The sequence below is a fragment of the Salvelinus namaycush genome, chromosome 1, assembly GCF_016432855.1.
Source record: "Salvelinus namaycush isolate Seneca chromosome 1, SaNama_1.0, whole genome shotgun sequence".
Lineage (NCBI taxonomy): Eukaryota > Metazoa > Chordata > Actinopteri > Salmoniformes > Salmonidae > Salvelinus > Salvelinus namaycush.
Window position 1 is genome coordinate 11,436,369 of NC_052307.1, and position 72,089 is coordinate 11,508,457.

At 44.1% G+C, this 72,089-nt stretch overlaps 2 protein-coding genes across 2 annotated transcripts; one reads left to right on the forward strand and one right to left on the reverse strand.

The window, feature by feature from the left end:
• The first annotated feature begins 533 nt into the window (after positions 1 to 533).
• Positions 534 to 50,804, forward strand: LOC120050420 (versican core protein-like). The gene is made up of 11 exons (XM_038997013.1): positions 534 to 900; positions 2,345 to 2,519; positions 2,845 to 2,972; positions 5,562 to 5,855; positions 40,229 to 40,342; positions 42,351 to 42,464; positions 44,661 to 44,819; positions 45,717 to 45,799; positions 49,925 to 50,069; positions 50,386 to 50,568; positions 50,650 to 50,804. Exons 1-11 carry the CDS (start codon positions 534 to 536, stop codon positions 50,802 to 50,804), a joined length of 1,917 nt encoding a protein of 638 aa, XP_038852941.1.
• Positions 50,805 to 59,663: 8,859 nt separating this feature from the next.
• On the reverse strand, positions 59,664 to 69,403 carry LOC120050431 (hyaluronan and proteoglycan link protein 1-like). Its single transcript, XM_038997024.1, has 4 exons — positions 69,388 to 69,403; positions 67,564 to 67,914; positions 60,166 to 60,468; positions 59,664 to 59,953 (listed from the first exon to the last, which is right to left on the reverse strand). The coding sequence occupies exons 1-4, from the start codon at positions 69,401 to 69,403 to the stop codon at positions 59,664 to 59,666; spliced, it is 960 nt and encodes a 319-aa protein (XP_038852952.1).
• Between the last annotated feature and the right edge of the window lie 2,686 nt (positions 69,404 to 72,089).

A 72,089-nucleotide genomic window follows, 5' to 3' on the forward strand; every position in this document is an offset into this window, starting at 1 on the left:
ACACATTTTTATGTATATACATCACATTCTGTGTATGTCACTGAGAAGCTCCCCACCCATAGTTTTGAGGATGAGGCTTGACTTTCCAAGAGCTAGTTTGGTGCTATGATGCATGTCCTTTAATTGTCTGGGACTTAATGTTACACCCTCTGTGTCTGTTATTGAATAAGAGGTTCATAGCAAACTAGCAATACACTTGACTAATTAGAAGTCTTTGCAGAGTGTTTCAACTTTGAATAAAAGGTTTAACTTTTTATGAAGAGCTTGTCACAGACTGTATTTAACAGATGTTAAAAGCTAGAGGAAAAGCTTGGGTAGTGTGGTTGAAGGGGACAACCTTGAATCAATGAATTGTTTCTTGTTGTTTTTATTGTTGTTGTCCTTTATCACCCATACTGATACTGCCCCAGAGTTAACATTGTTATGCTCTGAAAAAACATGCCATTGTTCACTAATCTCTCTATACATTTTCAGCTGACTTACCTAGTCTTTTTTGTTTTAAATATTTCCCAGCATCCAACACGTTAACTATGATGAGGCCTGTGAGTGGCTCCCTCTCGGGGAAGGTGGTTTTGCCATGCCACTTCTCCAATATGCCCACAGCCAAGCCCTCCATCAACGCCAACGGCACAGTAACCCCCACCAGCACAGACTACCTGCGCATCAAATGGACCAAAATGAATGGGGAAAAGGAATCCACAGTGCTGGTGGCCCAAAATGGCGTCATTAAGATAGGCCCCATCTACAGAAACCGTGTGTCGGTGCCCAGCCACCCAGAGGATGTGGGGGATTCTTCTCTGACCATGGTGAAGCTCCGAGCCAGCGACGCCGGCACCTACCGCTGCGAGGTCATGTATGGTATCGAGGACACGCAGGACATGGTCAACCTCGACGTCAAGGGTTGGTGTCATCTGTTTATTTCTGTATAGTCAGTTTCTCTGCTTCTTCCCTTATGCCGGAGAAAATATCTGCTAAGCACATTGACACTTTGGCAAGTTCATAATGGAAAATGTTTGATAAGCTTATGAAGTTGATGAGCCAACCTTTGAATGTAGTGGTGGAGACGTATTAGTAACAAATCAAAGCAATTTCCCTCAATGTGTCATTCAGTAAATATGAAAGTAGGGAGCACATGTGTCGACTGTAGACTTGGGGTTTCCTGCATTTTGTGCTAGAGACAACCAACTCTATATATATCGTCACGTGGGGCTCATCACTTCTGTAGTGGCTATGCCATAGGGAGGAGTTACTCAGCTACGTTATAGGCCTAAGTATTGTGTGCATTTGTGATATTGGTGCCTGTTGATGGTTCCCATCCTTTTTACCTGAATGGTGAGAGACCCTATGCTCTTATAATAAGACATCTTGTTTTATCCTCTTGATTTAGCATAGGAAACAATCATGTGTGCATCATTAATCAGGAAGTACATCTGGTATTAGTGTGACATTCTTTCTCCCAATGTTTTGCATCGAAACAGTTTCTCATTGAAAACAGTGGCATGCAAAGTTAATCTTCTCACCAGGAAAACTAGATATGATCTGATAAAAGACAAACACAGTAAGGTCAGTCACTGATGAGGTGTCAACATACAATGTTGAATCTTGGCATGTTTACAGTCTATGTCCCAAGTGGGATATTATGCAGAACAGTTCCAGAGCTATGGCAACTGAGGTGTAAATCTTAATTTTTGTGTAGAAGGATAACTGTGTCCCAATCATTTAATATGACCATATTCTCAATCTTTATTTGGGGAGTTACATTATCTGGCAGACATAACTCATATTTGGGACATTGAAAACAGGGATGGGTTGATTTGGGATCGCTTTGGCTTTCACAGAGACTTAACCACCCATTTCTCCAACTTGTTGCAGTTATCATTCATTTCTTCAGCGTCAGTCTACTGCCACAAATATGGGAAGTCAGGGTCATGGTGTCGTCTCTAAATCATCCAGTGTTATCTTCATTTGTGGTCATTGCAGAAGGTTCTAGTCATCTTAAGCTAAATCATCACAAGAAACATATTAGACCCTGATTTATTTCACCTGTGTGTGCTATTAGACAGGAGTCATGACCCCCAGTTTTTAACTCTTTGATTTATGAATCCATTATTTACTAGAGCACTTTTCTACACAGGAACTAATTTGTTTTTATGTGTGCTTGTGCTTGTGCTTGTGTGTGTGTGTGTGTGTGTGTGTGTGTGTGTGTGTGTGTGTGTGTGTGCGCGTGTGTGTGTGTGTGTGTGTGTGTGTGTGTGTGTGTGTGTGTGTGTGTGTGTGTGTGTGTGTGTGTGTGTGTGTGTGTGTGTGTGTGTTTGTGTGTGTGTGTGTGTGTGTGTGTTCCCAGGTGTTGTGTTTCACTACCGGGCAAGCACCAGCAGGTACAACATGAACTACAAGAGTGCTGTCCAGGCCTGCCAAACCATAGGAGCCTCCATCGCCACGCTTGACCAGCTTAAATCAGCCTATGATGACGGCTTTGACCAATGTGACGCAGGCTGGATCGCAGATCTGTCAGTTAGGTGAGATGACCTTCCATGTTCTATTCTGTTTGTGTCAAAAACTAAATAGAAGTAATTGGCTAAATCAGAAAAGGACTGTCTCCCAGGCTACTGGTAACTGGTTGTCACAGGGCCTGAAGTCTAAAACTCTTTGCCATAGCTGTCATTGGTCTGAATTTGCATGTGTACTGACATATACTGAGTTTAAGCCAGTGAAAGTACCCGCTCTATTCTGACTCCCTGGATTTCTCATTTATGACATGATGTACAGGTTAGCTGATGCAATCACCTTTCCCTTTGAGGATCAATTACATGACGTGACCTTATCTTCTGTTTGCATGTGTAGATACCCAATCACCAGACCTAGACCTGGCTGCTATGGCAACCTGCAGAGGAAGGCTGGGGTGAGGACGTATGGAGCCAGGAAGGCCACAGAGACCTATGATGTCTACTGTTATGTGGACAAGCTAGATGGTAAGAGAACAACATGTTGGATGTAGAGTCGGCTAGTGGTACTTCCAATGAAAACCAAGATGAGCACATCCAATGGAACCATACACAGACAAGCTGCTAAACTACACTGATGCTAGTCAGGGGGAGAAATGGGTTTCTACACACCTGGTGATGGAAAGAGTTGGCAATGTACCAATTTAGGTCTTTATTCTGGTATTGTAAGCAAGTAAATGCATGTGGCAAGGCATTTCCTCTCTAAATATTTACTGGATTCTATTTTGTTTGTTGCCTGTTTATAACATACTTGCGGTCTGTAAATAGGAATGAGTGAAGGCTACAGTAACTCTACGTAACTTTGACAAGCAGCAAGGTGCCAAACGTTATACCCCTGACAGGCACAACCATCAAAAGAGACAAACTGCCAGGCTCTCAATGTTGGACCAGATCCTTCCTTCCTTCACAAAGGCTCTAAAAACGACACCAAAAACTATGTGGTGATGGGAGCTTTAAATGCTTCTGGCACCATAAAGGGAAAGCCTGAAAGCGGCCAATACACTTTATTATCTGTGTTTATCCTTCACGCTGAGCCTGCTGACAAATTGAATGTGAGTCGCAGCGTGCTCCATCACTTGTCTCTGAGCGCTAATGTCACTCCTCCACTCATGCTGGGAAAGTATCACACGTGTCTTCCTTGTGGTATTATCAGGTCAAATCCTCTTGGATCATAAGGAGTATGATAATACCATTAGGGTGTAACATGTAGTAGTGTTGATCTTAATGCACTGTTATGGAGGCTAGCTGAGGAATGCATGTAGTTACTCCAGTATAATGTCAGCCAGGAAGCAGCACCCCACCCCACCTGTACCTCACCATGTTCTGCTCACAGTTCAACCCTCTCATTTACAATATACATATACTGTATGCAATAATGCACAGTACACAAATACAAATTTGTGACGGAATTCAGGAAGGTGAGCTTTAATCAAATGTTCATTCTTTTAATGCATTTTTATAAAAGTTCAGACACATAGCTTCAAAATTGTATATCATACACTGCAGTTGGGGGAAACATGATAAAAGTTATGCTTCTTTGAAATTTGATAAACTTGTTATCCCACTTTGGAGAGAAGTAGGAGAAAACAGACCTTGAATGATTTTCACACTTCCTAGAGAGCTCTTTTTTGTTTATGCCCATTCAACATTGTTAACGCCCTCTAAAGCCTTAGGCCCACCCATCTCTTTAAAAAAACACATTTAAACGCATGAGTCAGCATGGCATTGTCCTCTAGAAAGTAGTCTGTCTATTGTCCCCCCTCTATTATCTCAGCCAATCATGGGTCCTAACTTTCTCCCTATATCGCGTAGTGTTTTCTCCTTGGCTAAACTAGGCTCATAATTTAAATGTTTTATTCATATTTACGGAACCCATACACATTTGTAATTCAGGCATATGAAAGTTCACATGTTCAAGAAGGCATAAAATATATGTATATATATTTTGTTGTTGCTGTGAAGTAGGAAATAGCATCAAACAGCCCTGATCCTGAATCCAAAATGGTACCTGTATTGTATGTACACTGTCATACTGTACCTTATGCATACTTCCTCTGTATGGTATATACACTGTCATACCTTATACTACAATGTTTCTGTATGGTATTACTGTGCATATCAATGCATATTTATGTATTCTGAGACTTTCAGTGAACATTTTTCAATGTTTAGCAAGCCAGAGTATACTTCCCTTGACACTGAGACACATGGCAACAGAACAGAAACAGACAGTTGTGTGTTGTGGTGTTTAATATGTCTCACGCCTGCTTTATTAAAGACAAATTTAACACCAGACACTGCGACTGGGGATGTCCGAAACTTACGGCAGTAAATCTGTAAGGTTTAAAGTATGGGATAATTCATATGGAAACTACTGAGAAGACAGTGAACGTTACACCCAAATCTTAACTGAAGACATGCAGTTTTTTTTATCCCCACTGTCGCTTGTTTTGAACTAGATTCCACTGCAGGCTGGTTGAAAACATAATAAGTGTTGACATCTTTATTTAGTGAAAAAGAACTTTGGATGATGAGTAATGAAGTTGACTACATTAACTATGGACTGCCACACCCACTGTGCGGGACCTAATGGCATGAGGGACAGACTGTCTTTGAGAGTGAAAACACATAGTCAGCATTGCTAGCCCACCTCAGGATAATGGAATGAATGCTGTACTGTAGTCCTAAATTAATTAGTGGGAGAAGGTTTAGGCCCAGAGCCCTCCACTGCACTGACACTGGCTTATAGTTATTGGTCTATATCTTCATGACACATGGTCAAATTGGAATGACATATTTGTTATGGATGATACCAGTATTGTGACACTCGTTAGTATCATGGCAGGGAAACAAACATCATTATGTTGTCATCCAGATTCACATGTATTTATTTTCCAAGCTATACCACACAATATTATGCCTGCAGGTTTTTAAAGGACCAACAAGTTAGTGATAACACTATAGTCAGTGATAGCACACATATAAGTTGTATTACAACATCCTGATGCCCAGTCACTAGAAAGTCACAATTGACATGTAATGCCTGTTTGTTTTCAGGTGAGGTGTACTATGCACCTGTGACCCGTAAGATGACGTTTGAGGAGGCAAAGAAGGAGTGTGAGAACAGGAACACCGTCCTGGCGTCGCCGGGTCAGCTCCACTCCGCCTGGAGACAGGGTCTGGACAGATGTGACTACGGCTGGCTCTCCGACGGTAGCGCTCGCCATCCCGTCGCCGTACCCAGAATGCAGTGTGGTGGAGGTCTACTGGGCGTCAGGACCATGTACCGCTACAGGAACCAGACTGGCTTCCCAGAACCCTCCACCCAGCTGGGAGCCTACTGCTTTACAGGTAAACATACATAGGCATCTATGTGGAAAGGGTTCCTTTTGGATTTTAACAGAGCACTCTCAGAGCACACGACTCAGACACAGACTGAGGTGAGAGAAGGTTTAATATTTCTGGTCAAGGACAGTGCTGTGATGTCCCCCCTTTAGAGTGCAGCTGCTTCACTCCCACCCACCAATCCTCATCTTGTCTGCACCCTCTCTGACACAAATACTGAAATGTCTACAAAACAGTCCACTCTCAATATGTTGTGTATAACTCACCTTGTATTGAGTATATGGTTTATTTGCATGTTCATTTTCATGTTTCTTTTGTCATCAAAACAAACTAAACAGATCCCTATGTAGAGCGTTGTGCGTTTCGTGCTAGATAGACTGTGTAGCCCGTTACAGTGAATTACTCACCTCATTGTATGTCCTTTTGTGTTCCGCCCTCAGCAACTAAATTGGGATTGGATAACATTAGAATGAAATCATGACTCTAAACTCTTGCTGCCTTTGATCTCGATGCATAGCCCAATCTGATGGGTGCTTTACTTGATGCATAGCCCAATCTGATGGGTGTTTTACTTGATGCATAGCCCAATCTGATGGGTGTTTTACTTGATACATAGCCCAATCTGATGGGTGTTTTACTCGATGCATAGCCCAATCTGATGGGTGTTTTACTTGATGCATAGCCCAATCTGATGGGTGTTTTACTCGATGCATAGCCCAATCTGATGGGTGTTTTACATGATGCATAGCCCAATCTGATGGGTGCTTTACTTGATGCATAGCCCAATCTGATGGGTGTTTTACTTGATACATAGCCCAATCTGATGGGTGTTTTACTCGATGCATAGCCCAATCTGATGGGTGTTTTACTTGATGCATAGCCCAATCTGATGGGTGTTTTACTTGATGCATAGCCCAATCTGATGGGTGTTTTACATGATGCATAGCCCAATCTGATGGGTGTTTTACTTGATGCATAGCCCAATCTGATGGGTGTTTTACTTGATGCATAGCCCAATCTGATGGGTGTTTTACTTGATGCATAGCCCAATCTGATGGGTGTTTTACTTGATGCATAGCCCAATTTGATGGGTGTTTTACTTGATGCATAGCCCAATCTGATGGGTGTTTTACTTGATGCATAGCCCAATCTGATGGGTGTTTTACATGATACATAGCCCAATCTGATGGGTGTTTTACTTGATGCATAGCCCAATCTGATGGGTGTTTTACTTGATGCATAGCCCAATCTGATGGGTGTTTTACTTGATGCATAGCCCAATCTGATGGGTGTTTTACTTGATGCATAGCCCAATCTGATGGGTGTTTTACTCCATGCATAGCCCAATCTGATGGGTGTTTTACTTGATGCATAGCCCAATCTGATGGGTGTTTTACTCGATGCATAGCCCAATCTGATGGGTGTTTTACTTGATGCATAGCCCAATCTGATGGGTGTTTTACTCGATGCTTAGCCCAATCTGATGGGTGTTTTACTTGATGCATAGCCCAATCTGATGGGTGTTTTACTCGATGCATAGCCCAATCTGATGGGTGTTTTACTTGATGCATAGCCCAATCTGATGGGTGTTTTTTACTTGATACATAGCCCAATCTGATGGGTGTTTTACTCGATGCATAGCCCAATCTGATGGGTGTTTTACTTGATGCATAGCCCAATCTGATGGGTGTTTTACTTGATACATAGCCCAATCTGATGGGTGTTTTACATGATACATAGCCCAATCTGATGGGTGTTTTACTTGATGCATAGCCCAATCTGATGGGTGTTTTACTTGATGCATAGCCCAATCTGATGGGTGTTTTACTCGATGCATAGCCCAATCTGATGGGTGTTTTACTTGATGCATAGCCCAATCTGATGGGTGTTTTACTTGATGCATAGCCCAATCTGATGGGTGTTTTACTTGATGCATAGCCCAATCTGATGGGTGTTTTACTTGATGCATAGCCCAATCTGATGGGTGTTTTACTTGATGCATAGCCCAATCTGATGGGTGTTTTACATGATGCATAGTCCAATTTGATACTAATGGACGATTTATTTACAAATAGTGTGTTGGAGGGTCCTACACAGTCATTATCTGTCCGGCTCTAATAGCTGTATTACTTCAAGGCTGGGCACATTTTGTGTTTTCTTTCTCTGTGGCTAGCTTTGAATAACCTCATTGGTGCAGTTGAGCAGAGAAAACAGTCACATACTACCTCATAAAAGATACAAATATAAGATGTTAAAAAAATATATAATACTTAATATACTTATTTGATCCAAGTTATTTAAACTCTATCTAAACCTGACATCTCCAGGTGATGCCAATTGACTTGGCCACCAAAAGAAAGTGCCGATACAGGTCTGTCACCCTTTCTCCTCTCCTTATCTTTCTCTTTTCTCCATCCGTTTCCGCTGTCAGAGTTTGCCCCTTTTCTGTAACACTCACTTGGTAGTTATCAGAGCAGACGTTAGGATAACGGATGGAGCTACTTACCAGACTTCTAAAACCAGTCAGCCTTGGTGACCTCTGACCTGGCCTTTCCATCTTTTTAAACGAGGGTCGGCTAGATAAGCCGACCTCTGACCTAGCCATTCCATCTTTTTAAATGAGGATCGGCTAGATAAGCCGCCCCCTGCCAGGCCATTGGGCCTCCCTGAGAGACGCTAGAAGTCACAGGGTTAGGAGGTCACATAAAGAGGGCACCCTTACCTCCACATTCCTGTATTCCATTTTAGATCTCCATGTGTTGCCTTTTAGCTCTCCCTTTTTGGTTTTGTTCTCACCTAAGTGCTTTTCAAGTACCCCCTTTTCCATTGACTGGGACACTTCATAATTTCCCCTTCCAGGAACACAAAAACACCAAATAAGACATAATATAAACATTAGTCAGTTAGATGAGTGGCAGAGGAGGAAAATGGAGGGATAATTTGGTCCCTGGACTGGAGAAAACAAAGGAACGTGTAACAGTGACAGCACACAAACATCAGTGCGATAGTGCACTCCCTCTGCTTTCTAACAGACCACGGTCTATTTTTCCTGCTAGGGAAAAAACGGTCTCACACCTTACATCAGAGATAGCTGGTAGAGAAGGAGGGAAAGTACGTAATGCTGAACAGCTGTCATCTGTTTTACACAGCCTGTCGCGCCACTGAGGAGAGGAGTGTGTGTGTATGTGTGTGTATATATATGTATATATATATATATATATATATATATATGAGGGAGAGAGGGAAAGAAGGAGAGAGGGAGAGGGGGAGAGTGAGTCAGACATAGGGACAGGGAGAGAACGAGCGAGGATGTGCCTTCTGAACAATCAAGCTTTGATCCAGTCACTGAGACCAGACTGGGAGGAATATAGTCTTGATCTCTTAGCAGCTTAACCTTTAATATTCCTTCAGTGCTGCAGCTTATAGGGAGGGATCATAATTATGATTCGGCTATGTAATAGGAATATTGGAGGAGCAGTTCCAGTAACCACATGAAGTCAGGAGCTGGAGCACAGGGAGGAACAACACTAGTAAACCCAGAGGCCGTGCGATGACAGGCACAAAGAGACCAAAAAGCAAGAGCTAATCCACAATAGACATCTAAAAGTTCATGTGCTGTTTAATTCCAGTGGTGGAAAAAGCACCCGATTGTCATACTTGAGTAAAAGTAAAGATACCTTAATAGAACATGACTCAAGTAAAAGTGAAAGTCACGCAGTAAAATCATATTTGAGTGAAAGTCTAAAAGTATTTGGTTTAAAATATATCAAAGTAAATGTAATTGCTAAAATATACTTAAGTATCAAAAGTAAAAGTATAAATAATTTCAAATCCTTATATTAAGCAAACCAGATGGCACAATTGTATTTTTTATTTTATTTAGGGATAGCCAGGGACACACTGCAACACTCATTATTTACAAATGAAAATGAAAATTACAAATGAAGCATTTGTTTAGTGAGTCCGCCAGATCAGAGGCAGTAGGGATGACCAGGGATGTTCTCCTGATAAGTGTGTTAATTAGACCATTTTCATGTCCTGTTAAGCATTCAAAATGTAACGAGTACTTTTGGGTGTCAGGGAAAATGTATGGAGTAAAAAGTACATAATATTCTTTAGGAATGTAATGAAGTAAAAGTAAATAGTAAAGTAAAGTACAAATACCCCAAACAACTACTTAAGTAGTACCATCAAGTATTTTTACTTAAGTACTTTACACTACTGTTTAATTCACACTTAATGGCTACATGCATGCCGATAAACACTGTAGGAAATGTAAAATTACTGTTCAAAGTTTGTACTTGTCTTAACATTTAAAATGGAAAGCTTTGAAAATGACCTCACCTACATTACAGTATCTGCCTGTGCTAGGGAAATTAGCCTGTGCTAGTGGGGGGAATGGGGGGAAAGAACATTCTGAGTGGATCAACATGATAATACTGGACTTCTAGACACAAATTATGACCATTGTTTGGTCATTTGAACCTTTGTTATGATTACAAACCTCAGGGGTGGGAAACTGCTTCCAATACTGATGCTCTAGGGACTGTCAACTCCATAACATGTAAAAAATTATTTCAGAATAATATCATTATTTCTTGGAGAGAAAGTGAGAATTTATGGAGTGACTAGTGATAAACACTACAGCTGTGTCTTTAAGCGTCATGTTTACACAGAGTTCTTTCATGCCCTACACTCAAATGCCATGGCGACACTATGTTATTAAGCCATGCCTGGTATTTACTCTGATTTTGTTGTTTTCTCACAAGAAGAAAAGCTTTTGACCAAGTGTTACAAATTATTATAAACTCTGCAAGTATATAGAATGTTGTAAGATGAGTCCCAAGTTTGGTAAGGGGAATTACGTTTGAAGGGGATTACTTTGCTTTGTTTCATAAACAATTAGCCAATAATGCTAATCAATCATTATTTTTTCTGTTATGTTGCTCTCCTTTTATTCCAGAGTTTGCATTATTAGACTTATTGTGGCTGTGGGAGACGATGTCATGATTTGTAGGTCTAGAGGCTGGGTCTTCTGAGGACACTCACTGTAGGGTTTATAGTGAAGTCTATACTGGCGTCGTGCCATACACCAGCGTGTGTGCTGTATTGTAAGTGGGTAGTGCTGTGTGAAATCTGGCGGATTGAGTGAGTTGGCAAGGTACAGCCAAGACAAACGTAGCATTCTGGTGCCAGCCAGTGAGCCTCAGACAGGAACTGGGTAGTTTGAAAATAGAATGAAAGATCCCAGATTAAATAGTTAAGTGGTCCAAAAATAAGACAGTGGGATATGAATTTACTGTCTATTAATCACGCTGTTCTTATGTAACAAACTATTTTGTGGCCTGACCATATTTTTATGTGTCGGTCATTGGTTATTTTTGTTTCAGGCACTTTTTTTGGTCTGGGGATTTCATTGACAGTAATAGACTTTATTTCTATTCTTCTGTCCGCAGCTACGAGGGAGCTGAGAAATCAGACGACCTGGGTGGATGTATCTGTGGAGGGTTCTACCACGCCCCCCCCCATGCTGGCCACGTCTCCCATTGGTTCCACAACAGAGCTCTCTTCTCTGGACAGAGGCAGCACTACCCAGACCCTGAGTTCTGAACTTGTCACAGAGACAGGAGAATCAGCTGAGACAGCAGCGACTCCGTCTATGTTCTCAACCAGCATGGCCCCGCCTCGCCCCACCCCGGTAACACATGAAGATGATCTTGAAGAGGTGACCCCGCTACACACAACCGCTGCTACAGAGCCACACACTACCGTTGCCACCATCACCAAGCAGACCATTGACAATGTCATTACAACGCCCTTCCCCGATTCCCACGTCAATGACTTTGAGGAAATCTCAAGCCATGTGGAGTCGTACCCAGGCCGTGGAGACTCGTTCCAAGCTCCACCCACTACAACAGGAAGTCCAACAGCTCCACATCCTGGTGATTCTACCTCCACTGCTCCCCCTCCGGCCACTGCAGCCGTACTGGTGGATGATGCCAAACCTGAAGAGTCTGTAGGTACCACCGTGGCCCAGCCACAGAGCACAGAATCTGGGCAGAGATTGGCTGAAGCCACAGAAGAACCAGAGGATCACTCCATGATTGAAGTCGGCACGGTTCAACCTGACATTCTTCTAGAGGCCTCTCCAAGCACAGAACCCATGTTTGCTCATGGAAACACAGAGGAAACCGTCCTGGAAGGGATCACTCCAGAGATGACCTTAAACCTGAAAGACGCCCAATCAGTTTCGACAACCGAACTAACTGAATCAATCACCACTGAGGAAACTACAGAAGAACCAATCACCTCTGAGCAAACTACAGATGAACCTATTAGTACCGAGGACACTACAGATGATTCCAGTCTACATGTAACTGAAGTGTCCTACACTCTTGAAATCACAGATGATTCCACAATGATGACTGCCTCTACCACTCCAGATGTGTCAGTAAGTGGTGCTACTTATCAACCAATTGATCATTTTGAAGTTGAGGCTAGTGCCCAACCCTCAGCAGTAGAGGTCCTTGAGGGATCCTCTGAAGGAATTGTAGAGAGACTTCCACCAGTTCCTTCAACCCAAGAGGTACATGATGAGCCCTCAACCACCACATCTCCCATCACTCTCCCAATCGTGTGTGATACAGATCCCGGCACCTGCATAGAGACCACCACCACCCCGACTCAACCAGGAACCACACACTCAGCAATACCAATGGATTCATCATTGAAGCCTTTAGATGGCTCAGAAACGGATGCCCTGACCACACACTCATCCCAAGAGTCAACCGTGCAAGCAGTCACTCACCCGGCTGAGACAGAGGGTGTTTCTGAAGCTGAGGCCACCCAGAAACCTCTTCCTCATGATGTAGAGACAACAGCCACCGTGTACAGGGAGGAGGCAAGTCAAACACAGGCCGCAACAACTGAATCCACCACACTACATGCAACCGTGACATCCAAGCAGCCTTCCTCTGTGAGCACAACAGCAGTTGCCATTCTCATCAACATTGAGACGTCAGCTGAGGATGTGACCTCAGGCGTACAGGTCATTGAAGAGTCCACCACTCACATCCCTGAGTTCCCCTGTGAAACCCTGACTGAAGACCCAGACACCCCCACAGACATCGACACAGAATACTTCACATCTGCCCCAATGACCTCCGCCGTGATCAAGCCCACCAGGGCTCCAGCCACCGTGGGCCCAGACGGACTTCCAATCCATGTCATCATTGTCAATGTTGACGAGCAGAAGCAGAACAAGTCAGGTAAGAAGAATACCTCTTGTTCACTGTATTCCATTACGTCCAATGCTATGGTCATATGATATAGGCAAACAGAGGTAAACGTTGATCTGTAACAATTCAACGTTTGGTGACCTATATAAAGTATGACATATAAACTTCCAGTAGCTCTCCAGATTATGTTTATTTTCATGACAGTGATAACCTGGATGTCTGCAATTAAGTTGATTGCAGTGGTTAAGGTTTGCTGTGCATCACCTGGAAAGATCAGGACCTCCCTATAATAGGATTAGGCCTACTACACAGTCATGTGGTGCACATGTGCTTAGTAGTCTTTCAGGTCTGTCCCTACCCGGGATCCTTTATGTCTGCTCTAGTAGGAGGTCAGATGTGTTAGGCTACTGTTACTAGGGTGGGTCTTCAACATGATCACTCTCCTCTTGTCAACTTGCATTTTAAAACATAAGCACAGTACATGTTTTGGTTTAACTGTGAATAACAGCTCTTTTCCTTTTCAATATGTTTAGGCATAGGCCTATATGACAGAGAGTCTGTATCGCAGGCATGTGTTAACACTTATTGTCTACTGTGCTGCTGCTCTCTGCCAATGAACATGAATGTACAGTAAAGGGGGTTTTGGCAAGAAGAAGTAAGACCATGTGCTGTCCAGGGTGCTGAAAGGGGGGTGGGGGGGTTGACTCTCCGCCAAGGAGAATGCATGTGCTGCTCTCTCCCTCCCTCTCTCTCTTTCTCTCTCTCTTTCTCTCTCTCTCTTTCTCTCTCTCTCTCTCTCTCTCTCTCTCTCTCTCTCTCTCTCCCCCCCCTCTCTCTCTCTCTCGCTCTCTCTCTCTCTCTCTCTCTCTCTCTCTCTCTCTCTCTCTCTCTCTCTCTCTCTCTCTCTCTCTCTCTCTCTCTCTCTCTCACACACACACAGACACAGACATACACATGGAGGCGCTGCCATATCAGCATTAGCTTTGGTGTGACTGTTGTTCATTTCAATACCATTATGGAACATGTTTATAGTTTTTGGCTTTGCAAATGGTGTAGCTGTTTTTTTTTGGAGATGCTGTAGTTTGGAGGAGCATGGAGCGCTAATATTTTATACTCTCTTGATCGTGAAACAAAGATCGTCTTTGTGTAAACCTATCTGCAAAAACGAAGCATAGTCGAACCGTATTCTGATTTAGCATGGGTGAAGTTAATTCTAGCTGATTGGAAACATGCATCTCTACGTATATTACCACAATGGCTTTTTTTTTTGCTGGATACTTGAAAAGGAAAATGATGACTTGTCTTGTCATTTGGATAGCCAATTATAGTGTGGAACCACTACTGCACTGAACACATACATTGCTATAGCAAATTAGCTTGTCTAAACAATGCTGAAGAATACCGACGTTGCTTTGCCTTTATAGTGTCATATTATTCTCATATTTTACAACATTTTACTCTATATAGGCTACTTGAGTGTGTTTCATGAAAACCTTAGACCAGGCAAGAATCATGTAGGTTATTTACATCAGAAGACCCTTTGAAAATGACAGAAGACAAAGGCAACATTAGCATATTGTCACAATTGTACATCTTCTGACACTGTCACAGAGCAACAAAAAACTAAAAAACATTATTTCTAATCATTAAAAATATTAAATATATTTCCACCCCTGTAGACCTGTCAAGGGACCCCTTGCAAAACCCTTTTTTTGTAAATGTTTTCCTCTCCCCTGCTAGCTAGTGAATTCCTCAGTGGATCCTCTCTCCCCACATCCGTTAAGAGCCTACTTGGTTCTTAGTGCCTGGACCACCTCAGTTCAGTCAGTCAGTCCAGCTGAACAGATGTCCAGACAGACTGGAGGTTCAGAGGGAAATGAACACAGAGTGAGAAATGGAGAAGTTCACAGTCTCTCAGAAAGCAGCTGTTTATTGGATTAACAGGTTTCGTGGTCAGCATAGCAGTGAGGCCTCCAGGACCTGACTTATGTCAATTACCAATGTTAAGAATAACTCTCCCCACTTCGTGTTTTGCTATCGCTGGTATTCTTCTTCACTGAGGCAGCCGCAACAGTGTAGGACGAGGGAGTGTGTGGCCTCACCTCACAGTCAATCGGCCAGTGGGAAGGATTACTGTACAGGTGCCTGACGACTTATTCAGCAGGTTATTGATGGTTGCTCAGAGTGCCAGTGTGTTTCAGGTGTGATTACTCATGCTTTTTGAGTAATGCTGGATTATAGATTAATAGCATGATTATAATATTTTACCAAGTGTCAATATGCCACTTTTCCTCTTTAATTTCAATCAGTGCAAGGCAATAAAATCCTTAATGTGTCGTAAGCAAATTGGCATGCAGTTTCTGCTGAAGTGGCCTTTTACATGTGTCAGTAACATTACCTCACCCACTTCAGATTTTAGTATATGGGGATATTTGCTACTTGTCCCTCAGCATTTATGTCAAAATGAGGATATGGCTGGCCTTGAGGATGAGAAAGATGAGAAGGAGAAAACAGGGGGATACTCCAGTGTTACTGACCCGCTGTGGTGCTAACCTAGCTGTAAATGAGTGTGGTGATCTGGCACGGTGCTACAGGACATACTTGGTTTGGCACAGCCATGGGACATGGCTGCTATTGAGCCAGGGTACAGGTGATCTGGACTCCCTCTCAGAGTACAGGCCTGCTGGTGCAGCCTGCTGGGGAGAGAGCCAACGCTATGCTCAGAGGAGCCACACCACAGACCCAGGGCACAGCCTGTGTATGTGTGTGTGTGTGTGCGTGTGTGTGTGTGTGTGTGCGCACACACGTAGCTCCCTCTGCCAGCCTGACAGTAAAGGAGGAGGCTTGGCAGCCTACCTGAGTAAGCACAGATGCCTGTCAGCACACTGAAGCCTGGACATCACCTCAAGGGTGACATCACCTCAAGACCTCAAAGGTGATGTCACCACTAAGAAAAAATCTCCCCTCTCTGTGAGGACATCTGAGTAGCTGGTGGCGTGGTGGCTTGACTGTTTTGTGCCACCACAGGAGACACCACTTGCTTATGGGAATTGGCCTCAGTTTTCTGTACTCACTGGAGTCATTGTAGCCTATAAAAAGGGCTTGATAAGTGACAATAATCACTCACATCTCCCTGATCAGAATGAACAAAATGATGCCATAAGTGCACAGTGATATTTTAACGTGCAATAAAATATCACTGTGCCCTTATGGCATAATTTTGTTCATTCTGATCAGGGAGATGTGAGTGATTATTGTCACTTATCAAGCCCTTTTTATAGGCTACAATGACTCCAGTGAGTACAGAAAACGGATATTTGTCCACTTATAATTTGATCTTCAGTTATGTGCCCTCCAGTACAAAATGATTCTTCCAAAGCAACCACATGACCTACCTGCCCACTGAATTAGAGTCAGAAGATAGGTCTGGACTCTGGAGCAGTGGTGCTGTGCAGCTGGTGAGTTTTGTGGCTGAGGTCATGATTCGCACACAGCAGAGTGTTTGTGCCTGTCCTCAGCATGGAGCACTGCTCTCCCTCCAGAGCCACTGCTGGCCTGGGTTTATGTGGGTGGCTGGTTTTATTTTAACAGATGCGTAATATGTCACCAGGAGCTTGGGCACCCGCCACTGAGCAACTGAGGCAGGGAGGGCCAAGAGGGAGGCGGGGAGGCATGGTGGTGGGGGTGGGGGTAAGTTAGTGGTAGTGGTGGTGGGGGTAGTAGTAATGGTGGGGGTAGTGGTGGGGGTAGGAGTAGTGGTGGGGGTAGTTGTGGGGATAGTGGTAGTTGTGGGGATAGTGGTAGTTGTGGGGATAGTGGTGATAGTGGTAGTTGTGGGGGTAGTTGTGGGGATAGTGGTAGTTGTGGGGATAGTGGTAGTTGTGGGGATAGTGGTGGTTGTGGGGATAGTGGTAGTTGTGGGGATAGTGGTAGTTGTGGGGATAGTGGTAGTTGTGGGGTGGTGGTAGTGGTAGTGGTGGGGGTGAGGGGGAGTGGAAAGGGTAGGGAGGTTGGCAGTGTGTGTTGAGGTAAGATGCAGTGATTAAAGAGGGTGTGTGTGTGTGTGTGTGTAACGGGTGGGTTATTGCTCTCCTGTGTTCCCAGGCGCCACTGGCCTTAACAAGTGTCAGCCTCTGCAGCTCTCGGCTCCTGCAGGTGTTCTCTCTTCCAGCCATTAATATATCTGAGCCACAACTTGTGGGAAACTTTTCTTTTCAGATGGGAGAGAGAAATAGATGGAGGAGGAGTGTGTGGTGAATGGTGAATGAATAACCATTATCCCCTACCCTGGCGCTGGTTGGATTGCAAGTAGAAAATGGTAAACAGATCAAGCCAAAGAATGGTGAGCTGATTACCATGACAGAGAGACAACCACACTGCTCTGTGTTCTGCCAAGCCATTTACCACCTGCTTTATAATACATTTTAGTGCCGTCAGATCAAGGCGTGAAGCACTGGCTGACTCACCACGTTTGTTATTAATAAGGGGAAGGAAAAAAAACACAGGAGTGTGCATCTCGAGGGGACGTGTGAGGACTTATTTTCCAAAGGCTGTACAGTTGTGTGGGCCGATCATCAGATGTGGCACGCGTTCCTCTCCAGGGAGACACTCTGACATCCAATGGATCTGTTCAGGGTTTGACTCCGAACAGCCGTTCTTGTTTGCAAAGCAGGGAAGGAACAGGATGTCTGTCTTTGCTCAGGGCCTTAGTTGACTTGGGGTCTGAGGGGAACCTTTCAGCCCGCAGGACATGGCCTTAAGGGCCGTGTTACACCGAGCATACGCATTCTTTAATGCTCCGCATAACAGCCTGATTGAAACATCACTGCCAAGTATTGTGAGGTGTACGAGATGCCATCCTCTTAACTGGTGGAGCATGTCACAGTGTGCTTTCCAAAGCAAGGCGTAAAGCGTGTAGGAAGATGGGGATAGCTTTGTGCTTTGGAGAGAGTGAAGGATGCTGCTGAGTTACCATAAAAAAAGAAGAAGAAATGAACACAGCTGACGGAAGAAAAAAAAACTACTGATGAAGCCTAGGGTCACACAAGGTCATTGGACCACTATACTGTATGTGTGGTATTTGATTGTTTGTGAATGTGTACAGATGCAGGATCTTCATTTGAGCCAGTTTGCTACAGCAGGAAAATAATCCTGCAGCAACAGGAAATTTAAATTCTTATGTGGTTTATAATTAATGGACATTGTTGTAGGGGTTGATACAGTTTTTGTAAGGGTAAATCAAGTCTGAAATTTCAAAGGGGAAATTTCAGAAGCCTTTTTAAACCTCATACACTACAAGTTTTACATTTCCTGGAAATTTGTCCTGCAACAGGGTGATCAAATTAATATCCTGCATCTGTAGTATTGCAAGACATGTATGATTTATGAATCCAAGTTGGAAGTGGCCACCATCAATACAGACATTTCATAAGACCTGTAATGCATTAGTGGTAACCTCAGACAAGCAAACGATGTTCCACGAAGAGGTTTGGAAGTGTTACTGTTTAATTTGGAATCCTCAATGTTAAGCCTAAATGTTACATTTCTGACTCACTTAGATGGCTTGTGGTCATATTTTCTTAGAAAATCAATTGGGGATATAAATCTGTGGATTATGGTTTGGATGGTATTCAGTTGGCAGACAAGCCAAAGTTTCCAAGTATGTACGAGAAGATTTGATTTATAATATTTTGATTATTTGTAGGCTGACCTTTAAAGTGACTAGTCCTCTCATGCTATCTTTGTTGTGACGATGCTGTGACCATATCAAATCATTAAGTCATAAGCACATAACAGGTATTAGCTGCTGAGCTCTACTTAGTGCTGGATCTTGCCACTCGATTTTACCATCCCCTGCTATTCATGACTAGACAGAGGACCCACAAATAATAAAGGTTAACAGGAGTAGAAGCAGACTCCTCCCCCCCACTGATGACCTAGGTGATCTGACATGATTTCAGGTCCAATGTTTTTGTAAACCATGGAGCTGAATAGAGTTCAGCTGAAAGAGGAAGGGCAAACGTGGAATTGTTTTTATTTGGATTTCCACTCACTAAATACAGCCTGGACGGAGAACTGTGAAAGTTGAGACAACCCACTGGGCAAAAACTGGTTGAATCAACGTTGTTTCCACGACATTCCAACCCCCTATGTGATGACGTTGAATCAACATGGAAAATGTGTTGGATTTGCAAAAAGTCAGAGCATTTTGTATTTTTTTCACCCAACTTTCAACCCAAATCCAATGACATGGTGAAATGTTTTGTTGATTTCACGTTGAATTCACAACTTAACTAAATGTAAATCAAAACTAGACGTTGAACTGATGTCTGTGCCCAGTGGGAATTCTTTTCAATTTCTGTATGGATAGGAATCTGTATATTTTCACATAATCTACTCTTTGTATCTTTGGAAAATCCACACCTTAGTAAAATTATAGAGAATGACAATTACTGTGTTCAGTGAGGTTACATTTCAGGAGGAAAGAAATCTAATCATAAGTTTAAGAATACTGTCACAATTGTTCATTTTGTGCACTTTATAAATCACTTTCAATAATTATTTAGTAATAAGTATAAATAAATGCAGGAACTAATGTTAGCAACACAATTACTTTTTATAGTGTCATTGTCATGTATGCTAATCAGTCTCTTTCCCCCCTCTTTCTCCCTCTATCTCTCTCTTTCTCTTTCTCGCTCTTCTTTTCTTTCCATTTCCCTGTCTCTTTTCAGTGGATGCGACTCTGCTGATCTTAGACACTTTGAGTCAGTTCCCTATCATCCCTGCCGTTCCTGACCAGGCCACCCCCTCCCTGGTGGATGGTGAGCCCATGCTGGCCAGTGGAGAACCTGACTTATTATCCTCTGCTGCTGTCACCATCACCCCAATGCTGAGCTTCATCAATGGAAAACATGAGGTGACCCTGGAGCCAGAGAGAAGACAGGTAGAGGAGGAGGTTGGGAGGAGACCAGGAGGAGACCAGTTCCAGTTTGAGGGAAATGTGACCGCGCTGGGGGGCAGTGAGGATGAGATGATCCCCACCGTTTTTGATTACTCTGTGATAGAGATTGGTACTATAACAGATGTAACAGAACCTCCAGAGCAGGTTGTGGAAACCACCCCATCCAAAACAAAGCAAACAGCTGAGGGTGTATCATCTTTTTCAGAAACCAGAGAGGGACCAAGTGACATCATAACTACATCTACTGAAGCAGTGTCCACTGTTTCACCATCTGGCACAGCAGTAACCAAAGCTTCAGAACAAACCCAAACATCTCATACACCCACACCCCCTGAAGGAAGCCAGCAAGTCAGCACCTCTGTGTTTGACAAAGAGGTGGAGGGATCAGAGACACAACCCCCGGATGATGACAGTAATGCTGAGGTGACTCAGCCAGAAGGGTCTGTGGAAGAGCTCTCTGTCTCTCCCACAACTGAACTGCACGTGTCCACAGATGCGACTGAAATTGCAGAAGGAACAAAGAGCACCTCTGCTGTTCCAGATGTTGTAATCTCCACTCAAACCCCTTTACTGTCCGTCTCTACACCCACTTCTGGTGATGTTGAAGATGGATCACCGCCAGCGACACCCAGTGACGTTGAGGGCTCCACCTCAGGCGAGGAGGAAGGATCAACACAGGACACACACACTCCTCAGGAACCAACCAGCACCACTCTGCCTTCCTTAACAACAAGTGCCCAAACAACTTTAGGAGAAACTATCACGACTGAGGTGACGCCATCCAAAGAGGCAGGCAGCACCAAATCGCATTCCTTGAGCTCTACCACAGCTGAATTTTTGACAAGCCAGAAAGAGGGAACAACAGTTAGCCAGCCTTTTGTGTCTCCCACCGTGAAAGACACGACTGCAGCACATATGGTTTCCATACCAGAGGAGGAGACCACAGGAGACCAAACTCCTGATATGTTCACAACCAGCTCTCCATCATCCAACATGGAACAGATCTTGTTTGGATCCACAACAACGTTACCAAGAACAAGCTCAGCAGACACTACACAGGACAGTGAGATAACAGCACTGACCAAAGACAGAACAGGCACAGAGAAACCATTAGTTGTTCCTGTCATTGATGAGACTGAGACAACTTTAACCTCCACAGATGAAGAGGGTTCTGAGAGTCCGGCAATATCTCCAATGTCCAGCAAAGAATTTCCTTCAACAACTGCCTCTCCAATATATAGTACTATTCAGATGATTAAGACAACCATGGCAACTCTCTCAGACTTAGTCAGCCGATACACCACACAGGGCACAATTCTGACAAGTGAGGTACCTAAACAAGACGAAGAGACCACAAGCAAAGATAAACCGTCAGTTACCCCAACTATTACGGAGGAGGAAAGTTCAGGTGACCCTGGTATGTTTACTAGCACATCTACTGCAAAACCTCTCTCTCCTCTTTATAGTACAGTCAAAACAGAACATGATGTGACCACAAGCTCAACAGCAACCAGTGAGGCTACAGAGCAAACAGAGAAACCATCAGCTACTCCGATTAGTGATGACACAAAGACTAGCACAGCTGTCACCTCTACAGATGAAGATGAGATTACTCCGATGTCCACTATGGAGTCTCTTGTGACAACAGCATCTCCTATGTTCAGCACGAGCAAAATGGAGGATGATAGATCAACATTATCATCAAGCATTGAACCCAGTAAAAAAGTTGATGTGTCCCCAACAGTGTCACCTTCTGTGACTTTCAGCCCAGCTGTTTCTAGTGGAGCTACAGTGGATACTCAAGTGACTGAGGCAAGCTCAACCCTATCCTCTACAGTGACCTCAGGTGACCAGACAAATGAGATTTACACCAAAGACACTGCAACTCCCACAGTGTCGTATTTGTATAGCACTGAGAAACCAGTAATTACTACCACAGTGTCATATGAAACAGCAGAAAGTGCAGTTACAGAGCAGGCTGAGAAACTGGCAGGCTCAGAAAAACCTTCATCTATTCCTGTTACAGAGACAAGCTCAGCTCTCACCACAGATGAAGAGAGCTCAGGTGATCAGACTCCTGATATGTTTACCAAAGAGCCTGTCACTTCAACAGTTTCTTCTGTTTGTAGCACAGTCAAAGCAGAACAAATGACAACCATTGAAATGCCACATGTAATGATCACAACAGGAAAGAGTGAAGTTACAGGGCAGACTGAGAAATCATTGGGTTCAGAAAAACCCTCAGTTACACCTGTTATTGATGAGGTGGTGACGAGCACAGTTATCTCCTCTACAGATGAAGAAAGCTCAGTTGACCAGACAAGTGATACTTTCACCATAGACTCTGCAACTAAAACAACCACCACTTTTCCTCTGTTTAGTACTGAGAAACCAGAACATGTAGAGACTACAGCATCACATGGAACTGCAACAGGGGAGTCTCCACAGACTGCTACAACTACAGCTAATTCTCTGTATAGCACTGAGAAATCTGGACAAGTAACCACTGCATCACATGAAACTGCAACACCTGACACTGTGACTGCTACTACTACAGTTTCATCTGTATATAGCACAGAGAAAACAATGTCACAAGAAACAGCAACAGCGGAGACAGTCACTGAAGTCACAGAGAGGCCAACAAGCACAGAAAAACCTTCAGGTACCCCTGTTACTGTTCACACAGAAGATGATACAAGCTCAAGTGGAGCAACAGCTAAGATGTTCACCAAGGACTCTGTTGCAACAACTGCATCCACATCAGAGTCAGTTAGTGCTTTCACTACATCAAGACCAACAGTGACCTCAAGTTCAATCTTGACCATTACAGAAGAAGATGGTTCTGGTGACCAGACACCTGATATGTTTACCAAGGCACCAGTGTCAACGATTGAGTTTGTCAGTAGATATACCACTGTTCATACATCTACTGGACAGGTGATGGAACAAACCGGAGCATCAACACAGTATACCCACAGCACCTCTTCACCCAGGGACTTGGAGGGATCTGGAATCTCAAAGACAGAGGATGACCAAGAGACAACTCAGCCAGAAGGTTCAGGTGTTCAAGAAGTAGTTGAGACCACCAGTAAACCACAGGACCAGTTCGCTGTAGCCACAGATGAGACAGAAATCAAAGAGACCGAGAGTAAATCTGAGGCTCTAAGTGTTGCATCCTCAACAGAGTCCGCACAGCTCAGCCAAGAACCTACATCAACCCAATACCCTCTATCCACTAGCACATCTGAGACAATAGAACCAGCTACTGCTTCATTGTCCGAGCAAGGAAGTGGAGACTTCACAGAACCCTCTATTTCAGAAAGTGATGCGACAGAGGGTGAGAGTTCAGGTGATGACACATCTGCTATTACAACAGCCCCACTGCATACGACGTCATCTTCAACAGACGCATTGGTTACAAAATCAGTAAGCACTGAAGTAACTAATGGAACCAAGGGGGTTGAGCAGACAGAAGAACCAACAGGCACAGATGGACCTTCAGCTGGCCCTGTCTCAAGTGTGACAGCCTCAGTGGTCACATTCACAGACGAAGAGAGCTCTGGCAACCTGACACCTGAAATGTTTACCAAGGAATCTACTACACCAACATCACTATGGTCAGACGCTTTGATGATCACATCTTCCTCCCCAATCATCAGCGGTGACCAATTCCAAAGCACAACTGTAGGAACAGTCATCACACCCACAGAAGAAATAGATGAAACGCCGAAAGACTCTCCCACTGCAGCAGTTGAAACTTTGGAGCCTTCTTTGGACCAAGCAACTGGACTAGCAAGCACGTCATCACCATTTGTCACTGCATTCACTTACGTTGACATGGCGGTCTCGGGAACCTCAGCAACAGAGGATGACCAGGAGACAAGTAAACCTGAAGGGTCAGTTGAGGAGGCACCAGTGGAGACCACCACTAAACCAAAGTACCAGTTCACTGTAGCAACTGATAAGAATGAAATCAGAGAGACTGAGAGCACATCTGAGACTCCAGGTGATGTTTCTTCAAAAGAGTTTACACAGTCCCAGGAATCCACATCAACCCAATCTCCTTCCATGTCAAGCACAGGTAAACCAACAGAGGCTTCCACAGCCTCTTTCACAGAGCAGGGTAGTGGTGACTTGACAATAGACTCTATAGCTGAGGATGAACGGAGAGAGCACGAGAGTTCAGGTGAAGACATCTCAGATGTGTCCACTAAGAAACCTGCAAGCACGACTGATCCTCTCCTGTCTAGTCCAGCAACAACAAAGGAGGAATTTACCACATTGTCTGTCAGCGGTGACACCACCCTTGAAACAGCTGTTGAGGTTGATGCAACTCTATCAATCGGCACAACTGCAGAGGTACCTAAGGTTATTTTTAGCACAGCTCAGACCCAGGAAAGTGAGGTGACAGAAAAAGATACAAGCAGCACAGAGAACCCATCAGTTGCTTTAATGTCAAATGTAACACACACAGACAATGAAAGTTCAGGTGACCAGACCCCAGATATGTTTACCAAAGGGTCTGTTACTGCAATGGTTTCTTCTGAATACAGCACAGTCGAAGCAGAACAAATGACATCCACGACTAAAGTTTCTTCTCTGTTTAGCACCGAGAAGCCAAAACAAATAGTGACCACAGCATCACATGAAACTGCAACAGCTGAGACTGCAAGAAGTGCTACAACTACAGACACTTCTCTGTTTAGCACTGAGAAACCGACCACAGCGCAACAGCACACTGCAACAAAAGATAGTGAAAAGACTGCTACAACTACAGAAACTTCTCTGTTTAGCACTGAGAAACCAAGTCATATAACGACTTCAGTATCAAAGGAAATTGAAACAGCGGAGTCGGAAATGGCTGCTGCTACTGCTACAGTTTCTTCTCTATATAGCACTGAGAAAATTGCTCATGTTGAGACTACCATCCTAGAGGAGGAGAGCTCAGGGTATCTGACTTCTGATATGTTTACTACTCAGTCAGCTGCCACCCCTCCTTCTCCAGTGTATAGTACAGTCAGACCAGAACAGCCAGAGGCACCATCAAGCTCAGAAATTCCTTCAGTTGTTCCCATTATTGATAAAACAGAGACAAGCACCATCCTCACTTCAGAAGAGGATACAAGCTCAAGTGGAGCAACAGCTGAGATGTTCACCAAGGACTCTGTTGCAACAACTGCATCCACATCAGAGTCAGTTAGTGCTTTCACTACATCAAGACCAACAGTGACCTCAAGTTCAATCTTGACCATTACAGAGGAAGATGGTTCTGGTGACCAGACACCTGATATGTTTACCAAGGCACCAGTGTCAACGATTGAGTTTGTCAGTAGATATACCACTGTTCATACATCTACTGGACAGGTGATGGAACAAACCGGAGCATCAACACAGTATACCCACAGCACCTCTTCACCCAGAGACTTGGAGGGATCTGGAATCTCAAAGACAGAGGATGACCAAGAGACAACTCAGCCAGAGGGTTTAGGTGTTCAAGAAGTAGTTGAGACCACCAGTAAACCACAGGACCAGTTCGCTGTAGCCACAGATGAGACAGAAATCAAAGAGACCGAGAGTAAATCTGAGGCTCTAAGTGTTGCATCCTCAACAGAGTCCGCACAGCTCAGCCAAGAATCTACATCAACCCAATACCCTCTATCCACTAGCACATCTGAGACAATAGAACCAGCTACTGCTTCATTGTCCGAGCAAGGAAGTGGAGACTTCACAGAACCCTCTATTTCAGAAAGTGATGCCACAGAGGGTGAGAGTTCAGGTGATAACACATCTGCTATTACAACAGCCCCACTGCATACGACGTCATCTTCAACAGACGCATTGGTTACAAAATCAGTAAGCACTGAAGTAACTAATGGAACCAAGGGGGTTGAGCAGACAGAAGAACCAACAGGCACAGATGGACCTTCAGCTGGCCCTGTCTCAAGTGTGACAGCCTCAGTGGTCACATTCACAGACGAAGAGAGCTCTGGCAACCTGACACCTGAAATGTTTACCAAGGAATCTACTACACCAACATCACTATGGTCAGACGCTTTGATGATCACATCTTCCTCCCCAATCATCAGCGGTGACCAATTCCAAAGCACAACTGTAGGAACAGTCATCACACCCACAGAAGAAATAGATGAAACGCCGAAAGACTCTCCCACTGCAGCAGTTGAAACTTTGGAGCCTTCTTTGGACCAAGCAACTGGACTAGCAAGCACGTCATCACCATTTGTCACTGCATTCACTTACGTAGACATGGCGGTCTCGGGAACCTCAGCAACAGAGGATGACCAGGAGACAAGTAAACCTGAAGGGTCAGTTGAGGAGGCACCAGTGGAGACCACCACTAAACCAAAGTACCAGTTCACTGTAGCAACTGATAAGAATGAAATCAGAGAGACTGAGAGCACATCTGAGACTCCAGGTGATGTTTCTTCAAAAGAGTTTACACAGTCCCAGGAATCCACATCAACCCAATCTCCTTCCATGTCAAGCACAGGTAAACCAACAGAGGCTTCCACAGCCTCTTTCACAGAGCAGGGTAGTGGTGACTTGACAATAGACTCTATAGCTGAGGATGAACGGAGAGAGCACGAGAGTTCAGGTGAAGACATCTCAGATGTGTCCACTAAGAAACCTGCAAGCACGACTGATCCTCTCCTGTCTAGTCCAGCAACAACAAAGGAGGAATTTACTACATTGTCTGTCAGCGGTGACACCACCCTTGAAACAGCTGTTGAGGTTGATGCAACTCTATCAATCGGCACAACTGCAGAGGTACCTAAGGTTATTTTTAGCACAGCTCAGACCCAGGAAAGTGAGGTGACAGAAAAAGATACAAGCAGCACAGAGAAACCATCAGTTGCTTTAATGTCAAATGTAACACACACAGACAATGAAAGTTCAGGTGACCAGACCCCAGATATGTTTACCAAAGGGTCTGTTACTGCAATGTTTTTTTCTGAATACAGCACAGTCGAAGCAGAACAAATGACATCCACGACTAAAGTTTCTTCTCTGTTTAGCACCGAGAAGCCAAAACAAATAGTGACCACAGCATCACTTGAAACTGCAACAGCTGAGACTGCAAGAAGTGCTACAACTATAGACACTTCTCTGTTTAGCACTGAGAAACCGACCACAGCGCAACAGCACACTGCAACAAAAGAGAGTGAAAAGACTGCTACAACTACAGAAACTTCTCTGTTTAGCACTGAGAAACCAAGTCATATAACGACTTCAGTATCAAAGGAAATTGAAACAGCGGAGTCGGAAATGGCTGCTGCTACTGCTACAGTTTCTTCTCTATATAGCACTGAGAAAATTGCTCATGTTGAGACTACCATCCTAGAGGAGGAGAGCTCAGGGTATCTGACTTCTGATATGTTTACTACTCAGTCAGCTGCCACCCCTCCTTCTCCAGTGTATAGTACAGTCAGACCAGAACAGCCAGAGGCACCATCAAGCTCAGAAATTCCATCAGTTGTGCCCATTATTGATGAAACAGAGACAAGCACCATCCTCACTTCAGAAGAGGATACAAGCTCAAGTGGAGCAACAGCTGAGATGTTCACCAAGGACTCTGTTGCAACAACTGCATCCACATCAGAGTCAGTTAGTGCTGTCACCACATCAAGACCAACAGTGACCTCAAGTTCAATCTTGACCATTACAGAGGAAGATGGTTCTGGTGACCAGACACCTGATATGTTTACCAAGGCACCAGTGTCAACGATTGAGTTTGTCAGTAGATATACCACTGTTCATACATCTACTGGACAGGTGATGGAACAAACTGGAGCATCAACACAGTATACCCACAGAACCTCTTCACCCAGGGACTTGGAGGGATCTGGAATCTCAAAGACAGAGGATGACCAAGAGACAACTCAGCCAGAAGGTTCAGGTGTTCAAGAAGTAGTTGAGACCACCAGTAAACCACAGGACCAGTTCGCTGTAGCCACAGATGAGACAGAAATCAAAGAGACCGAGAGTAAATCTGAGGCTCTAAGTGTTGCATCCTCAACAGAGTCCGCACAGCTCAGCCAAGAATCTACATCAACCCAATACCCTCTATCCACTAGCACATCTGAGACAATAGAACCAGCTACTGCTTCATTGTCCGAGCAAGGAAGTGGAGACTTCACAGAACCCTCTATTTCAGAAAGTGATGCCACAGAGGGTGATAGTTCAGGTGATGACACATCTGCTATTACAACAGCCCCAATGAATACTACATCATCTTTAACAGACTCATTGGTTACAAAATCAGTAAGCACTGAAGTAACTAATGGAACCAAGGGGGTTGAGCAGACAGAAGAACCAACAGGCACAGATGGACCTTCAGCTGGCCCTGTCTCAAGTGTGACAGCCTCAGTGGTCACATTCACAGACGAAGAGAGGTCTGGTAACCTGACACCTGAAATGTTTACCAAGGAATCTACTACACCAACATCACTATGGTCAGACGCTTTGATGATCACATCTTCCTCCCCAATCATCAGCGGTGACCAATTCCAAAGCACAACTGTAGGAACAGTCATCACACCCACAGAAGAAATAGATGAAACGCCCATAGACTCTCCCACTGCAGCAGTTGAAACTTTGGAGCCTTCTTTGCACCAAGCAACTGGACTAGCAAGTACATCATCAACATTTGTCACTGCATTCACTTACGTAAACATGGCGGTCTCGGGAACCTCAGCAACAGAGGATGACCAGGAGACAAGTAAACCTGAAGGGTCAGTTGAGGAGGCACCAGTGGAGACACCCACTAAACCACAGTACCAGTTCACTGTAGCAACTGATAAGAATGAAATCAGAGAGACTGAGAGCACATCTGAGACTCCAGGTATTGATTCTTCAAAAGAGTTTACACAGTCCCAGGAATCCACATCAACCCAATCTCCTTCCATGTCAAGCACAGGTAAACCAACAGGGGCTTCCACAGCCTCTTTCACAGAGCAGGGTAGTGGTGACTTGACAATAGACTCTATAGCTGAGGATGAACGGAGAGAGCACGAGAGTTCAGGTGAAGACATCTCAGATGTGTCCACTAAGAAACCTGCAAGCACGACTGATCCTCTCCTGTCTAGTCCAGCAACAACAATGGAGGAATTTACCACATTGTCTGTCAGCGGTGACACCACCCTTGAAACAGCTGTTGAGGTTGATGCAACTCTATCAATCGGCACAACTGCAGAGGTACCTAAGGTTATTTTTAGCACAGCTCAGACCCAGGAAAGTGAGGTGACAGAAAAAGATACAAGCAGCATAGAGAAACCGTCAGTTGCTTTAATGTCAAATGTAACACACACAGACGATGAAAGTTCAGGTGACCAGACCCCAGATATGTTTACCAAAGGGTCTGTTACTGCAATGGTTTCTTCTGTATACAGCACAGTCGAAGCAGAACAAATGACATCCACGACTAAAGTTTCTTCTCTGTTTAGCACTGAGAAGCCAAAACAAATAATGACCACAGCATCACATGAAACTGCAACAGCTGAGACTGCAAGAAGTGCTACAACTACAGAAACTTCTCTGTATAGCACTGAGAAACCGACCACAGCGCAACAGCACACTGCAACAAAAGAGAGTGAAAAGACTGCTACAACTACAGAAACTTCTCTGTTTAGCACTGAGAAACCAAGTCATATAACGACTTCAGTATCAAAGGAAATTGAAACAGCGGAGTCGGAAATGGCTGCTGCTACTGCTACAGTTTCTTCTCTATATAGCACTGAGAAAATTGCTCATGTTGAGACTACCATCCTAGAGGAGGAGAGCTCAGGGTATCTGACTTCTGATATGTTTACTACTCAGTCAGCTGCCACCCCTCCTTCTCCAGTGTATAGTACAGTCAGACCAGAACAGCCAGAGGCACCATCAAGCTCAGATATTACATCAGTTGTTCCCATTATTGATAAAACAGAGACAAGCACCATCCTCACTTCAGACGAGGATACAAGCTCAAGTGAAGCAACAGCTGAGATGTTCACCAAGGACTCTGTTGCAACAACTGCATCCACATCAGAGTCAGTTAGTGCTGTCACCACATCAAGACCAACAGTGACCTCAAGTTCAATCTTGACCATTACAGAGGAAGATGGTTCTGGTGACCAGACACCTGATATGTTTACCAAGGCACCAGTCTCAACGATTGAGTTTGTCAGTAGATATACCACTGTTCATACATCTACTGGACAGGTGATGGAACAAACCGGAGCATCAACACAGTATACCCACAGCACCTCTTCACCCAGGGACTTGGAGGGATCTGGAATCTCAAAGACAGAGGATGACCAAGAGACAACTCAGCCAGAGGGTTTAGGTGTTCAAGAAGTAGTTGAGACCACCAGTAAACCACAGGACCAGTTTGCTGTAGCCACAGATGAGACAGAAATCAAAGAGACCGAGAGTAAATCGGAGGCTCTAGGTGTTGCATCCTCAACAGAGTCCGCACAGCTCAGCCAAGAATCTACATCAACCCAATCTCCTTCCATGTCAAGCACAGGTAAACCAACAGAGGCTTCCACAGCCTCTTTCACAGAGCAGGGTAGTGGTGACTTGACAATAGACTCTATAACTGAGGATGAACGGAGAGAGCACGAGAGTTCAGGTGAAGACATCTCAGATGTGTCCACTAAGAAACCTGCAAGCACGACTGCTCCTCACCTGTCTAGTCCAGCAACAACAATGGAGGAATTTACCACATTGTCTGTCAGCGGTGACACCACCCTTGAAACAGCTGTTGAGGTTGATGCAACTCTATCAATCGGCACAACTGCAGAGGTACCTAAGGTTATTTTTAGTACAGCTCAGACCCAGGAAAGTGAGGTGACAGAAAAAGATACAAGCAGCACAGAGAAACCATCAGTTGCTTTAATGTCAAATGTAACACACAGAGACAATGAAAGTTCAGGTGACCAGACCCCTGATATGTTTACCAAGGTATCTACTATAGCAACTTCTCTGGATGTCACCTCACAGACAACAATTGCAATTGTCCAGCCTTCAGTTACTGCCATTGTCGAGAAAACAACAGGTTTGATTTATACCCTCAGAGATGAGGGATCAGGGGACACAGCTGAAATGATTACCCAAGAATCATCTACGGCTCCCATTGTTACCCTGATAGATCAGACACGGGAACCAATGGAGACATCAGCTACAGTAATCGGAACCTCACAGGAAGCACTCACTGATATAACAGAATCTGGACCAATTAGAGAAACAGGAAGGACATCAGGTATTCCCCTTATTGATGGTACAGAGATAAGTTCAAATCTTGATATGTTTACCAAAGACGCTTCAACCACCACGGTCTCTGCTCTTTTCAGTCCAGAGAAACCAGGACATGTCGGAATGACAGCGTCACATGAATTTGCAACAGCTGAGACTTCAAAGACAGCTCTTACTTCTGCTTCGTCTCTATATGGCACAGAGAAAGCAGGACAAGTAACAGAAAAATCAACAGATACCACTATTACCGGTGACATAGAGTCAAGTTCATTCCTCACCTCTACAGATGAAGAAAGCTCAGGTGACCAAACAACTGAGATGTTTACGAAGACTTCCTCTGTGACACCTATATCTTCTTTGTACAGCACAGGAGCAACAAGTTTAGCTTACATTGCTGTCACATCATCCATTTCTCCAGACATTGAAGAGGTGTACAATGACGGTACCGCAGAGGCTTCAGTCGTTGAAGATAAACCTTCACCTGCTCAAACTACCAAACAACTTGAGGGAGAACTTACAATCCTCAGCACTGCCCCTGACAAAAGTTCAGTCCTTACCACAGAAAAAGAGAGCTCAGGTGATGAGACACCTGATATGTTTACCAAAGACACAGGAACTATAACAGTTTCTTCTCTGTTCAGTACTAAGAAGCCAATACAAATAGTGACTACAGCATCACATGAAACTGCAGCAGCTGAAATATCAAAGATTACAATCACTTCAGCTTATTCTCTGTATAGCACTGAGAAGCCTACCACTGCGTCACAGGAAACTGCAACAGCAGAGAGTAAAAATACTTCTACAACTATAGCAACTTCTCTGTTTAGCACTGAGAAGCCAGGACATATAACGACTTCAGTATCACAGGAAACTGCAACAGTGAAGTCGAAGATGACTGCTGCTGCTACAGTTTCTTCTCTACATAGTACAGAGAAAACTGCTCATGTTGAGACTACCATCCTAGAGGAGGAGAGCTCAGGAGATCTGACTTCTGATATGTTTACTACTCAGTCAGCTGCCACCCTTATTTCTCCAGTGTATAGTACAGTCAGATCAGAACAGCCAGAGTTACCATCAAGCTCAGAAATGCCATCAGTTGTTCCCATTATTGATGAAACAGAGACAAGCACCATCCTCACTTCAGAAGAGGATACAAGCTCAAGTGAAGCAACAGCTGAGATGTTCACCAAGGACTCTGTTGCAACAACTGCATCCACATCAGAGTCAGTTAGTGCTTTCACTACATCAAGACCAACAGTGACCTCAAGTTCAATATTGACCATTACAGAGGAAGATGGTTCTGGTGACCAGACACCTGATATGTTTACCAAGGCACCAGTGTCAACGATTGAGTTTGTCAGTAGATATACCACTGTTCATACATCTACTGGACAGGTGATGGAACAAACCGGAGCATCAACACAGTATACCCACAGCACCTCTTCACCCAGGGACTTGGAGGGATCTGGAATCTCAAAGACAGAGCATGACCAAGAGACAACTCAGCCAGAGGGTTTAGGTGTTCAAGAAGTAGTTGAGACCACCAGTAAACCACAGGACCAGTTCGCTGTAGCCACAGATGAGACAGAAATCAAAGAGACCGAGAGTAAATCTGAGGCTCTAAGTGTTGCATCCTCAACAGAGTCCGCACAGCTCAGCCAAGAATCTACATCAACCCAATACCCTCTATCCACTAACACATCTGAGACAATAGAATCAGCTACTGCTTCATTGTCCGAGCAAGGAAGTGGAGACTTCACAGAACCCTCTATTTCAGAAAGTGATGCCACAGAGGGTGAGAGTTCAGGTGATGACACATCTGCTATTACAACAGCCCCACTGCATACTACATCATCGTTAACAGACTTATTGATTACAAAATCAGTAAGCACTGAACTAACTAATGAAACCAAGGGGGTTGAGCAGACAGAAGAACCAACAGGCACAGATGGACCTTCAGCTGGCCCTGTCTCAAGTGTGATAACCTCAGTGGTCACATTCACAGACGAAGAGAGGTCTGGCAACCTGATACCTGAAATGTTTACCAATGAATCTACTACACAGACATCACTATGGTCAGACGCTTTGATGATCACATCTTCATCCCCAATCATCAGCGGTGACCAATTCCAAAGCACAACTGTAGGAACAGTCATCACACCCACAGAAGAAATAGATGAAACGCCCATAGACTCTCCCACTGCAGCAGTTGAAACTTTGGAGCCTTCTTTGGACCAAGCAACTGGACTAGCAAGCACATCATCACCATTTGTCACTGCATTCACTTACGTAGACATGACGGTCTCGGGAACCTCAGCAACAGAGGATGACCAGGAGACAAGTAAACCTGAAGGGTCAGTTGAGGAGGCACCAGTGGATACCACCACTAAACCACAGTACCAGTTCGCTGTAGCAACTGATAAGAATGAAATCAGAGAGACTGAGAGCACATCTGAGACTCCAGGTGATGTTTCTTCAAAAGAGTTTACACAGTCCCAGGAATCCACATCAACCCAATCTCCTTCCATGTCAAGCACAGGTAAACCAACAGGGGCTTCCACAGCCTCTTTCACAGAGCAGGGTAGTGGTGACTTGACAATAGACTCTATAGCTGAGGATGAACGGATAGAGCACGAGAGTTCAGGTGAAGACATCTCAGATGTGTCCACTAAGCAACCTGCAAGCACAACTGCTCCTCTCCTGTCTAGTCCAGCAACAACAAAGGAGGAATTTACCACATTGTCTGTCAGTGGTGACACCACCCTTGAAACAGCTAATGAGGTTGATGCAACTCTATCAATCGGCACAACTGCAGAGGTACCTAAGGTTATTTTTAGCACAGCTCAGACCCAGGAAAGTGAGGTGACAGAAAAAGATACAAGCAGCACAGAGAAACCATCAGTTGCTTTAATGTCAAATGTAACACACACAGACGATGAAAGTTCAGGTGACCAGACCCCAGATATGTTTACCAAAGGGTCTGTTACTGCAATGGTTTCTTCTGAATACAGCACAGTCGAAGCAGAACAAATGACATCCACGACTAAAGTTTCTTCTCTGTATAGCACTGAGAAACCTACCACAGCGCAACAGGACACTGCAACAAAAGACAGTGAAAAGACTGCTACAATTTCAGCATCTTCTCTGTTTAGCACTGAGAAACCAAGTCATATAACGACTTCAGTATCAAAGGAAATTGCAACATTGGAGTCGATAATGACTGCTGCTGCTAATACATTTTCTTCTCTACATAGTACAGAGAAAATTGCTCATGTTGAGACTACCATCCTGGAGGAGGAGAGCTCAGGGTATCTGACTTCTGATATGTTTACTACTCAGTCAGCTGCCACCCCTCTTTCTCCAGTGTATAGTACAGTCAGACCAGAACAGCCAGAGGTACCATCAAGTTCTGAAATGCCATCAGTTGTTCCTTTTATTGATGAAACAGAGACAAGCATCATCCCCACTTCAGAAGGGGATAGAAGGTCAAGTGGTTCAACAGCTGAGATGTTCACCAAGGACTCTGTTGCAACAACTGCATCCACATCAGAGTCAGTTAGTGCTTTCACTACATCAAGTCCAAAAGACACCTCACGTTCAATCTTGACCCTTACAGAGGAGGATGGTTCTGGTGACCAGACCACTGATATGTTTACCAAGGCGCCAGTCTCAACGATTGAGTTTTTCAGAAGTTATACTACTGTTCATACATCGACTGGACAGGTGATGGAACAAACCGTGGCATCAACACAGTATACCCACAGCACCTCTTCACCCAGGGACTTGGAGGGATCTGGAATCTCAAAGACAGAGGATGACCAAGAGACAACTCAGCCAGAAGGTTCAGGTGTTCAAGAAGTAGTTGAGACCACCAGTAAACCACAGGACCAGTTCACGGTTGCCACAGATGAGACAGAAATCAGAGAGACTGAAAGCACATCTTGGACTCCAAATGTTGATGCTTCAAAAGAGTTCACACAGTCACAGGAATCCACATCAACCCAATCTCCTTCCATGTCAAGCACAGGTAAACCAACAGAGGCTTCCACAGCATCTTTCACAGAGCAGGGTAGTGGTGACTTGACAATTGACTCTACAGTTGAGAATGATGGTACAGAGGACGAGAGTTCAGGTGAAGACAATTTAGACGTGTCCATTAAGCAACCTGCAAGCACGACTGATCCTCTCCTGTCTAGTCCAGCAACAACAATGGAGGAATTTACCACATTGTCTGTCAGCAGTGTCACCAGCCTAGAAACAGCTGTTGAGGTTGATGCAACTCTATCAATCGGCACAACTGCAGAGGTACCTAAGGTTATTTTTAGTACAGCTCAGACCCAGGAAAGTGAGGTGACAGAAAAAGATACAAGCAGCACAGAGAAACCATCAGTTGCTTTAATGTCAAATGTAACACACACAGACGATGAAAGTTCAGGTGACCAGACCCCAGATATGTTTACCAAGGAAACAGGCCAAACAGAATCCATTGTGTCAAGCACACCAGGCCCAGATGACGAGGGTCATGTCAGCCCAGATACAGAAACCACCATCAGTCCAGATGCTACACAGCCCCCTGCTACTGTGAATGATCGCACAACTATGACTGATAGCACAACTATGAGTGACCGTACAACACACCGATTCCTTATAACCGAAAGAGACCATACTCCGACGAAAGCCCATACAACAGTGAGTGATCATTCAACTGTTGGAGACCACACAGTAGCAAGAGACCACACCACTGTCAGAGACCATACAACAGTGCCTTTTAGATCACAGTCATCCACATTCACTGCTCTCCCCTCTATTATATACCAGGGTGTTACCGACCAGCAGGTCATGATAGTCACCTCAACAAGCAGCCAAACCAAAACTGACCAGACCCCCACTATGGTGCTGCACGGTACGAAACCATCGACAAGCACAGTTATCATATTTACAGAGGAGGCCGGAGATGAGGACACACTGTTCTCCACTGTTACTGACAGCATGACCACAACCCCTGAGATTATCACCAAAGATGAAACCATCATTGACGCTGATACTGTGGCAATGGTTGAACTCTCCTCACCTCTCTACCCCAACATCTTTACAGAGGAAGCATGGGGAGTCACAGCCATTACCATGACACCACAGTCCTCAATTGCAATGACAAAAGAACCTGAAGGGTCTGGGACAGATGACTATTTGTCTTCCACAATTGACTCACTGAGTCTGGCCACAACACAAATCCCATCAGTCACCTCTGTAGATATATCTGCAGAGGCAAGTGCTAAGACAACAAGAAGGTCTGCAAAAGTTAAACATTCAGAGACTGTGAGAATGACCACCTCGTCATCGGTAGAGGATGTTTTTAGTGAGGCGTCTACTTCAGTGTTTGTGTCCTCTGTAGCTCAAACCACCCAAGCCAGAGCTCTATCCACCGAGTTCAGCTCTCAGACGGCCTTCACCACACCAAATGTGTTTATTGATGAGTTCTCCGGAGATGGTGTCACTGGTGAGGAGTCTGATACAGAGCCTACTCCTTCTGCCCCTGTATCATCCCAAGCATCAACTCTCCCCATAGATACAAGCTCACAGACCACAGTTAGCAGTGAGGAATTCCCGACAGATGCAATTGAATTATCCATCACCCCTTCTCCTACTACTGTTAAAGCTAGAGTAGAAGACACATCTGATGATCATTCTGAAGTGGAGGCCACAACAGTGTCATCTAGTTCCACCCAAGCCACCAAGGTGTCTGACACGCCTACACAACAGACGCCAGTGTCCACTGAACAAGACAAAGAGACTGTGAAATCAACCAGCCCATTGCCTGTTGATGAGTCTTCAGGAGAAGACGACTCTGAAGGCTCTGGATCTGAGACCTTCACCTCTGTAGTGGAGACCTCCCAAACCACAATCCCCACCTCAACAGCTAATAAGGAGGGTGAAGCGACAGAGATTACCATTCTAGTACCTTCATCTTTAGAGGAGGGCATCTCTGGGGATGACATGAAGACTTCGAATCCCAAACCCTCTGAAGCCACTTCCTCCCTGTATAGCAAAGATAAACCATCAGTTGCTTCCATTTTGGATTTAACCTCCACAGATGAAGAAAGCTCTGGTGACCCAACCCCTAAAACGTTTACCAAAGAGTCTGTTACTGTACGTTTACAAATGACATCCACAACTACGGTTTATTCTCTGTTCAGCAATGAGAAACCTTCACTTTCTTCCATTTCGGATATAACCTCCACAGACGAAGAGAGCTCTGGTGACCATACCCCTGATAAGTTTACTAAAGCGTCTAAAGCTACCACAGTTTCTCCAGTTGACAGCACTGTCAAAATGGGGCAGGTAAAAGCCACAACAATGTCACCTGAAAAAGCAACAGCAGAAATTGAAAAGACTACAACTACCACAGGTTTGTCTCTGTTTAGGACTGAGAAAACAGAGAAAGCTTCCTCCCAGGCAAGTTTGTCTGTCCATTCCACTGTTGCGCCATCTGTAATGCCCGATGTGGTGGACCAGTTTGTCACAACTTTTGTCCCCGGGGTGGACGTGACAAAACCTGAAGAATCTTTCCAACAGGCTAGGTCTGAGATTGCATTTACCCAACATGCATTTACCCATACCTCTGATATGTCAGTCACTACAACAGCTTCTTCTGTACACAGCACTGTCAAAGCAGAACAAGTGACAACCACAGTAATGCCACATGTGATGTCACCAGAAGAGACTGCAGCCATTGATCCGACAGAAACACCAACAGACTCAGAGGAGTTAGTAACTCCTGGTGTTGATGACACAGAAACAGGTTCTACAGATGAAGAGAGTTCTGGAGATGAGCCAAGTCCGATGACCACCCAGGAGTCTCCTGTAACAGAAGCTCATTTACACAGTAGCACAGCCAAGCCATTGCAGACATCAACATCAGCTGTCTATGAATCCGTGGCTGACCTTACCTCTCCTGAAACAACTGCTGATAGTGAAGAAACCAAACAGACAGACCTAACAAACACAGGACAGCCATCAGATATTCCCAGTTCAGTGAAAAGCACAGTGATCTCAGTTCTACCTGATAAAGATAAGGAGAGCTCAGGTGACCAAACCCTTGACATTTTTACCAAAGACTTACCAACTACTACAGTTTCCTCTCTGTTTAGCACAGAGGAACCTACAACAACATCAAGGGAAACTGTAACAGAGGAGAGTGAAGTCACTGACCAAACTGAGAGACCATCAGTTTCTGGAAAACCGTCAGCTACCATCTCCGTCTTAGCTTCCACAGATGACCAGAGCTCAGGTAACCAGACAAGTGAGGGTTTCACTACAGACGCTTCTTCAACAGAATATCCTCTTTTGGCTAGCACAGTGCAGGCAATTGCCTCTGTCTATTCCACTGAGGCAGCATCAGAGTCTGAAGTGGTGGTCCAGTTTGTCACAACATTTGCCCCAAAACCAGACATGACAACACCAGAGGAGTCGTTCGAACAGGCCAGGTCGGAGATAACATTTACTCATCGTCCTCATACTGATCTCTCTTCTGAGGAAACGGCATTGCCTACAACCAGTCCCATGCTGCCTAAGGAAGATTTAAGCCAGTCTTTAGAAACTATAACTGCACCTGCACAGAGCTCAGAATCAAATTTAGTCTCTACTGCTTCTCCAGTGAAGACTGATGCTGTTTTGCCCACACCAGAGGCAGAGGAACAAGTTGAAGCTTCAAGCCAGGTACCTACAACAGAGGAGACTTCTCCTAGTGCAGAGGGCAGCTCCGAACAAGAGGCTGTGGTTGAAGAGACAGGCGTTCCTATCCGTGTTTCTCCTCTAACTGAGAAGGTATTAGAAACTAAAGTGAACAGTACACCATCTGCAATGACATACATTGATGAAATGGTGGACTATGAAAGTACCTCAGAGCCAGTACAGGTTAAATCTATACCTTCCGTCGTTATAACCACCACAAAGCCTGAGGTGGAAGTAACAGCGCTCAGAACTGCCCCAACACAGAATGTCCCAACACAGACTGTCCCAACACAGAATATTGAGAGTGTGTCATCAAATTCAGAGAGCAGTTCAGAGAGCAGATCAGAGGAACTGTCCAGCCCATCTGTGACTCAATCAGTATTAGCCTCCTACAGCTTAGAAAGCAGTTTGGAGGAAAAGTTGACAATAGCTTCAACCTTGAAGCCAGAGAGTGACACAACTGAGGAGACCACCCCATCCCTCTTTGTGACACAGACAGAACTGACAGCCGCCATCACTGGTTCACCCTCTCTCACGACTCCTAGTGCTGAAATTGAGTCAGCCGGTTCTGAGAGCAGTCCAGAAGAAAATACAGTTTCTGAGAAGCCAAAGATTGACACTATGGAGGAAACCACCCAATCGTCGGCACAGATTCAGACCATGGTTTTGCCAGGTGTCACCAGTCCACCATTTCGCCAGTCTCCAGCCGACCCCGGGGCGGAGTCCCTTAGTGTCGTAAGCTCCTCTGAGAAACAGGAAGCACAGGGTGAAATTGAGGAAGTTGTTACTCCTACCACGGAGATGCCAACTAGGGAGAAGCCAGAGTACACAACTAAATCGCCAGCAGGAACACAGAACCAGCCAGAATCAGTCGCTACAATCCACAGCATTCCTTCATCTGTGTCCGAGGAGGAGGAAACCGTGGACTATGATAATGTATCAGGACCTACGTTAGTCGAGGGTGAACCACCCATCAAGGGAGCGGAAACTACCAGACTGGATTTGGGGCACACAATCGTTGGCGAGACAATTGAAATTGCAGGTATGTGGTGGTCAGTGATACAATGTTATTGTGTGCTATGGAAATATCATCATATCATAATTTTAAACGTTTGTCATTTAACGTTTGTCTTCTCTAGAATGTGAAATGAATTGAATGTTTGTTTTCCTTTTTCTACTTCTTATTTAAAACACAGGCATCCACTCCTGCACTGAGAACATTTGTCTGAATGGGGGCTCTTGCTACAGACGCGGAAGTCTCCCCTCTTGCAGCTGTGCCCCTGGCTACAGTGGAGATCGTTGTGAAACAGGTATGCCAAAAATGGTTTTCAGTCAGTGGAGGACTAGGCGTTTTAGAGTAAGCGTTCAGTCTCAATATGCTAATGAAATTAATCTCAACGAAAGGACCAATTATATCCTGAAGGCCACATTTATGTGTAGGCCTTTCATTTTGGTGGCTTACTGGTGCAGAAGCCATGTGCCAAAATTAGACAACGGGTATTATCTGCATGCAGTGGTGTAAAGTACTTAAATAAAAATACTTTAAAGTACTACTTATGTAGTTTTTTGGAGTATCTGTACTTTTCTTTACTATTTATATTTTCAAATTTTTTGTTATACTTTTTACTCCATAAATTTTCCCTGTCAGCCAAAAGTATGTACATTTTGAATGCTTAGCGGGACAGGAAAAAGGTCAAATTCAAGTACTGTCAAGAGAACATCCCTGGCCATCTTTACTGCCTTACTGCCTGATCTGGTGGACTCACAAAACACAAATGCTTCGTTTGTAAAATATGTGGAGTGTTGGAGTGTGCCCCTGGCTATCCGTAAATAATTTAAAAACAAGAAAACCGTGGGGTCTGGTTTGCTGGTTTGCTTTCAAAGCAATTTGAAATTATTTATACTTTACTTTTACTTTTGATACTTAAGCACATTTTTGCAATTACATTAACTTTTAATACTTAAGGATACAGTGGGGCAAAAAAGTATTTAGTCAGCCACCAATTGTGCAAGTTCTCCCACTTAAAAAGATGAGAGAGGCCTGTAATTTTCATCATAGGTACACTTCAACTATGACAGACAAAATGAGAAAAAAAATTCCAGAAAATCACATTGTAGGATTTTTAATTCATTTATTTGCAAATTATGGTGGAAAATAAGTATTTGGTCACCTACAAACAAGCAAGATTTCTGGCTCTCACAGACCTGTAACTTCTTCTTTAAGAGGCTCCTCTGTCCTCCACTCGTTACCTGTATTAATGGCACCTGTTTGAACTTGTTATCAGTATAAAAGACACCTGTCCACAACCTCAAACAGTCATACTCCAAACTCCACTATGGCCAAGACCAAAGAGCTGTCAAAGGACACCAGAAACAAAATTGTAGACCTGCACCAGGCTGGGAAGACTGAATCTGCAATAGGTAAGCAGCTTGGTTTGAAGAAATCAACTGTGGGAGCAATTATTAGGAAATGGAAGACATACAAGACCACTGATAATCTCCCTCGATCTGGGGCTCCACGCAAGATCTCACCCCGTGGGGTCAAAATGATCACAAGAACGGTGAGCAAAAATCCCAGAACCACACGGGGGGACCTAGTGAATGACCTGCAGAGAGCTGGGACCAAAGTAACAAAGCCTACCATCAGCAAGGGCATTGAAGATGAAACGTGGCTGGGTCTTTCAGCATGACAATGATCCCAAACACACTGCCCGGGCAACGAAGGAGTGGGTTCGTAAGAAGCATTTCAAGGTCCTGGAGTGGCCTAGCCAGTCTCCAGATCTCAACCCCATAGAAAATCTTTGGAGGGAGTTGAAAGTCCGTGTTACCCAGCAACAGCCCCAAAACATCACTGCTCTAGAGGAGATCTGCATGGAGGAATGGGCCAAAATACCAGCAACAGTGTGTGAAAACCTTGTGAAGACTTACAGAAAACGTTTGACCTCTGTCATTGCCAACAAAGGGTATATAACAAAGTATTGAGAAACTTTTGTTATTGACCAAATACTTGTTTTCCACCATAATTTGCAAATAAATTCATTAAAAATCCTACAATGTGATTTTCTAGATTTTTTTTCTCATTTTGTCTGTCATAGTTGAAGTGTACCTATGATGAAAATTACAGGCCTCTCTCATCTTTTTAAGTGGGAGAACTTGCACAATTGGTGGCTGACTAAATACTTTTTTGCCCCACTCAGACATGCATTTGTTTTGCATGTCCACCTCCTCCACATCTGAATGGTTACGCAGTTGTTCTTTCGGTTTGTTTTATTTCTTGTGCAGTATAATTTACCCATGCTTTTTCACCTTTCTTTCCAGACATTGATGAATGTCAGTCCAACCCCTGTCACAACGGAGCTACATGCGTCGACGGCCTGAATTCCTTCACCTGTGTTTGCCTCTCAAGCTACGCTGGATTCTATTGTGAAGAAGGTAGGTTAGTTAGAATATCCATGGGATCTGTCAGTAAACTCTGTCAGTAGGATTCTCTCCTCATTAAACATCAGCTGAATGAAAGCATTCGAGTAGTTATTTGTTCAAGGTTGTTCCAGCTAACCCTTTTTCTCCATCATTCAGTACTTATAAAGGCTTGCCATGCAAAGGAGAATATTACATAGTAAAATAAACAATGTCAGTGTTCTTCGCAACGGTGTGAGGCGCTCCAACGCTGGCCTCTATTTCACACAAAAATACATCACTGATCATTGAATTTAGATCACAGAGAAAAGGAAGTTGGCTTTGTTGGAGGAAAGTCATAGATCTCCAGATAGCTGTGTGTGATATGATCAGTTACCTGAGCCCTTGGGAAATAGAGTGAGACTCTTAGACTCTGATTCATTCAGATACTGGAGGCAGCGTAGAAATGTGTGGTCAGAAAGCCAGGGGCTACAGTCTCTTCACATATCAGACAGACCACAGATTGTCACAGTTTTCCATGTCTGAAAACACAATGGTCTATTAAAGAAATCACAGACTTTCGGTTAATACCCACGAGTCCAGGTGTAAAGTAATTTTCCAGTACAGGTGTTTTAGACGTCACGTCCTCTCTTGTTCAGCTCAACAATGATCCAATCGTTCACTGGCCCTAAGCAGGGTATGTGAAAGGAATCAGTAGACATCACTGCATTTGTTCAACAGAACCTGGGTTGACACACTCAAGCTTCATGTTTAAAGTTTGAAGTTTTAATGTCACAAGCACAAGTACAGTGAAATGCCTGATTATGTCATTCAGACCAACTCATAGCCTCTTATTCTCTATTGAGTCTATAGCTTGACTGCACCCCATTTTGTCCCTGGTGTGTTGACCCAGGGCATTATACATGCTGGCCAGTCTGTCCTGACCATACTCTGAATGTTGCTTCCATTACTCATCACTGAGACAGGGCTGGATCCCGTATGCTTAGACCCAGCTGTTTTCTCAGGGTCTCTTGCCAGAAGACAAACAGAGAAAAGGCTATGATAACACTCTTTGTTTAGCCCATATACAGCTGTATTAAGGGAATAAGAGAGTGAGAAGGTAAGTAGTAAATATAAGTAAATAGATGTCACAATAGTACACACACACACACGCCAGTCTTTCTCTCACCTCCTCACTGGTTTATAGGGTGCTGGGGACTAGAGGGGAGAGAGAGAGGGAGTGAGGGAGAGAGAGAGAGGGAGGGAGAGAGAGAGAGAGGGGGGGGAGAGAGAGAGAGAGAGAGGGGGGGTGAGAGAGAGAGGGAGAGAGAGAGAGAGATGACCATATTAGTAACACATATTTCCCTCAGATTACACAGACCCACAAAGAATTCGAAAACAAATCCAATTTTGATAAACTCCCATATCTATTGGGTGAAACACCACAGTGTGCAATCACAGCATCAAGATGTGTGACCTGTTGCCACAAGAAAAGAGCAACCAGTGAAGAACAAACACCATTGAAAATACAATATTTATGTTTATTTATTTATTTTCCCTTTTGTACTTTAACTATTTGCACATTGTTACAACACTGTATATAGACATAATATGACATTTGAAATGTCTCTATTATTTTGGAACTTGTGTGAGTGTAATATGTACTGTCCACTTTGTATTGTTTATTTAACTTTTAAAGCCCCTTGAATTGAATTGAGAGGGGGGGGGGCTCTGATTAGAGAGCAGTCTGAGATAACAGCAGAGCCAAGGGGCTCAGGGTGACCTTATAAAGACACACAGTACCCTGCTCTCTGTCTCCTAGTTATCTCCTGAACCTAATTGGTGTGCACTGGAGGATAGGGATGAAACCCAGATCAACATGCAGATAGGACCATGTTCCTACAGGTGTTGGGTGGATTAGACATTCTTAGGGGAGAGACTCTTTTTCCTTTTTCAGTGAAAATATAGTGAAAGGTATTAGAATGTGTGTAACCCTTTTATTCATTAATCACATTACCTTTTTTGCCAAGTTGTAGGCTCATGCATTGTTAACAACCTTTTTCCCCCCCTCAATCAATACGTTTTTGAAAATGCTGTGTTTATTTACAGGCATTCTGTCCATTGTAAAAGTCTGTGTGATTGTCCGTGGATTCTCAGCTGTTGTTATCTTTTTTATTGTACCGTTGAAGCACAAATGTCTGTGATACACATCCATTCTCCCTCTCTCCTCAGACACTGAGACGTGTGACTATGGCTGGCACAAGTTCCAGGGCCACTGCTACAAGTACATCCCCCAGAGGAGGAACTGGGACACAGCGGAGAGAGAGTGCCGGGTACAGGGGGCACACCTGGCCAGCATCCTCTCCCATGATGAGCAGCAGTTTGTCAACCGTAAGTGTGATATCACACGCATGCACGCACACGCCATGAAAACAATACTATTAGTTGTACACAAGACAACACAAGACACAAAGCCAACCTGTCACGCCCTGACCACAGAGAGCTGTTTATTCTATGTATGTTGGGGCGTGATAGTGACTAGGGTGGGTCATCTAGGTGAATAATGGTTTATGTTGGCCTGGTATGCTTCCCAATCAGAGACAGCTGTTTATCGTTGTCTCTGATTGGGGATCATATTTAGGTAGCCATTTCCCCTTTGTGTTTTGTGGGATCTTGTCTACAGCTAGTTGCCTGTGTGCACACCAGTAGCGTCACGGTTCGTTTGTGCGTTATTGTTTTTGTTTGGGGAGTTTCTATTAATTAAAAGATGTGGAACTCTACGCACGTTGCGCCTCGGTCCGATCATTATGACGAACATGACACAACCATAAAATAATGCTCAATGACACAGTCTTAACCGTCTGAAAATGACTACAGTATTTCACAAGTGTTCTTCTTAATGCTGATTTAAAACCCCTGTAGCTAATTGTAGGATTATCCTACATCTGGAATTTGCAGAAACACCAGGGAATTCCCAACAGATTTATCCCCATGCTCCTCGTCTTAAAGTCAGTATACACTAATCTCATTAATGAATATGGGCTGTGGAGCAGAGAGGCATAGTGGATTACTACAGTAGGTTTTTGAGTGGTTGGCAGCAACAGTGGAGTAGACGACAAACGTCTTGGCTGAGAGAGAGAAAACGCAGGCAGTTGGAACAGGAAGAGTGATGCATGTGTAGAAAAATGCTTCTCTCGCTCTCTCTTTATGGAGGGACTGAAAAGTGCCTAATAAGGCATTGGAATCAACTCATTGCCCTCCTGTGTTCTGTTGTGCCCTTCACGGCAGGCCTTGGACAGGACTACCAGTGGATCGGCTTGAACGATAAGATGTACGAGAATGACTTCCGCTGGACTGACAGCACGCCCATGGTAAGAAGGGGTTCTCACACTTTTTAGCTTCGACAAACCGTGTTGAATCCCGGTAAATATTTATAGGGATACTGCTGACAAACACAGTCATCTAGGAGATGTGTCATTTCCTGCGGTGGTAAATGAGGAAACTCTCTGTGGTCACTTTCTCATGACATACCCTACTATCTCCTCTACACCCTGTTGGACAAGCTCACTGGCTTGGCGTCATGCTCATAGAAATATAATGAATAGAACAGGCGTTCCCATTCAAGACAATGATGGCATAATGGGGGGGACTGCGAGTGTACCCATAGAGGCAAAGCAGGAAGTAAAAGCAGGAAGTGTACCCAATAATTGGTGCTGTCCCGGGTGGCGCAGTGGTCTAAGGCACTGCATCGCTGTGCCACCAGAGATTCTGGGTTCGAGTCCAGGCTCTGTCGCAGCCGGCCGCGACCGTGAGGCCCATGGGGCGGCGCACAATTGGCCCAGCGTCGTCCAGGTTAGGGAGGGTTTGGCCGGCAGGGATATCCTTGTCTCACCGCGCACTAGCGACTCTTGTGGCGGGCCGGGCGCAGTGCACGCTGACCAGGTTGCCAGGTGTACGGTGTTTCCTCCGACACATTGGTGCGGCTGGCTTCCGGGTTGGATGGGCATTGTGTCAAGAAGCAGTGCGGCTTGGTTGGGTTGTGTTTCGGAGGACGCATGGCTCTCGACCTTCGCCTCTCCCGAGTCCGTATGGGAGTTGCAGCGATGAGACAAGACTATAACTACTACCAATTGGATACCACGAAAGAAAAAAAATCGGTGCTGTGAGTTGTTGAATCAACTGACATTACAAAAAATACATTACTTTGCATGAGTCACATCAGTTAACATCATTTGAATGACCGATCTACATTACCATGGGAATTATTGCATCACAATACCAGACAGCCATTGCAAGTGTACCCATGAGTTTCCCAGTCAAATTGCCAGGGTTAGAGGTTCCAAGCCCGTTCTATTCATAGCTATTGCTATGGAAATGCTACTCTACATGTGTGACGTGGTGCCTTTCACTAACAACAATCTCTGTCATTCACAAACTATAACAATAACCACACTGGCTTGAATTGTGTGTGTCTGTTGATTGTAAGAGAGGGAGAAAAATAGACATAATGAGCCTCAGTATATGTAGTGTATGTGTCTGCACAAGTGGAAGCATGTTTGTTTGTGGTCATGTAAACGCACTGCAGATTCCCCTCACTAGACAGGAAAGTGGTTAATTACTACTTTCGGCCAGGTTGTACAGATTGGCTCTTCACTTCAAAGATAAGACCCCACCATCACCAGAGAGAGAGAGGGGTGGGGGGAAGGGCGGAGTACCGAGACGGCCTGGGGGGCAGGAGATAAGCTGTGTCCTTTTGCGGGCAGATTGAACCACCTCTCAGTTGAGAGAGATGGGAATAAAGGTGTCAATGACGCAGCAGAGAGAGGAGCTGACAGGCGCAGACAGGTACAGGCCTCCCCCTCTCCTCAGGAAGCACAGCAGGCAGCCAGACACACAGATGGGCAGCACCTGTCCCCGGCAGCAGAGAGAGATAGGTGGGGGGTGGGGTAGGGTAGTGGGCCTGGGTGGGTGGTCAGCCTTACTGTATTGCGGCTTTATCTGGGAACAGAGTGTGTCTACCTTAACAGTATTACATTCTCTCTTGAGTAAAACAACAAACACATTTAACACACACAACATTGATTCTCAATTCATTCAGGACATGTAGAAATTATAATTTGCATGTGTTGGGTCATTTTGGTTTTGTGGGAGGGAGATGCTGTTTGATTATTTTGGGGAGGATGCGTGGGGGCTGTTGTGGGCATTTGCTACGTCAGTTAGCTGAGCAGGAAGCTGAGGTTGTGTTTGCTAACCGTAATAACAAGGTTCCTTGTGGGTTCTTGCATGGGGCCTCGGGGGAGGAACAAGATGAGGGGGGGGGGGGGGGGGGGGGGTCAAGGCTTTGAACAGACTGTTTGAACCTAAAGCCTAGCTGAAAGATGGTAGCTCTGATCAATGCAGCGGTGCATTCCACGCAGCTCTGCAGCTGTGTGTATACAGCTGCAGCAAATTTGCTACAGCAGGAAAATAATCCTGCAGCAACAGGAAATGTGAATTATTATGTGGATTATATTTAATGTACATTTTTGTACGGGTTGATACATTTCAAGGGGAAAATAGACAATTCAGAAGCTTTTTTTGTAGCTCAAATACTCTAGTTTTACAGGGTGATCAAATTAAGATCTTACATCTGTATCATATTATAAACCAGGTAGTTTGGGTCCTGGATGCTGATTGGCTGAAATAGCATTTCAGCTGTGTGTACACCGAGTGTACAAAACATTAAGAACAGCTGGTCTTTCCATGACATAGACTGACCAGGTGAGTCCAGGTGAAAGCTATGATCCCTTATTGCTGTCACTTATTAAATCCACTTCAATCAGTGTAGATTAAGACAATAGAGACAATTGAGACATGGATTGTGTATGTGTGCCGGTCAGAGGGTGAATGTGAAAGACAAAAGGTTTAAGTGCCTTTGAACATAGTACGGTAGTAGGTGCCAGGCGCACCGGTTTGTGTCAAGAACTGCAACGCTGCTGGGTTTTTCACACTCAATAGTTTCCCGTCTGTATCAAGAATGGTCCACCAACCAAAGGACATCCAGACAAATTTTTTATTGCAGATAAGTTATCCAGAAACAGGGTGAGCAAATTAAGATCTTACATCTGTATGTGTGTGTGTGAAACCTTAAACCTTTTGTCTTTCACATTCACCCTCTGACTGGCACACATACACAATCCATGTCTCAATTGTCTCTGTTGTCTTAATCTACACTGATTGAAGATGACTTAATAAGGGACAGCAATAGGGGATCATAGCTTTCACCTGGATTCACCTGGTCAGTCTATGTCATGGAAAGACCAGCTGTTCTTAATGTTTTGTACACTCGGTGTACACACAGCTGAAATGCTATTTCAGCCAATCAGCATCCAGGACCCAAACTACCCGGTTTATAATATCCAATACTCCACATTGGATCAATATGTCCTCCGTCTTACAAATGTGCAATATGACAGTGTACATGTGTTAGAAACATTCTATTTCCCATGACTGTTTCCATCCTGCACAGCACAACTGTACCAGTATAATGTTTATCTGAGCAGGACTCACAGGCTCAGTTTATTTAGTGATTTGGCCTCTTTTCTGTTCCTTTGTTTGGCTTTGGAGCGAAGTCTCTCACAGGGTCCCAGTGAAAAGTCTGGAGGGTGATGTCATAGTGTAGCTGAGCAGTGGGTTACAGTGTCCTTTGGGAACTGAGGCAGCAGTGTGGAGAGGTGAGGGTGGAGTATAGACGTGTGGAGGGGGTGAGGAGAAAGGGGTGGAGGGGGTGGGGATAGAGGAGAGGGGGTGGAGAGGTGGAGGGGGTGAGGAGAGAAGGTGGAGAGGATGAGGAGAGAGGGGAGGAGGGGTGTGGAGAGGTTGAGGAGAGAGGGGAGGAGGGGTAGGGAGAGAGGAGAGAGCGTGGTTGGAGAGACAGAGGAGTAGGATAGTCTGTTTGAAAGTAGGAGAAAGTAGGAGACTCCATCTACCTGGTAAAATGAAGGTTAAATCGGATTTAAAAAAGTATTGTCGTAATGATTCTAGTTCCAGATGTGTCAATACGTCTGTGTTGATCTGAACAGGCAGAAGGAACATAGAGCCCTCCAGTGGAGGATATAAGCATTACATTCAGCTGCCACTTATAAGTCATTCAGAAATGGCCCCACCAACCTAACTACACACTGGAAAGCTATTTTAAGCTCGTTGATAACCAATGTAATGGCCTTTACCCCAGAGGAGACTTGAGACTGGACTATCACTGACCATATCTATTGTTCCAATTATACCCCAGAGATAACGAGTGCTGCCAGCATGTTGTTAGCTGTTATTCTAAAATAAAGAGAGTGTGTATCTGTGCTGATTTCAGCTCGGACAAAGTGAGGCACTTGCTAGAGGAAATTTACTAAAGTGACTTTACTGTGATCCTGGTCCGATCCTTCTTATAATGATGATGATGATGTGGACAATGATAATGAGGATCCAATCGTGATGGTCTGTTTCTTCTTCTTTTCCCATAGCAATATGACAACTGGCGTCCCAACCAGCCAGACAGTTTCTTCTCATCTGGAGAGGACTGTGTGGTGATGATCTGGCACGAGGACGGCCAGTGGAATGACGTGCCCTGCAACTACCATCTCACCTTCACCTGCAAGAAAGGCACAGGTATCACAGAAATACAGTTTAAAAAATGCCACAAAAGTACTTTAATGTTAGCCATAATTGTCCCATAATAATTGTCCCACCTAGATATCCTAAGATGGATGCACTAACTGTAAGTCTCTCTGGACAGGAGCGTCTGCTAAATGACTGAAATGTTGAGAGCTATTTCAATCCACTGACAGTGTACATTTATCTATCATTCATTCATTCATTCATTCATCCACCCACCCATTCATCCATCCATTCATTTATTTGTTTATTCATCCATCCATCCATTCAGCCATTCATTCTCCCATCAACCCCTGTGTGTTCTTCCCAGTGGACTGTAACCAGCCCCCTCTGGTACAGAACGCTCGTACCTTCGGCAGGAAGAGGTCACGCTATGAGATCAACGCACTAGTGAGGTACCAGTGTAGGGACGGTTTCATCCAGAGGCACGTGCCAACCATCCGTTGCCGTGAAGACGGCCGATGGGACATCCCCAAAATCGCCTGCATGAGTCGTGAGTACAGTAGATCGATTAATTGATTCTAGTGATGATCGCTCCACATTTTCTGACCAAGTGCTATTGTTTCTTCCCCAGCATCAAACTTCCAGAGGGACTTTGCGAGGAGGCAGAGTTACAGTCTGTTCAGTAGCAACAAATACAAGCGGCGGTCCGACGAGGCGGCGGCCCGACATCATCCTCACCATCGAGGAAGGAGAGAGGAGAGGCAGAAGACAAGCAGAAGACAATGATCGCCATGGTTACGCTAGGTTACGTTTACTCAGAACCAGCATAGCCTAAACCATAGGAACGCAGGACTGTTAGTTATGTGGATATTTTTTTTAAAAATGTAATGAAAACATTTTAAGAACTTTAAAGAATGAAAGGACAAAAAGAAGAAACCCAAAGGATATTTACAATTTTTCTTGCAATTTTGATGATGGAATCTTGGAATGATGTGCCTTTTTAAAGAAATATTATTTTAAAGAATATTCTTATAAAGGGACACTATTTTATAACAAAGCCAAAGTGGATACCTTCTGTTGGCTACTGGGAAAGTGTCCTGGAGATGTACTTTGGACCAAATAATGCATTCATCCGCAACTATACGATTTTCTCCATTTTATACAGACAGGAGAGCGTTCAACTCTTACATTGGGAAAAAGATACAGCTTTTGTGAAAATATAGCGCTTATGTTATGCAAAAGAATACAATTAATTTACAAATAGTCTGTGCTACGCAGGCACTGACAATCAAATGAATCCACAGTACTCAATCCATCTCTCTCTTCTCTACATTATTCCGGAAATTACATTTCAAAGAAAGAGGTTCCATGCTTGGGTTTATCTTGTTGTTACACATGATTACTGTATGCATTTTATACAGAGTTTTTCATCCAATACCACGCTTGGGACTGTCCGATGACACACGTGACTGACCAATCAGATTTCAGATCACAGAAAAAAAAACTGAAACATGGCGAAGGCCCATCCAATCAGAATTTAGATTGCTGGAGACCTTTTATCACTAGCTCTTTGTCATCAGCTGCAGTCTTCATACCGTCTCATCCATAGATATATAAAGAATATATGATGCGTTGATAATGGGTTAATGTTTGTGCACATCCATTTAACACTTTTGCTTTCTATTGTATGTTGAGAAACTAGAGAGGAGATTTCTAAGTATTATTTGACTGAGGGCCAAATGAGTGTCTCCTCCGAGGCCCTAAAGGCCTTATACATTGAAGTGAAGCCATCGACCTGTAAATTATTTGGCTGTGTTGAATGAAACTATAGAAGGGAAAGGAGGGTTATGGAATGTATGTTTTCTAGACAATATAACCTGGAATTCCTTGCTACGTTTACAACAAATGCGAGGTATTTTAATGTTACTAAAACAATGTTATAAAAATCCTTTAAAAAATGAGCTTTGCTTCTGTTCTGCCTGAGGGGGTAACTTTTCTGTTTCCTGACACTGTAGGTGACTCAAGCTCTTCGCTTCCATGTGCTATTTTCTTAGGTCAATGTAAAACTACTATTGAGAGAATGTACTTAGTGAAACACTTCGAAAGACTTGAACAAACACCTTTTTTTAACAAAAGATACAAATAATTTATTTTTCAAGCTGCTCTTCCTCTTCTTGCTACGTTATTGTTTTGTAAGTGAAATATTCTGACGATGCAATCACTTGGTCTGACTAGTCTCAATACTACATGTATTTACATGCTTTGTAGGAGACAGCTAACATCGCAGTATCTGAGTCAATGTGATGAAGATATTGCTTTACTACACACTACGCTAGACAGGCCTTATAGTATGACATTTAGGGGTCAACAATGGACCAAAGAGTAGGGCTTCAATCAGCTGAAAGTGCAGTGTTTCCGTCACAATATCACCAAACACGTTGTACAGATTTAGTGTTGCACAATTGATGACGGTCATCCAGCAGTTGTTGTTTGTCTTTTTTTATTTGTTGTGTTTTAGCATTAAAGTGCACATAATAACATTTTATATTTACAGTATAACTTTTTTTTTTACAATGTGAAAGTCTGGGATGGTTGAGAAATACATTTTTAAATTAAACAAGACTGTTTTACCTGCTCTCAGTCACCAAAGAAATAAAAACAAAGGTTTGCCAATTTTACTCGTGTCTCCTTTTTGTTTGTAAGGTCACCACCATTACATGTATTAACAGTCTCGGGCAGGCTAGGTTTCAAAGCATGTTACAATCCATGGTTTAGCGTTCAGCAGTAAGCTTTGACTTTTACTGTGATCGTGGTGGTCAACAGGACTTCACTTTGTTAGTAGTACAGTCTTACTACCAGCAGGTAGCGCTGTTCAACATTGAACTAGTTGCAAGACATGCCATTTACTGCTCAAAGCTTTGTCTACAGAAACAGTTGCTGTCAATGAACTGGGATGGCTACTTTCACTTGAAAATCTTGAGTAACTCCTGAACATTTGTTCCTTGCGACAATGCAACATGTATCCAGGAGGTGTCCTATTGCTGCCTGAACGTTTGAATTAAAATAGATATGAAAGTGTGAGAGATATGAGAAAACAAATGTATTGAATTAGAGAAAATATGATGGCTACCAAATCAAGACTCCATATTGTTGTACAGTTCACATTGTAACACAACCCTCTCACAAGTCATGACCTTTAAGGTATTGTTCTGCTTTCCATACCATTATCATCTGAACACAAATCCCTAATGGGTTGGAGCCCTGCACAGCACGCTATTACAGTTCACCAGCGCTTTTGTGCACACATCCTCGCAGGGAGAAACATTACATGTGAATGTGTAAAGTGTATTGCACTTATTCCACAAGCCCCTCTACTGACATACGTTCAGGGAGAGGTCATTGTTAGACTGAGTTTGAATTATGGTCAGCATATGGAACAGAGAGATGAGAAATTGTCACTCATGTCCAAATGAATGTCATTGAAGAAAGACTAGTGTTCATACATCACACACTTGTTTTATTAACGTGTTAAATTGTTCCTCTTGGCTCCGGAGCGCTGGTCTGTGCTGTGACATAGAGAAAACAGGCTGATGCTCAAGCCTTGGCCAGTGACCCTAGGGTCAAAGACAGTACAGAACAGAGGTGGATATATCACCGCCCTGTCTCCACAGCACACAATGTTCACTTTTAGGGGACACAGGTGACCATACTCAATTCCTTTAACAAATGAGGTCAGAAGCACATGTCTTTTCGGGTACTGAGCAGGGAATATCAGTGAGGCTCAAAACGTTGGTATGGGTTGGACCCTTCAATGTTTTGTTGGAGCATCTGCGTGTGGGGGCTTTACTTTTCTACCTATGCAATGCCTTAAAAATAATTCAGTACAAATAATGGTTTAAAATAGGGGGGCCTGTGCCCCCTTCAGTTCCACTGAACATCACGCCATTGGTCCCCAGCGCCTGCTTATTGAGAAGCTCTGTCTAAACAGGGATCAGCAACTAGATTCAGCCGCATGACGATTGTTTCTGGAGTGGATGGTCGGGGTGGCCAGAACATATTAACAAATCATTTGTAGACTGACCAAATTGACCGCAAGAAGCTCAAACATTTGCCCAAAACATAATAATTCTAAACCTGATTTCATGGTGTTTTTACAGTATTTTATGTCCAACAATAAAAAATAAAACCATCTAAAAAATAATTGTCCAAAAAAATAAAAAAAAATCCTCAGAAAACTTGGAGGTCCAAATAAAACCATCCACGGGCGTCCAGTTGGGGAGCCCTGCTCTACGATGATGCAATGGTGTGAAACACCATTACCAATTCACCATTATTACAAACAATAACAGTGAGTAGATGAATGCAATCTTTGTATTGATTGAGGTTTGTGTACAGTTCTTATTGTGAACATTGCTGCTCTAGCTGTCATTAGCATTACAGGCCTCTGGCTGGATGTCCCACGGAGAGAAACCCTTCAATCTTCCTCATGAAACAGACATCCCGTTAATAAGCTCAGGAAAAGAACACTCTCTCGGTGGGTTTCTCTGGGATATCGGAGGCTTTCTTCCCTCTTTAGAAAAAAAGAGAAACATTTTGGAAAGGAAATGTGCGCCGGATTGTCCTGATAGTCTCAGGGTCTGTTTCAGTCTAATGCTCCATGTCCATCGTTTATTCATTACTTTGGCATTTCCTCAGCCGTGTAACATAATCTGGATATCAGTGACAAGCATGAAACATGGAGAGGATTTAGCCCTGACGCACACACACACATGCATGCGCACGCGCAAGCAAATGCACATGCACACATACGCACAGACATTTAACAAGCCCCCACGGTGTCTGTATACTCATGACTGCTTTGCTTTGTATAATAAAACAGCATTGCTCTTCACCTCGCCGCCATTGTTTTTTGTGGCTTTAGTGATATTCCCTGCCATCTCCTTGGCGTGTGCAGCAGTGTATTTTGAAGCAGTCTTGAAGGAGTCTCTAACACAACCTTTGGAAGTGGCATGTCAATGGGTTCTTGGGACAGTCAAACAACACCCTTACATTTGTCTGGCGTTTCCATCTGCTGACACAGCAAATGTCTCCCCGCTGAAATATACCACAAATAGAACCACTTGGAGAGACAGCTCCCTGTAATCTACTTGGTTGGCTAGGCAACACTTAGCATACCAAAGCAAAGGAGGTAGAAGTTGTCTGTCTCTGTCCTGCTGCTCTCTCACTTCTTAAATAACAGTCAGTTGAAGCACAGCTGGCAGATCTCCCATGGAGAAGTACTGTATTAACAGCTGGCAGGTCTCCCATAGAGAAGTACTGTATTAACAGCTGTCAGGTCTCCCATAGAGAAGTATAAACAGCCGGTAGGTCTCCTATAGACAAGAATAAACAGCCAGGGAAGATTAAGGGGAAATACACTTATTTTCTATATATCAAATCAAATGTTATTTGCCACATGCTTAAACAACAGGTGTAGACTAACAATGAAATGCTTAGTTACGGGCCCTTCCCAACAACGCAGAGAGAATATATAGAACTAATAGAAAATAGAAACATAATAAATACACGAGTAACAATAACGTGGCTATATACACTGGGTACCAGTACTGAATTGATGTGAGTCAACAATATAGATAATAAACAGTAACAGCAGCATATGTGATGAGTCAAAAGAGTTAGTGCAAAAAAGGATCCATGCAGATAGTCCAGGTAGCTATTGGTTAACTATTTAACAGTCTTATAGCTTGGGGGTAGAAGCTGTTTAGGGTCCTGTTGGTTCCAAACTTGGTGCATCGGTACCGCTTGCCATGTGGTAGCAGAGAGAACAGTCTATGACTTGGGGGGCTGGAGTCTTTGACAATTTTTAGGGCCTTCCTCTGACACCGACCGGTATAGAGGTCATGGATGGCTGGAAGCTCATATGGACTACCCTCTGTAGCGGCTAGCGGTTGAAAGCTAAGCAGTTGCCATACAAAACGGTGATGCAGCCAGTAAAGAGGCTCTCAATGGTGCAGCTGTAGAACTTTTTGAAGATCTGAGGACCCAAGTCAAATCTTTTCAGCTTCCTGAGTGGGGAGAGGCGTTGTTGTACCCTCTTTACGACTGTGTTGGTGTGTGTGGACCATGATAATTCCTTAGTTATGTGGACACCGAGGAACTTGAATCTCTCGACCTGCTCCACTACAGCCCCGTCGACGTGGATGGGGTGTGCTCGGCGCTCCGTTTCCTGTAGTCCATGATCAGCTCATTTGTCTTGCTGACATTGAGGGAGTGGTTGTGGCCCTGGCACCACACTGCCAGGTCTCTGACCTCCTCCCTGTAGGTTGTCTCATCGACGTTGGGGATCAGGCCTATCAACGTCATGTCATCTGCAAACTTAATGATGGTGTTGGAGTCGTGGGCGGCCACGTAGTCGTGGGTAAACAGGGAGTACAGGAGGGGACTAAGCATGCACCCCTGAGGGGCCCCCTTTTTGAGGGTCAGCATGGCAAAGGTGATGTTGCCTACCCTCACCACCTGGGGGTGGCCAGTCAGGAAGTTCAAGATCCAGTTGCAAAGGGAGGTGTTTTATCCCAGGGTCCTTAGCTTAGTGATGAGCTTGGAGGGCACTATGTTGTTGAATGCTGAGCTGTAGCCAATGAACAGCATTCTCATGTAGGTGTTCCTTTTGTCCAGAAAGGGCAGTGTGGAGTGCAACAGAGATTGCGTTATCTGTTGATCTGTCGGAGCGGTGTGCAAATTGGAGTGGGTCCAGGGTGTCTGGGATGATGGTGCTTATGTGAGCCATGACCAGCCATTCAAAGCATTTCATGGCTACAGACGTGAGTGCTACGGGGCGATAGTCATTTAGACAGGTTACCTATAGGCCTGGTCTTGAGTGTCTTATGGCTCACACAAACTCCCTCCACACTTTATAGGCTATTATTAAATCTATACCATGGTTGCACATTTTCATATCACAAAATATTCATTTGTAACTGGTTTCTGAATGGGACTTTGCAGTGTAAGTGGAGCCTTTTTTTATATCAATCCCTACATTTATATCCTAGTGTTTGATACACATGCAATATTAAAGCCTTATGCAGGCAATTTACTTTCAATATAAAACTTAATTGTACACAGAACATGGAGACAGGAGAGTGCCCTTCATTTGCCAACTCCTTTGCTCCTGCCAGCAGCTTTCTACTGCACCAAGGGCAACCTCGGCATTTATAGAAAGTAGAAACATAATCCATGTATGTTGTTCCAGATCCAACGACAACAGAAATACACAGAACTACCATTAAATGGAGGGGAAAAAGTCACAGCGTCAAAAGTTTATTACCAAGTCTTTATTTTCAGTTTGGTCTTTTGTTCAAAAAGATACATGGCATTAGAAAACAAAAAACACCTCCACCAAGGGATGTGTGCATACAAAGGTAACACAAATGTGAAACACGCCAATTATGTGTATCATGCTTTAGAAAAGTCTGTTTCTTTTTTATGTGACTGCAGTTAGTAAACCAGGTTCAATCAAATAACCACATGCCACCTGTGTCAATGCCATCTAGGAGAGTGAGAGAAAGGTAAGCCTAAATGCAACACAAAAAGAAAAGAAAGATCACCTCCTTCATTTGTATATTCAGTTTTACTGACCAATATTGTCTACACTAGGCTAGTGGTTATGGCTATAGTCAACACACATCTCAGTTGTCAACCTCCTGCATGTCCAGTGGGTCCATTTTAGTGTTGTAATGCTGAGGGAACACTGTAAAACATTTAACATAATATGGAGACATATAGAAGTCACGTGGTATTTCTAGTCACTCTCTTTATTTACCACTTTATATGCACTGCATATAAAAATATTCTGGTTAATGCCCTTGGATATTATCATTCCAGAATTAACTTCACAAGAGGCAAATCTCAAGTGTGAGTTAAAATTGGTAGCAAATACTTTGTATTTTTTGCTCTTCGAGTCTGGACTGGACCAACTTATTCGAGTCAGGATTTAAGTCAGACCCTGCGTTTCATTGATTTGAAGACAAAAACTGCTCAACATTGTAAAAAAAGAAAAATCAGATTGGAAACTCTCAAAGCGGATGCCTCTTATGTGATGCCGTACAGTCAACACTATAGTTGGTTGAGATGTTTCCTTCACTGACATTTAGCTGAAATTATACCTAGGAATTGTAGCGATTTCAATCGGAGAATTTTGTCCAATATAATACTGTACACTAAGTAAGGTTTGGGTGAGGGGCAAGTGTGGGGAGGACATATTAAGATTCTCTCAAAAGAGTTACAAAAAAACTATTAAAAACTATTTGACAAAGCAATATGCCACACATAGTGACATAAAAAGAACATTAGAAAAAGGCAATATAAACACTTTGTAAAAAATAACAAAACGGGTTATATTAGTTACAATAATTGCTCAGTATGACTTTTGATGATCTATTGATCTAAACTATCTATGAAGAGGAGTGACAGTCCGGGACACATACATTCATGTTATGCTTTAAACAGAAATGTTAAAAGATCAGATCACAGTTCATAAAGTTGAAAAGCACCCCAAAGGATTCTTAGTAAGAGGGGGAAGTATTTAGATGTTGAGGAGAGACATGCATTATTAAAGTAACACTTGCAAAAAGGGTCTATGAGTTAGCAGACAAACTTTCCTGAATTTTTTTAAAACTTTGGAACAATATCCTACACGCTTAGAAAAAAAGGTGCTATCTAGAACCTAAAACGGTTCTTCGGCTGTCCCATAGGAGAACACTTTGAAGATCCCTTTTTGGTTCCAGGTAGAACCCTATTGGGTTCCACGTAGAACCCTTTCCCCATAGAGTTCTACATGGAACATAAAAGAGTTCTACCTAGAACTAAAAAGGGTTATACCTGGAACCAAAAAGGGTTCTCCTATGGGGACAGCCAAAGAACCATTTTGGAACCATTCTTTCTATGGGTGTAGTTCACCGTTTCAGGACATACAGGAAAGTTAGCTTGCTGACTTGAATCTCCTTTGTGAAATGTTAGATGAAGATTCACTTGAGATGGGGATTAAAATTAGATTTTTGTTGTTGTTGTTGTTATTTGTTTGTCGTAGTTTGTGGTAGCATTACCGTGCAAGTGTTACTGATAACAGAACTGCCATAGTCAAACTGTGGTTATTATGTTAATGAAATTTAGCCCATAAACTGCTTGATATGCATGTTAGTTAGACCTGATGCATTTTGTCACAGACAATTTTTTTCATTTTTTGAAACTTCAAAAGCATTCCCTGGCCAAATAGAGCATAAACGCTCCAATCATTATTTCTTCACACACTCAATTTGTGGAGGACAAAACAAACGAGGATGATGTAACTCATCCAGGCCTGGTCTCTGTCACAATTTCAACCATGGTGATGTGTTATTACATGACGAGGAATAACTCTTGTTTCAGCTTACAAAATATATTTAGGTCATTGCAGTATGAAAATTTGTTTTGACAAAATTCATAGTTTGTAAGAATTTAAAAAAAGTTAGCACAGTTTTGGTAAGGTAATGAGCTCATGCTAGTTCATGCGAATTAATTCCCGACATGTATTGGTGTTATTGTTGTCATTTTATTTCTTTGGTGGTTAAGTTGGTATTGTGCACAGGGCTAAGTCCTGGCATTCCCTCTTCACTGCTGGCCCTTGAAGCAGTAGACACCAAAGAGCTTTTGCTTCTTGTCAGGGAATCCCACAAAGCGCACGGCCGCCTCTGTTGGGCTGCAGTTCATGCGGGGCCTGGAGATGGGGTAGCGGACGCTGCCGTCAGCCAGCCAGCCAGAGTCGCAGCGGTCATAACCGTTCAGCTTCCAGGCAACGTACATCTGGGACACATTGGCGATCTCAGCCCCGTCATCCTGGCATGCCTGAACAGCCTCTGTGAACGTCAGCTTGTCGGGTTGCACCAGCCAGTAGAGACGACCTGAGGTCGGCCAAAAGTCAGAGGATTTGGGTTGGGGGTATTCTGCCTCACTTTACAAAAAGGTCTATTAGCTATGTTGATGAACTCTGCCCTACTGCAATGTATGTCCATCCATTTCTGCTACTTGAATAATTGTGTCTCAATGATACATAACACACTGCATTTTTAATGATCAACTGGAAAACAACCACACGAAGGAAACACCAACTCACCCTTGAGGCCAGAGGTGAAGCAGAAGACATCGTAGTGGCTCTTGGACTTTTCACGCTGGCCGTAGTTCCTCAGGCCCGCCCTGGCATTGGCACCTCCACAGGGCCCTCTAGGTTTGGTGATGGGGTACTGCACGGACCCGTCGTTCAGCCAGCCGGCGTTGCACCAGTCCATGCCACTCCTCCAGGCCTCGTAGAGCTGGTCGAAGGAGGCCACCACAGAGTCCTGGTCCAGGCAAGCCTGCTCGGCATCATGGAAGTTGAGGTTGTATCGGCCCAGCCGTGGGGAGTAAGGGAACACCACACCTGGGAATGACAAAGGAGCTGGGGTTAAGTGAAAATGCTCTCGAAGCCGGTGTTTGGAGAATATATTGACAAGGGGATTGTTTCGTTGAGGGCGCGGCAAACTGTGCCAATATATCCTCCAAACAACTGGCTTCGAGGGCATTATCACGTTTATACAACAGGTTAACAACAAATTCAAATAATTATTGATAGAATTTCATGAAAAACTTTATTTGATTAATTTATTTTTGTTCTTAATCTATGGACGTGACCCAGTCGTTCTAAATGTTCCGTTGTCATAATGACTGTTAACGTTCTTATCTCTCTTGCTTGCCAGCTAGCCAACTTCGGCTAACACAGTCATGACAAACAGTGCAGCCAGAATAACAGCAAAGTAGCTTCATTTGTGTTTGTCTAAGCTGTTTTCTAGGGATTTTTTGGGGGATGTATCCATAACAATGATGCACGATATCGCCTGGCATAGAACATTTGCTTTCTCGCCAGAGGAGCTAGCCAACTACACAGCAAACACAATCATTTCAAACTGAAACTGGAATGACAGCAAACTAGTTGCGTTGTGTGTGTTTATATTGTCAGTTCTTTGTTTATATCCATAAAAATAATGCTGATTCATGATTTCGACTGGCTGAAAAAGCTGCCAGCCTGTCTGTCTCGTCCGAATTTCAGTATTGAAACAATGTTGCAAATTTTGGAGAGAGACAGACAGTAAGGTTTATACAAATCTCCGCTGTTGAAAACCAAATGCTAGTCTAAAAGAAATGGGAGATCATTTCTAAATGCCTTTTACAGTGGAGGTTAACTTCATAAATTGCCTGGCTGGGCTGATGAGACAGTAGATTGTGCAGTCAAATGGAACAGTAAATAGGCATTTTAACGTCACAGCTATAGCCGGACGGTAACTTGACGAATAGACACTGGTTGGAACGCGGTTTTAACCAATCAACATCCAGGATTAGACCCCCCATTGTATAATGTAAGATTAATTGTTCTCGTTTAAGAAGTTGGAAAATATTTTTTTCCTTTTTATGACAGATACTATTTTGAATGTATCCTTTAATGTAATCACCACAGTGGATAGAAACCCGTTGCATAGTTACCCATGCTGTATACATTCGAAGTCGGAAGTTTACATACACCTTAGCCAACTATATTTAAACTCATTTTTTTACAATTCATGACATTTAATGCCAGTAAAAATTCCCTGTCTTAGGTCAGTTAGGATCAACACTTTATTTTAAGAATGTGAAATGTCAGAATAATAGTAGAGAGAACGATTTATTTCAGCTTTTATTTCTTTCATCACATTCCCAGTGGGTCAGAAGTTTACATACACTCAATTAGTATTTGGTAGCATTGCCTTTAAATTGTTTAACTTGGGTCAAACGTTTCGGGTAGCGTTCCACAAGCTTCCCACAATAAGTTGGGTGAATTTTGGTCCATTCCTCCTGACAGAGCTGGTGTAACTGAGTCAGGTTTGTAGGCCTCCTTGCTCACACTCGGCCACTCCAATACCTTGACTTTGTTATCCTTGAGCCATTTTGCCACAATTTTGGAATTATGCTTGGGGTCATTGTCCATTTGGAAGACCCATTTGCGACCAAGCTTTAACTTCGAGACTGATGTCTTGAGATGTTGCTTCAATATATCCACATAATTTTCCTTCGTCATGATGCCATCTACTTTGTGAAGTGCACCAGTCCCTCCTGCAGCAAAGCACCCCCAAAACATGATGCTGCCACCCCCGTGCTTCACGATTGGGATGGTGTTCTTCAGCTTGCAATCCTCCCCCTTTTTCCTCCAAACATAACGATGGTCATTATGGCCAAACAGTTCTATTTTTGTTTCATCAGACCAGAGGAAATTTCTCCAAAAAGTACGGTCTTTTTCCCCATGTGCAGTTGCAAACCGTAGTCTGGCTTTTTTATGGTGGTTTTGAAGCAGTGGCCTCTTCCTTGCTGAGCGGCCTTTCAGGTTATATCGATATAGGACTTGTTTTACTGTGGATATAGATACTTTTGTACCTGTTTCCTCCAGCATCATCACAAGGTCCTTTGCTGTTGTTTTGGGATTGATTCGCTATTTTCGCAACAAAGTACGTTCATCTTTAGGAGATAGAACGCGTCTCTTTCTGAGCGGTATGATAGCTGCGTGGTCCCATGGTGTTAATACTTGCAATCTATTGTTTGTACAGATGAATTTGTACCTTCAGACATTTGGAAATTGCTCCCAAGGATGAACCAGACTTGTGGAGGTCTCCAATTTTTTTCTGAGGTCTTGGCTGATTTCTTTTGATTTTCCCATGATGTCAAGCAAAGCTGCACTGAGTTTGAAAGTAGGCCTTGAAATACATCCACAGGTACACCTCCAATTGACTCAAATTATGTTGATTAGCCTATCAGAAGCTTCCTAAGCCGTGACATAATTTTCTTGAATTTTCCAAGCTGTTTAAAGGCACAGTCAACTTAGTGTATGTAAACTTCTGTGATACAGTGAATTATAAGTGAAATAATCTGTCTGTAAACAATTGCTGGAACAATTACTTGTGTCATGCACAAAGAAGATGTCCTAACCGACTTGCCAAAACTATAGTTTGTTAACAATATATTTGTGGAGTGGTTGTAAAATGAGTTTTAATGACTCCAACCTAAGTGTATATAGGTGTATAAGTGTATAAGTGTATATAAACTTCCGACTTCAACTGTACATACAGTAGATAGAAATATACCGTAAATGAAAACATACAGATACACATAAAACATAACATACTGAGGTGAGGAATATGATTCTAAAGCTGAATACAGACCATTATTCCTTTTAAACGAGTGGCACCGTGTTTGTAATTCCAGTTTCAGGAAGTGTATGGAACAGAGGATTTTGGATTTATGTTTTACACACTCGTCCTACTGTCGGTTTACAGACCCAGACATCCAGTGGGATGAAGAATGTGTGTGGTCCTGGGTCTAGACCGGACCAGTCATGAGGGAATGGGGGTTTCTGACATACGATCTGATAGTATATGTTAGTGAGTGTAAGCCATTACTCTTCTTGGTCTTGCGGCTCCTGGTGAGTGTTAAAAGAGCAGCCGTCTCCAGAGAGACAAAGAATCTTCAGACTTCGCTAACTGCCTAACTTCGTGGCTGTCTGCCCCTCAGCAGGGAAGGGAGATTCATCTCACGCAAGCTAGGTGTGATCTCTGCTCTTTTACCAAACAAGCTGTTCATGTTTTAATTAGGCTGCAACTGCCAAGCTACAGATGTATGACCTTAATTTGATCTCCCTGTGGCTTGAGATATTTCCTGCAATGCAGGAACTCTAAAATGTGGAGTGTATTTGAGGTTTAAAAGGCCTCTGAAGTTTGTAATTTCTACTTTGAAATTTCAGACTTGATATATCCTTACGAAAAATGTGTCAACTCCGACAAAAATGTACATTAATTAAAATACTCATAATAATTCACATTTCCTGTTGCTGCAGGATTATTTTCCTGCTGTAGCAAACCGGCTCACATTAAGATCTATGTATGTAAGTATGTATGTAAGTATGTTCGGCCAGAACAACCTGAATGCACTATAATACAAAGTACAAATGGAACTTCTGGTGTCAATCATTGGGTGGTTCAGTTATGTAATTAACAGCTGTAAAACAGCACCTTGAGTGTGATGGCTTTGTAATGGAAGTAATTCCTTTGATTCAGACTTTGCTGGTCCACTCCTCTATTGTCCTGTTAAATATTTTATTTGTCCGGCCTCCACCCAAATGTAATCCCTTATAAATGTGAAAACCCTGAGGGGAAGGTGGTTATCATCAGGCTCTAGTGATTGTTGACATGTTCTTGGAGAGCACAGAATTTGACCTCAACATCACTTCTTCAGCCTAATGTACTTTGTGTCAGAGATGTAAGAGGAAGCGAGACATTCCACTCCCTCATTTTATCTGGTTCATGTACAGTCAATTAACTAAGTAGACCAGACCCAGATGCTATTGTATTGATGCCTAAGGGAGAGCCACCCCTTAATGTCTTTCAATTGTAAACGGCCTGAGTAAGACATCTGCATTTAACCCCCATCTTTGCTTTGTGTCACTGCTACTGTAGCTAACAGAGAGGGTGACATTTGACCACTGCCTGTTTATCCCAAGATAAATCAACCACTTCTCTCTTTACCCTTTGGGAATGGTTAAGAAATGATTAGGAGCCGATAAAGCAAGAACCATCCCTGTAAGACAGTAGATTATCCTGGCATTGCTAAATCAGCATCTGTAGTTACATCTGTTACAAAACCCTGCATCCCATGGTAGCCTAAGTACCCGAGTGCTGGACTGTCAGATGTGTACAGCCGCAAACAGAATAACATTTTGATTTGATTACCGGTACTTTGAAGAAAAATCACAACCAACATTAAGGCTTTTTATTGGACTATTTTGTTCCAATGTTAACAATGGCTAGTTGTACCAGCATGTTTTCATTATGGCTAGCGAACTAGCTTCTCTCTGTTAAAGATCCCTTGTCTTACCCAAGACCCAAATCTCCTCAGGCGTTCTTGGCCCAAATAGGAACGAAGACCATATAATAGTATTGAATGCATTTAGGCTGACTCAGTTTTACCGATAGATGATTTGCCATGTGGTTGTATTTGTGCCACATATTAAAAGGAATAACAGGACTAATTTCATCATTATACCAATGGTATAAGTAAGGAGGATGTCTGGATAGATGTGGAGTGGTATTAGTTCAGATGTCTGGATAGATGTGGAGTGGTATTAGTTCAGATGTCTGGATAGATGTGGAGTGGTATTAGTTCAGATGTCTGGATAGATGTGGAGTGGTATTAGTTCAGATGTCTGGATAGATGTGGAGTGGTATTAGTTCAGATGGAAAATGTGTTTTAGTTTACTGCAGTGTTAGACTGCGTGAATGTATTCAGCACAAAATCTGAATAAATGAACAAAAGATGTCAGCTCTTTCGTCTTTTGTCTCTCTGCAAACAAATCAATAATGTGGTGGTGAGGTGTTGAAAATAAGGGAACAGCCAATCCGTGAAAAAGATTTATTGGCTCTGGTCTTTAAATCATTAATTTCCACCAGACAGTAGTCCATGGGTAGGACTAGGGCGGCTTAAGAGCGTTGGGTCAGTAACCGAAAGGTCGCTGGTTCAAATCCCAGAGCCGACTAGGTAAAAATATATATACACTGCTCAAAAAAATAAAGGGAACACTTAAACAACACAATGCAACTCCAAGTCAATCACACTTCTGTGAAATCAAACTGTCCACTTAGGAAGCAACACTGATTGACAATAAATTTCACATGCTGTTGTGCAAATGGAATAGACAAAAGGTGGAAATTATAGGCAATTAGCAAGACACCCCCAAAAAAGGAGTGATTCTGCAGGTGGTGACCACAGACCACTTCTCAGTTCCTATGCTTCCTGGCTGATGTTTTGGTCACTTTTGAATGCTGGCGGTGCTCTCACTCTAGTGGTAGCATGAGACGGAGTCTACAACCCACACAAGTGGCTCAGGTAGTGCAGTTCATCCAGGATGGCACATCAATGCGAGCTGTGGCAAAAAGGTTTGCTGTGTCTGTCAGCGTAGTGTCCAGAGCATGGAGGCGCTACCAGGAGACAGGCCAGTACATCAGGAGACGTGGAGGAGGCCGTAGGAGGGCAACAACCCAGCAGCAGGACCGCTACCTCCGCCTTTGTGCAAGGAGGTGCACTGCCAGCGCCCTGCAAAATGACCTCCAGCAGGCCACAAATGTGCATGTGTCTGCTCAAACGGTCAGAAACAGACTCCATGAGGGTGGTATGAGGGCCCGACGTCCACAGGTGGGGGTTGTGCTTACAGCCCAACACCGTGCAGGACGTTTGGCATTTGCCAGAGAACACCAAGATTGGCAAATTCGCCACTGGCGCCCTGTGCTCTTCACAGATGAAAGCAGGTTCACACTGAGCACATGAGCACATGTGACAGACGTGACAGAGTCTGGAGTCGCCGTGGAGAACGTTCTGCTGCCTGCAACATCCTCCAGCATGACCGGTTTGGCGATGGGTCAGTCATGGTGTGGGGTGGCATTTCTTTGTGGGGCCGCACAGCCCTCCATGTGCTCGCCAGAGGTAGCCTGACTGCCAATAGGTACCGAGATGAGATCCTCAGACCCCTTGTGAGACCATATGCTGACACATGCACATTTGTGGCCTGCTGGAGGTCATTTTGCAGGGCTCTGGCAGTGCACCTCCTTGCACAAAGGCGGAGGTAGCGGTCCTGCTGCTGGGTTGTTGCCCTCCTACGGCCTCCTCCACGTCTCCTGATGTACTGGCCTGTCTCCTGGTAGCGCCTCCATGCTCTGGACACTACGCTGACAGACACAGCAAACCTTTTTGCCACCGCTCGCATTGATGTGCCATCCTGGATGAACTGCACTACCTGAGCCACTTGTGTGGGTTGTAGACTCCGTCTCATGCTACCACTAGAGTGAGAGCACCGCCAGCATTCAAAAGTGACCAAAACATCAGCCAGGAAGCATAGGAACTGAGAAGTGGTCTGTGGTCACCACCTGCAGAATCACTCCTTTTTTGGGGGTGTCTTGCTAATTGCCTATAATTTCCACCTTTTGTCTATTCCATTTGCACAACAGCATGTGAAATTTATTGTCAATCAGTGTTGCTTCCTAAGTGGACAGTTTGATTTCACAGAAGTGTGATTGACTTGGAGTTACATTGTGTTGTTTAAGTGTCCCCTTTATTTTTTTGAGCAGTGTATATGCCGAAGTGCCATTGCGCAAGGCACTTAACCCTAATTGCTCCTGTAAGTCACTCTAAGTCACTCTTGATAAGAGCGTCTGCTAAAATGCAAAATACTTTCCCCCCCTGCAGGTCAGGCTACTTGGTCTTGAAAAACTCCTCTCTATTTACAGGGTAAAGTATAACCACAACATAAAGACAAAGAAGACAAGATAAAATGGTGGGGGGTGATGAGGAAATGTGGGATGATGCGATGGGATGATGCGATGGGATGATGCGATGAGATGACGCCCATCGCAGAGCTGGGGGCAGAAGTAAAGAGAGAAGGATTTACCATTGCTGTAGCCTACACTACCTTGCACCTCCAAGGTAACCTCATGGATGACATCATCAATGCCATCAATGACCTCACAACGGAACTTTCCCACGTCATCTAGGGACACGTCGCTAAGAACCAGTGAGGCGTCGTCATCGTCGGCCTCCTGCAGGTGGACGCGACCCTGGAAGCTGTCGTAGCTCTTTTTGTGGAAGCCCATGGACACTAGCACATCCTCCTCCAGGGACTCGTCTGCAGACAGCTTGGTCCACTTGATTCTCATGCCCACACTGCCGAAGGACATCCCATGCTGGCGGTGGAGCCGGCATGGTAGAGTGACGTTGGAGCCACGGCTGGCAAACACCTGGTTCTGATCACCAAGTTCAGTCTCTGTGAAAGACAAGAGAAGATGTAGAGTGTGTTAAGATTCAATAAGGCATCAGAACAACAGGGGAGAATACTGAACAATGTTGTATTAATTACTGGTGTCAGTTCAGAAAGGACCGCTTCCAAAAAGCAGACTGACACGTCTGGTAATGTTTTGAGGGGGTAATGGGTTTATGCATACGTATTAATGATTGACGTTCGAGGACATTCAAGTGTACCAGAATAAAGATGGTCCACAAGAATTGTGGCTTTGCATGTGGTTTGTTGGCAAGAAAATAAGTATTAAAGGATCTCTGAAAAATGCACCTCTCAACATTGCCTATAAACCACTTTTAAAACCCCTAATGACTGTGGCTTGGAGTTGAACAATGTTAATATAGCTATGAGAACTTCAGACTGTTTGTCACAAAACCTCTTTCCCATTGTGGCATGGCTCTGTCTCTTGCAATAATTTGCAGAGCAATTTGCCATGTTCCTGGCACTAGCGGTTGAGTAGGGGAATGGGGGGCAGTTTAAATTGACTTTACTGTATAAGGTTATCTGTATAGTGTCTTGTGGTAGGGGTGTACCAGCGTGAAACTGACTGTCACCAAAGATTCCTTAGCACAATAATATAATTTATGGTGTCTGTGTGTTATAAAACACATGCACAGAAACACACATATGCACGCACGCACACACACACACACACACACACACACACACACACACACACACACACACACACACACACACACACACACACACACACACACACACACACCTTTCTGTTGGGTCCAGTAAGCTCTATCATCAAAGTGGGCCTCTAGTCCTGATTAGATTCCACTTTGGGCACCAGCCAGTCTCCCGCCTCTGGAGCAAATCACCAGCAGCTGGCTTTCACCAAACTGTATACCACCATCCACTCTGGCTTTCACCAAACTGTTTACCACTGCCAGCTCTGGCTTTTACCAAAGTGTATACCACCACCAACTCTGGCAGTTACCAACCTGTATACCACTGCCAGCTCTGGCAGTTACCAAACTTTATACCACCGCCAGCTCTGGCTTTTACCAAAGTGTATACCACCACCAACTCTGGCAGTTACCAACCTGTATACCACCGCCAGCTCTGGCTTTCACCAAACTGTATACAGTACCACCGCCAGCTCTGGCAGTTACCAAACTTTATACCACCGCCAGCTCTGGCAGTTACCAAACTTTATACCACCGCCAGCTCTGGCAATTACCAAACTGTATACCACCACCAACTCTGGCAATTACCAAACTGTATACCACCACCAACTCTGGCAGTTACCAAATTGTATACCACCGCCAGCTCTGGCTTTCACCAAACTGTATACAGTACCACCGCCAGCTCTGGCAGTTACCAAACTTTATACCACCGCCAGCTCTGGCAATTACCAAACTGTATACCACCACCAACTCTGGCAGTTACCAAATTGTATACCACCGACAGCTCTGGTAGTTACCAAACCGTATGCCACCGCCATATTTGGTTTTCACAAAACTGTATACAGTACCACCGCCAACTCTGGCAGTTACCAAACTGTATACCACCGCCAGCTCTGGCTTTCACCAAACTGTATACAGTACCACCGCCAGCTCTGGCAGTTACCAAACTTTATACCACCGCCAGCTCTGGCTTTCACCAAACTGTATACAGTACCACCGCCAGCTCTGGCAGTTACCAAACTTTATACCACCGCCAGCTCTGACAGTTACCAAACTTTATACCACCGCCAGCTCTGGCAGTTACCAAACTTTATACCACCACCAGCTCTGGCTTTCACCAAACTGTATACAGTACCACCGCCAACTCTGGCAGTTACCAAACTGTATACCACAGCCAGCTCTGACAGTTATCAAACTGTATACCACAGCCAGCTCTGGCAGTTATCAAACTGTATACCACAGCCAGCTCTGGCAGTTACCAAACTGTATACCACCGCCAGCTCTGACAGTTATCAAACTGTATACCACCGACAGCTCTGGTAGTTACCAAACCGTATGCCACCGCCATATTTGGTTTTCACAAAACTGTATACAGTACCACCGCCAGCTCTGACAGTTACCAAACTGTATACCACCGCCAGCTCTGACAGTTAACAAACTGTATACCACAGCCAGCTCCGGCAGTTATCAAACTGTATACCACAGCCAGCTCCGGCAGTTATCAAACTGTATACCACAGCCAGCTCTGGCAGTTATCAAACTGTATACCACAGCCAACTCTGGCAGTTACCAAACTGTATACCACAGCCAACTCTGGCAGTTATCAAACTGTATACCACAGCCAGCTCTGACAGTTATCAAACTGTATACCACCGCCAGCTCTAACAGTTATCAAACTGTATACCACAACCAGCTCTGACAGTTATCAAACTGTATACCACAGCCAGCTCCGGCAGTTATCAAACTGTATACCACAGCCAGCTCTGGCAGTTATCAAACTGTATACCACAGCCAACTCTGGCAGTTACCAAACTGTATACCACCGCCAGCTCTGACAGTTATCAAACTGTATACCACCGACAGCTCTGGTAGTTACCAAACCGTATGCCACCGCCATATTTGGTTTTCACAAAACTGTATACAGTACCACCGCCAGCTCTGACAGTTACCAAACTGTATACCACCGCCAGCTCTGGCTTTCACCAAACTGTATACAGTACCACCGCCAGCTCTGGCAGTTACCAAACTTTATACCACCGCCAGCTCTGACAGTTACCAAACTTTATACCACCGCCAGCTCTGGCAGTTACCAACCTGTATACCACCGCCAGCTCTGGCTTTCACCAAACTGTATACAGTACCACCGCCAGCTCTGGCAGTTACCAAACTTTATACCACCGCCAGCTCTGGCAGTTACCAAACTTTATACCACCGCCAGCTCTGGCAATTACCAAACTGTATACCACCACCAACTCTGGCAATTACCAAACTGTATACCACCACCAACTCTGGCAGTTACCAAATTGTATACCACCGCCAGCTCTGGCTTTCACCAAACTGTATACAGTACCACCGCCAGCTCTGGCAGTTACCAAACTTTATACCACCGCCAGCTCTGGCAATTACCAAACTGTATACCACCACCAACTCTGGCAGTTACCAAATTGTATACCACCGACAGCTCTGGTAGTTACCAAACCGTATGCCACCGCCATATTTGGTTTTCACAAAACTGTATACAGTACCACCGCCAACTCTGGCAGTTACCAAACTGTATACCACCGCCAGCTCTGGCTTTCACCAAACTGTATACAGTACCACCGCCAGCTCTGGCAGTTACCAAACTTTATACCACCGCCAGCTCTGGCTTTCACCAAACTGTATACAGTACCACCGCCAGCTCTGGCAGTTACCAAACTTTATACCACCGCCAGCTCTGACAGTTACCAAACTTTATACCACCGCCAGCTCTGGCAGTTACCAAACTTTATACCACCGCCAGCTCTGGCTTTCACCAAACTGTATACAGTACCACCGCCAACTCTGGCAGTTACCAAACTGTATACCACAGCCAGCTCTGACAGTTATCAAACTGTATACCACAGCCAGCTCTGGCAGTTATCAAACTGTATACCACAGCCAGCTCTGGCAGTTACCAAACTGTATACCACCGCCAGCTCTGACAGTTATCAAACTGTATACCACCGACAGCTCTGGTAGTTACCAAACCGTATGCCACCGCCATATTTGGTTTTCACAAAACTGTATACAGTACCACCGCCAGCTCTGACAGTTACCAAACTGTATACCACCGCCAGCTCTGACAGTTAACAAACTGTATACCACAGCCAGCTCCGGCAGTTATCAAACTGTATACCACAGCCAGCTCCGGCAGTTATCAAACTGTATACCACAGCCAGCTCTGGCAGTTATCAAACTGTATACCACAGCCAACTCTGGCAGTTATCAAACTGTATACCACAGCCAGCTCTGACAGTTATCAAACTGTATACCACCGCCAGCTCTAACAGTTATCAAACTGTATACCACAACCAGCTCTGACAGTTATCAAACTGTATACCACAGCCAGCTCCGGCAGTTATCAAACTGTATACCACAGCCAGCTCTGGCAGTTATCAAACTGTATACCACAGCCAACTCTGGCAGTTACCAAACTGTATACCACCGCCAGCTCTGACAGTTATCAAACTGTATACCACCGAC

Bases quoted from the DNA above. Each gene is read 5' to 3' on its own strand.
- LOC120050420 (XM_038997013.1), top strand. From the start codon at position 534: ATGAGGCCTGTGAGTGGCTCCCTCTCGGGGAAGGTGGTTTTGCCATGC. The intron at 901-2,344 runs GTTGGTGTCATC...GTGTGTTCCCAG, and splicing joins GGTCAACCTCGACGTCAAGG to GTGTTGTGTTTCACTACCGG. The intron at 40,343-42,350 runs GTATGCCAAAAA...CTTTCTTTCCAG, and splicing joins TGGAGATCGTTGTGAAACAG to ACATTGATGAATGTCAGTCC.
- LOC120050431 (XM_038997024.1), bottom strand. The intron at 60,469-67,563 runs GTAGTGTAGGCT...TGTCATTCCCAG, and splicing joins GGTTACCTTGGAGGTGCAAG to GTGTGGTGTTCCCTTACTCC. The intron at 59,954-60,165 runs GTGAGTTGGTGT...GGCCGACCTCAG, and splicing joins CTTCACCTCTGGCCTCAAGG to GTCGTCTCTACTGGCTGGTG.